The sequence below is a fragment of the Rhinolophus sinicus genome, chromosome 15 (genome assembly GCF_057876585.1).
Source record: "Rhinolophus sinicus isolate RSI-liver-muscle chromosome 15, RSI-T2T, whole genome shotgun sequence".
In the NCBI taxonomy this organism is placed as follows: domain Eukaryota; kingdom Metazoa; phylum Chordata; class Mammalia; order Chiroptera; family Rhinolophidae; genus Rhinolophus; species Rhinolophus sinicus.
Window position 1 is genome coordinate 82,935,463 of NC_142515.1, and position 60,948 is coordinate 82,996,410.

Consider the following 60,948-nt stretch of genomic DNA (forward strand, 5'->3'; position numbering starts at 1 on the left):
GAATTAACGGGACAGGATGCGGAGAAACATGAATAAATGGATGGGTGCACAGACGGCAGGAGGGATAATGAATGAATCAATAACTGCGGAACTTAATTAGGAGACACTCTTTCCCTAGGACTCTGCACAGCTCCTTCCTCATTTTATTCCACACATCACGGATGCTTCCCCATTGCCCTCTATCCCCCGGTTTTATATGTCATCAGTGTACTTAGGACCAGCTAAATTATAGTGTAGAATTATTGAATTAGATATTTACTTGTTTGCCTATATCCCTCACAATGTCATTCTCTGAGGACAGGACAATGTGCATCTCACTCACTGCTGTGTCCCAGTGCCTGCAGCAGTGCCTGGCACAGAGCAAGTGCTCAGTAAATATATGATGAGTGAATGAATGAAGAGAATGCATGAATTAACAAATACATAAACAGACATGGGAATTACTAAGTGGTCAGTGCTTGCGCTAATGAACACAGCTTCAGAAAGGTGCACCTTTAGGATCCTGGGAAACTGCCCTGTCAAAGGGACTGCAGGGCCACCCCTGCCCACCCCAGAGTCCCTACTGTTAATGAAGCTGTGTTCCTCAGGTGAGTGGATGCTGGTCAGGTGGCCAGCTCGGCGGCGGCAGTCCCTCTCGGCATCCTCCCACGCCCGCCGATGAGCAAAGTACCGGTAGCAGTGGCCCTGGAACTTGTGCCAGCCGTGGTCACAGCCCTCCGTGTCTGGGAGGTGGGAAAGGAGTGGGAGAAGGTCTGGTCATGAGTACAGCCAGCCCGCCAGAGAGGGCCCATCCAAGGTCACTGTGGGGCTAAGTCATCCCTCTTCCTGGGTCCATCCCCCTCCATCTGAGGCTCTTTCCCCCCTTTCCACCTCCCTCCTTCTTCACTTCACCTCCCTCCTCCACTTCTTTTCTTCATTGCTGGAAGAGATTCAACAGGAAGGTCATCACACCCATCCCCTCTCATCCCCCCTCTGGTGTCTCCTCTGATCTGTGGGGCCACACCCTTGGTGTGGACCTGGGAACTCAGGAAATAGTCTCAGAAAGGCCTAAAATTTCCCTCCTAGCAAAAGGCTCAAATAGCTATTTCTGCCAAAAAGATATACAAATGGCCAAGAAGCACATGAAAAGATTGTCAACATCATTAGTCATTAGGAAATGCAAATCAAACCACAGTGAAATACCACTTCACACACACTAGGATGGCCATAATTTTAAAACAGGAAAACAACAAGTGTCAGTGAGGTTGTGGAGAAATGGGAACGCTTATATACTGCCGATGGGGATGTAAAACGATGCTGAGGAAAACAGTTGCGTGGTTCCTCAAAAAGTTAAACATAAAATTACCATATGACCCAGCCATTCCACTCCTAGGTATAAACCCAAAAGAATGGAAAACAGGTATCCAAATGAAAACTTGTACATGAATGTTCATTGAAGCATATTTGCACTAGCCACAAGGGGAAAACAACCCAAATATCTATCAAGTGATAGATAAAATGCAGTCCATCCAATATAATACATATGGGATATTATTCAGCGATAAAGAGGAACAAAGCACTGACACGCTACAATGTGGATGAACCTCAGAAACACGACGCTGAGTGACAGAAGCCAGACACAAAAGACCACATAGTGTGTGATCCCACTGACATGAAATGTCCAGAACAGGCAAATCCATAGAGACAGAAAGCAGATTAGTGGCTACCAGGGGCTGGGGGCGGGGAATGAAGAGTGACCAGTAATAGGAACAGGGTCTCCTTTTGGGGTGATGGAAATGTCTTGGAACTTGCTAGAGGTGATGGTTGCAACAACACTGGGAATGTATTGAATGCCTTTGAATTGTACGGTCTAAAAAGGTTAATTCTACATTATGTGAAGGTTAAAAAAAGAGTTTGAGTTCTGTTGGATTCACAGCCATGGAACCTGAGATGGAGAACTCAAGCCTGTGGCGTGGCACCCACCCCCCTCTTGTTTCTGGGGTCTCAGCAGAGACTCACCTTTCTCACAGAGGCTGCCGCCATAGCTGGGGAGGCAAAGGCAGACAAAGGCGTTCACCTCATCGATGCACGTCCCTCCGTTCTCACAGGGGCTGGAGACACAGTCGTCAATGTCTGGAGGGAAGAGAGAGGAGCTGCTTCGGAGGTCAGCCTCCCCTTGGCTCCCAGTCCCCACAAGAAACCAGGCAGAAGATGGGGTCAGGATCCTGCCATCCATCCTCAACCTGAGTGCAGCAGCAGCACTCTGCCCAGATGGTCCCAGGACTCTGGAGGTCAAGTGGGTGGAGCCTCACATTAACATAAATTAGTATTAATGAGAGCAGATGCCACTGGGCTGGCTGAGGGCCTGCGTGTGCGGCACATTCCACCTGACTCCAGCACAATGAAGGTTATACTCTCGCCAACAGACCTACAGAGTGCCAAAGCTGGAGGGTCTTTTTGGAATGTGGAATCTAGGAAATCTGGGTCCCAGGGCATTTGCAAGGACTTGCACAGAGTCACAAAGCTGTTTGCAGAGGTAGATACCCAGGTGAACTTCCTCTCCTACCACACTTGTGGAGACAGTGCCTGAGGCATGTATGACGCTGGGCAAGTCACTTCCACTCTCAAGACTCACTTCCTTTCTTTTTGCAAAGTGGTGATAACAATGGCACTTTCTCCAGGGTAGTTGTGAGTCAATGTAAGAGCTCAAGAAATCATATCATTTATATTTATTGTTATACTCTGTAATGAGTAGTGTGGTTGTGAGGGTTCTTAAGTCAATGAGATGATGCACAGAGCTCAAGAAATTACGGGACTTATTTTTATTGTTATAATTTCATAATCTGTCATATTTCTTGTGTTGGGCTTTGGGGCTGGCATCCGACAGTTCTGGTGGTGGTACTTATACCCCTGCCCACCCAGGAAAGGGTGAGATCCCCTGGGGCCCTTGGCTGGAAGGAGGCTGAGGCTTACCATCCCTTCGTCTTTCCCTCCCCACTCCTGCCCGGTAGTAATGGAGCCTCAGCCTCCAGGATGAGAGCTAAGCTGGCTGGGGCTGGGGCTGATTTACCAAATCCAAGGAGTGGGGTGGAGAAGGGAGCATCTAAAGCCAGGTGAACCCTGAGTTCTCATGGGGTAAACCCAAGGCTCTGGAGTCAGACAAATCCAGGTTCAGGTCCCAAGTGCGGGGCACTCACCAATTTCACAGTTCTCCCCAGCGAAGCCCTGGTCACAGCTACAGCCGTACATAGTACCATTGGCTTGACAGGTGCCCCCGTGCAGGCAAGGGTTGTTCTCACAGGGATCCGAGGGGGCTGCAGAATGGACAGGCAGTGCGGGGAGCAGTCACACCACCAGGTTTGCCTTCCTGGAATCTAGACCTCAGTATCCTAAAGGTCCCCTGGCCCAACCCCACTCTGTGGGGTCCCCTCTATAACTTCCCAATAGGTAGTCACCAAATTCCTCTTACGTGCCCCTGTGACAGGAGCTTACTCCTTCCAGGAACTGCCCCAAAGCATCTGTGAGCTGTCCTGTCCGTGGTAAAGCCCTTCCTCAGACTGAACTAGAATGGGCTTCCCAAAGCTTCTTAGGAAACCTTCTTCTAGAACATGGGTTTAAGTGCCCTCCCTGACTTGTCCCTCTGTTCTGGACGTGCCCTGCTGGCCACTGCATTTTTCACAATTTAGAGCGCAGCAGTGGATACAAGGTTGTAAGGGTGGGAACCATGACATCCTTTATGTGGTGGCTCAATTCTTTTGATGCTCAATTCTTTTCAGTCTCAGTGGTTATATTGTGGAGAGGTGGTGGATTACAGTGGTTACTTGTATAACCGTGGGCTCTTGAGTCAGAGAGGCTATTCAATCCCTGGCTCTGCCACTCACTAGAGGACCCTGGGCAAATTACTTCTCTGAATTTCAGTTGTCTTATCTACAAAATAGAAATAAAAATAGTTCATCTCTCTCCCCCCAGTCCTGACCAGTCCATACACGTCCAGTTCTGTGTATATCATTCTGGGCCTCTTGAGGGGTCTAAGCATTGCTTGACATGGACCAGGCACCCAGGGACCATTCAGGAATGTGGGTCCCTGTAGCCCTCCCCAGCCACTTCCCCCATCACCTGGGTTTCCCTGGAGTCAGGAGGGTCTCCCCTCCCCATCTTGGGGGTCTAGATGCCTTTGGATGGGTGGTCTCTACCCTGGAGCCTGGGAGAGGCAGATAAAGAACCCCCATATCTGGGGAGTGTTCAACACTTCCACTGCACGGACACAAGAACTGAGGCCCAGAGAAGGGAAGGGCCTGCCTCAAAGCCACAAAGCGCGACAATACGAGAGCCAAGACTGGCCTCCAGGGCTCTGGAAGCCCAGTTTAAGACTTCCAGCCCCTGTAACCTGGAATTTATTTGTTTTGGCTTCGTCTGGCGCCTCACAAGAAACTGAGGCGGTAACAAGCTGTCACCAACTCCCTGGTCTCCTGGCCTCTGTTTTCCTCGTAGCTGCCAGAGGGAGCCTATATACACCTGTCATGTCCCTCCATGGCTCCCCATTGCCTTCAGAGGAAAAGTCAAAGTCCTTGGTCTTCCCAACATCTCCCTGCCCTTGTCCTCCTCTCTCCCTTGCTCACTCCACTCTAGTCACAGTGACCTTGCCAATCTTACTACAGGCCGGCAGGGTTCTGCCCCAGGCCCTTTGCATGAGCTGTTCCCACTGCCTGGAAAGCTCTTCCCCCAGATCTCTGCATGGCTCCTCCCTCACCTCCTTCAGGATTGCTCAGATTTCATCTGGCTAGAGAGGTCCTTCTGACACCCCTTCCAGAACTGGAAACCACACACTGGCACCCTCCTCCCCACTCTTAGTTTCACTTGTCTCTTTGCCCATATCACTTTCTAACCTCCAATGTCGTTTAGTTATTTATTAGGATCATTGTTACATGTCTGTGCCTCCCCCCCAGAGCATTGATATTCCTTCCACATGGCAGCCATAATAGCTATTTAAGTTTAAGTTACTAAAAGGGAATAAAGGTACAAATGCAATTCCTCAGTTTCACTGACCACTTTTCAAGGACTTAATAGCCACGTGTGGCTGATTGTTACTGCATTAGATAGGAGCATTTCCATCATAGAGAAAGTTCTAGAGTGCTGCTCTAGAATGTCAGCTTCCAGAGGACAAAGGACTTGGTCTCAGCATGGGGCCTGGAACACAGCAGGCACTCAATAATTGCTTGCTAATTGAATGAAGGCCTTCCTGCAGGGGCTGAAGCCTGTCCCTGGGGGGGGGGGGCGGCCTGTGCCCCCATGGATGGCCAGAAGGGTCTGTGGCTGTATTTATCCCTGGTGGCACCCCAGCTCATGTGTGTGCACACACGTGGGGCTGCGGAACGCAGGGATGCGTGAGCCCCACCAGGTGCCCCAAGCGGCCGACACCTGCCCACGGACTGGCGGTGACTCAGTAGCTTGCTGGTGCTACACTTATTTTTGGCTTCATTAGCATTTCTGCTTCAAGCTGTGGGTGGGTAGGTACCCTCCCCCCAGCACTGTCTGCCTCCCTCCAACCCAGCTGCCACTGGCTTCAGTCTGGAGCCAAGACTACAAAAAAGTCCAAGAAAGAGCCAGCCATGGCCCTGGGGGCTCTTCCAAATACACTTTCCTTGCACCCCTCTTCACGGTTTCCCTCCCACTTCTCTGACCCCCCTTCTCTAGCTCCTTTCCGCTGCCCATCCCCCACACCAGTCTCTTCTCTGCTCCCTCCAGGGTGAGCTCACCCCCTGCCAAGACCTCAGGTATTTTTTTCCCCACACCAATGAAATACGTGTTGTACAGTCTAATGGTTAAGACAGGCTATGTTGTCGACCTGGTTTCAAACTTTATCCTTGACAGTCCCAGCTGCCTGACTCTGCACAAGTCACTTGACCTTCCTGTGCCTTAGTGTCCCCATCCTAGAGTGAGGGGCCTGCTAGCACTAGTTCCACAAGGACGTGATAAGGGTTAACCAAGATGAGTCCACTAAAGTGCTCGAATAAGCCAAGAATGTGGGTCTTCGCCGCTGAGCATCAGCCTTTATCAACACATGCAATCCTGTCTGGGGTCTGCCTGCCTGCTGAGCATCTAAGAAAAGGAAATCCAGCCCTGGACACAGGTGGCAGATGAAACCCTGCATCCACTATTTCCACTTCGCCTTCAAAAAACGGAGCAAATATAAAACCAATTGTGTTAATAAGAGTGTTTTGCAACCCAGAAAGTATCTTTTAATTAGCTGCTGCTTTTTTTTCTTTTCTTTTCTTCTTTTTTTTTTTTAATAAAGAGCTCACTTGACCAAAACACAGCTCAATATGCAGGACCTACAGAAAGAGTTTACCATGGGTGATGAACACACAATGGGATTTATAGATGATGTAATACAGAATTGTACACCTGAAATCTATGTAATTTTACTAACAATTGTCACCCCAATAAATTTAATAAAAAAAAAAAAAAGAAAGAAAGAGTTTACCACAGGTAAGCTGCGGGTAGACCTGGTCCCAGGAGAACAAGGTGGTGGCTTCTTCTGGACTCTGCTGGGCCCCGAGCAGCTAAGGCTTATGCAAACTTGGGCTCTCACTGAAGTTTGGTCACTGACTAGCCAGTAGTGACATTCCTCCCTCAGCCTCAGTTTGCTGTCTGTAAAATGGGGATGATAGTCCCCACTCCCACCCCATTCCAGTGTCCATTTTTCCTGGCGCTCGAGGTCCCCCACGATGTATCCCACTGAATTCTAGCTGCAATTCCCACCTCTCCAGGAAGTCCTCCCTGCCATGTCTCCTCTATCGGCCCCCCCTGGGAAGTGTCTGTGTCCAGCTCTGTCTTCCCCTGACTGGGGTATTGATGAAGGCCGGCCCCCAGCATTACACATCACTCTCTGGGCTCAGTGTGGCCATGAACATGAGTTGTTGATTGAACCAAAATTAAATGCTACCCAGCGCCTCATCATTCCCCCATCATTCGCTGTCACTCAAAATACATCAACTTGACCTTGTGCCTTTGCCCAGGCTGGTACCTCTGCCAGGAACACCCTTTCCATAATTCAACTCGCCTGATAAGCACCTACCTCCAACGTCATCCCCTGCTAGAAACCTTCCCAGGTCCCCAGGAACAACCCTTCCTCCCTGGTCTCCAAGCCCTGGCCACAGTAGGCTGGATGAGGCCACAAGCTTTGAACTCACTCTGCTCTGCACTTCCATTTGCAGGGGTCCCTGGCAGGGCGGGCTCCTCTCCACTTGCTGACTCCTCCACACTGGCATTTCCCGCCAGAACTTCCAGATCAAACTCATCCGGGACCCGGGGGGCAGGCAGCAGGTTGCTGAGGGAGTCCCACGGCACTGTAGGCTCCCCCGAGGACACTAACACAGGCTCATCCATGCTGGCCGCCACAGGTGTCCAAGGAGCAAAAGTGGGCTCCCTCAGGGGGCCGCCCTCTTGTGGAGAGACCGAGGCTCCCAGCATTCCCTGGGTTACCATCTGGTCCTTTGGCTCTGGTTGGGGTTGGGAGCCGGATATGGCCAGGACCCCAACTTTGTCCTCCTGGTCCAAGGACATGAGGGATGTCACCATGCTTGTATCCACAGCCACTTGAGGGCTCAAGATGGGGCGTTCAGTTCCTTCAATAACACGGGATCCAGGTTCCCAAATCCCACCAGCATCACTGGGGTCCAGTGTATCTGTGGAATCTGTGGGACCCACCATGGCTCCTCCATCTGTAGCAGCCCAAGACTCCAGGGTGACCCCGGGCATCAAGGAGACTCCGGGGTCCCCCAATGGTGCAGAATGGGGGCGGAGGTCCAGCCCTTCACTGTGCAGTGAGGGCCATGTGCCCTGTGAGCCAGAAGTGGGACTCTCTGCTGTGCTAAAGACCCCGGACTCAGACCCCGAGATGTCTCTCACTCCCATGGGCTCAGTGGCCATCTCTGTGGGGGTGAAATCTGCTGCCACATTCCCATACACAGAAGCCTGTGGGCTAGATCTGGGGTGTTCAGTTTTGCTGAGCTCAGTGGGGCTTGTCCCCCCAATTTCTCCAAAGCCTGCCCTGGGGGAGCTAGAACTGGCTCCAGCTCGTGTGTTCATGGCTACCTGTGAGGAGGCAGTAGGACTTCCTGCTCCATGATCACTAAATGTCAGGAACATGGCCTCTCCACCCTGTCCTGTCAGGTCCAAGGAAGGGGGCAAGGAATACACCTCTGGATAAATGGAGTCCTGGGGACCAGCCTGAGTCTCCAAGGCTGGGGAGGGTGGGGCAGCGGCCATGGCCTCACTGTGTCCCTTGACCCCATTGGCCTGGGTGGGGAGGGGTGTAGGGTGTGGTAGGAGCCATAGTTTGGGGGCACGAAGCATGGCCATGACAGGGAGGTCTAGGGAAGGGACCATGGGGGATGCCTCCCAGGGGGCAGTGCTGGGACCCTCTGAGGGGCTACGAACCAGGGCAGTGGCTTCTGAGGGGGACCAGGGAAGGTTGGGGGTGGCCAGCCTCACACTGGGGCCCTTGGCTTCCTTTAGCTCCAGGCCAAGGGCCCTGCTAGGGCCTGGGATGCTGGGTGGGGCCATAGTTGGGGGCCACAGCCAGGGCTCTGGGGTGCTCCTGCCACCAGGGGAACCTGCAACAATATCAACAATAGTAATTATAATTATATCTCAGCAGGTCCTTCTGTTGAGTGTCTCTTGGGTTTAGGCCCAAGAGAGGCCTTCTGAGCCTCAGTGAGGCCAGGGGACCCAGCAGGAATTTTGAATCTCCTCCCCCTGGCCCCTCAGGTCTCCACTCAGGTCCCATCTCCCCCTTGGACCCCACTCACCAGCTCCAGGCACTTCCACCTCATTGGTCAGTACGGCCCAGGGGCTTTGGCTCCGGCCACTCCCTGAGGTGTCTATAGCTCCGGTGGCCAGGGGAGGCTCCACATGATTCCCAGCAGCCTCTGGGGTAGGGGGCTGGGCATTGGCCTTGAGACCCACCTCCAGCCCTTGCTGGGATTCCTGCTGCTGGAAATGGCGACCATTCAACACTTTAAAGCGCCCCTTCCTCTTGGGCGTGAGGCCAGCTGGGGTTGCCTCAGCAGTGCCTGCTTCCACGCTGCTGGGGTGGGCGGCCACCGTGCTCAGCCACACCTCCTCAGCCTCCAGGGCAGGCCTTGAGGTTAGTGTGGGGCCCCCAAGGGCAGGGCCATGGGTCTTTTGAGACTCCTGCTTCTCTGCCAAGATCAGAGGCTCTTCCTCCCCACTGGACACCAGAGGCTCCTGGAAGTCAGGGGTGACCTCCTCCCCTAGGCTGGGCTCCAGTTCTCGGGCGGGGGGCCCTTCTGCTGACAGAATCTCTCCCTCATCCCCAGACGAGGGGGTCTCGAGGTCTCCATGTTGTGGTGTAGGGTGATGAGCTGTGGGAGAAAGCAGAAGAGGTTGTGTTAGGCTCAGGGTCTGGCTGGGAAGTTCTGCCTGAAGTCTACCCACATTCCAGCATGCTGCAACACAGACTTGTTTTCTCTCTGTCTCTTTGTGCCCTTCTGTCTCTCTGGTTGGTTTCTGGAATCCGAGAGAGAGAGAGAGAGAGAGAGAGAGAGAGAGAGAGAGAGAGAGAGAGAGGCAGGCAAAGTTATCACCCTCACTGTTCAGGCTTGGGCCCACTGTCAAGGTCAGAGTCAACTGCTTACAGTAAGGGGTCAAGAGACAGCTTGGTTCGTGGGTGAAGCTCAGGCAGTGGTCAACTCTCATGGGGCAGGTCAGACCAGGGCTGTGGCTCCTCCCCGCGGGGAAGAAAGTGCCTCATAGGTGTGGCCTTCTTACAAAGGAATTTTTGTCCCCCTTATGTAGAAGACTAAAAACTCCTCAGAGTTGAGTTTTGCAGCTTCTGAGGCTGTGGCACTGCCACAAAGGCGAGAATCACCCCCAGTCGCGCGTCCGTGGGGATGTGGCCTGGCCGAGGGGGCGTGGCTAGTCGAGGCATCACTTCCTCCTCAGGGGGTGCTTATGGGCATGGCTCCAGGTTAGACACTCTCCCTCAAGGGGCGTGTCTTTCAGGGACCTCAGGGATTATAGCCCACCCCATAAACAGGACTTCCCGCCAGAGCTTGCGGCCGGGTCTTCCCCCCAGAGCCGGGCTCCAGGAGAAAGCCTGGCTCAACGGCGTGACTTTTATCCGGGGACAAGGCTTATCGCGAAGCAGTTTTCCCGTGTACCTCCCCTGCACCTGGTCCACCTCCGCCAGAGAGCAACGATCTCGGGAGCGTGGCCTTTACCGAGGTGCGTGCCCTTGGGCACAGCCACGAGGGACGTACCCTCCGGGGCGTGACCACCAGGGATGCCCTCCCTGGGACTTGGCTCCCCACGCACCTCGGAAGCAGTAGGCGTCGAAGCGCGCTCCAGGAGCCGGGAATCCGGTGCGGTTGGCGAACCGGTAGACTGTGCGCACGCCTGGGGCTGGGCCCCCGCAGCGCCGGCGTGGCGTCTGGATCGGGTACCGCACGCTGCCGTCGGCCAGCCAGCCCGGGTCGCATTGGTCCAAGCCTTCGTGCCAGGCCAGGTGCAGCTGCCCCACCGAGGCCAGCGCGGCACCCTGGCGGCGGCACTGGGCACGCGCCCCGGCCAGGGTCAGGCGGCGGGCCGGGCCCACGTAGAAGACCTCGCCTGCGGGAAGGCGCGAACCTAGGTTCGGAGGCTTGGGGGACCCTCCCCCGAAGTCCCGGAAGCCGGCCCCACCCCATAAAGCTGCGACACGGCCGAAGAGGCGGCTTTAGCTTTTTTTTTTTTCTTTTTTACAAATGAGGTAACTCAGGCGTCAGAGAGAGGGAGGGTCTTGGTGAGGGGGAGAGGCAGAGGGGAGATAGGAAGGGGGAGAAGGGTTCAGGGACGAGGAGATACTCAGAAAAAGAGACAGCCTCAGAAATGGAAGAGGCCCAGAGAGAGGAAAGGGGCACAGAGAAGGAGAGGGGCTCAGGGAGGGGAGGAAAGCTCGTAAGGGGTGGGCCCAGGTCTTGGCTGCAGGTTTAGAGAAGGATGAGACTTAGGAGGGATGGGGTTTGGGGAAGGTAACAACTGCTCAGGGAAAGGGGGATTCCTGCCAGCCCCAGACTTACCCCCCAGCTCACGGGCAAAGCAATACACATCGTAGAGTTCCCGTGGGTCGCGCCTCCCATAGCTCCTCACCCCTGGAAGGCTGCTACGGTCGCCATAGCAACCAGGACGGGACTGGGTGATAGGATACCTGACAAGACAAGGATGTGTGCTCCTGGGGCCCCCAAGAACCATCTTTCCTCAGGGGCCAGCTCTCCATCTTCCCCACCCTGTGTACCCCCTCACCGAACAGTGCGGTCTGAGAGCCACCCGGCGTCACAATTGTCAAAGCCATCCTCAAAGGCAGCCTGCAGGTGCCGTGGCGCTGCAATGGTGGCTGAGCTGAGACGGCAGGCCTCCTGGGCCTCAACGAAGGTCAGTGCATAGCGATCCTGGGCTGCCCGGTAGTGGAATACAACACCTGTGGGGGAACATGCAGGATAGGGGACCGATTTATGCTGGAATCTTCAAGAACAAACCTCCCTCTGCAGAATGCCCCCGACCCCTCAGTCTAATAATAATAGACATGCTGCAGTACAATGCCCTGTACCACCTCCATTTATTCAGCACCAGGCGTGGTGCTAGGGCAATGGTGGGGAATGAGACTGATATGCCCCCATTTTACAGATGAGGAAACTGGTAACAGTGGCCATCAAGAGCTAGGAATTGTCAAATATTTACCACATAAAAAGCACTTACAAGCACTATATCATTGAAATTTTACGACAACCGTATGATTATCTCCATTTCCAGAGGAGGAAACTAAGGCTCACAGAGGTTGAGGGACATGTCCAGGGCCACACAGCCAGTTTGAGACCGAGCCAGAATTCATATCTGACTCCAAAGATAGCACTCTTCACGCTCAGGGCTAGGCCCTGGAGGTGACAGGAGGCATGGAGAAGAGTGAGAGAGAGAGAGAGTCTGCCTTTTAGGAATTAAGTACATGCATTGATAGGGGAAGCACTGGCAGTAATGGGAGAACAAACGTGGTTCTTACCCACCCTAGGAATGGAGTCATGGAAGGCTTCCTGGAGGAGGTGTCATATAAGTCAGGACATAAAGCATCAATACATAGTAGGCTTACTGTGATTACAATTCTGATTTAGGGATGAAAGAAATGGCTGAGCAAGACAAAGGAATGACACATTTTGCTCCATCTTATCAAATGGAGAGCTCCTGGAAGGCAGCAGCTGTGTCTCAGTCGTGACTATGTCCCCAGTCATGTGATGCTCAGTTAATCTTTGGACGAATGAATTCATTGAAAAATCCCAGAGGTGGAAATCCCTTCCTTACCCACTTACCAGTTTTCTTTGAAGTTTATTGGTTTTTAGAAGTGAGGCCTTGAAACGGGGTGACTGGTTAACCCCATAAAATATGCAGTGAGACACTGTTGGGTGAAGGAACACTGTGCCGCAGGACAGGGGTGCAGGGACTTGCCCTTAGCCAACAGAGGTTAAGGGACATCAATTTCCCAGCAAGAGTTCACAGGGTGCTTGCCACACAACAGCGCATTCACAGCCGTTCCTCACATATCTATTGGGCATCTATTGGGTGCCACACCCTGTTCTTGGACTTCGATTTAATAATTAAAAAACTCTTTTTGCCTTGTTCACCTTAATCAGTTAGGAAAACAGAAACTATACTGGATATTTCAACAGCAAGAATTTAATATAGGAATTGGTTAAAGAGGTATTTGAGGACTGTTATTTACTTAACGTCTATTTTCAATCAATTTTTAAAGAGAACCTCACTTTTTAAAAAACAAATTTATTTTAAAAAGAAATGTGGAGTCCTATTTTAAACAGAAAGCCAATATCCTTTCCGTCCTGTGAAAGCAGGTAACCATGAAATGGACTTAAAACAAGGTTATGAAATCCTACAGAATCCTGTGGTTCCCGAGAGACTGAGCCAGAGGCTGCTTGCTCTTAGCTAAAAGAGAGAGAGGTGTTAAAGAGGGGGTAATACCTGTGGAGACTTTCTTTGTGACTTTATCAGAAAAACTGAAAGGGACTGAATCCCCACTGTTCAGGACTGATTTCTAAGATGACATTCAGTGGATGGGCTTCAGGCTCAGCCCCTCTCCCTCCCAGGCTTGGACCCTCCCCTGCCACCAACTGACCCGTCACCTCCAGGGACACCAGGTCCTGCTCATCCTCGATGCCCCTCACCACCTGGCAGCGGTAGAGCCCGGAGTCGCTGGCCCTCAGTGGCCCCAGTAGCAGTGTGGCGTTGGCCCGATGCTGAGGGTAGCTGGGCAGAGACACACGTCCCTGCCAATCCTTGGCCACTCGAACCACGTTGTCCTTGGCCACCAGGATGGACAAGTCCTGCCACTGTCCTGAGGCAGTGTGCACCTTGGTCCACTTGATCCGAGGGGCTTCTCGGGCTGCACCCGGCCATGGCTGCAAGGTGAAGAGACAGGGCAGGGCCACCAGCTCCGCCAGTGCAGCCCGCACCAACCCAGACCCCACCTTCTGCATGTGGAGCCCCTTCTCGGTGGCGGCAGTGGCAGCAGTAGCAGCAATAGTGGCGTCCTGTGTGCCTGGGGTAGGGGAGGTGGAGAAAGGCCTGCGTCAGAGGCAACGACCAGCAGAGACTATTTCCCTCACTTTATAAGTAGGGAGACTGAGGCCAGAGAGGTTATGGTGCCTGCACAACATCTGATGCAGTGTACAGATCTGTGATCTGCACCTCAATCTGTGAGCCGAAGAGCAATGGGGTGAATCCCTTCAAGTTCAGATCCCAGAGGCCAGTGACTGTCACTGACTCACTATGCGGCCATGAGAAAGTCACTGTCCTTTGAGCCATGGTTTCATGGATCAAAGTCAGAGGCAGCCATTGGATGGGAAATGGTGTTTATGGAGTACCTTCTATATAACAAGCACTTTGTAGATAGCAAGCAGCCCATCTGATTTTCATAACCATCTACAGAGAGCCATGTGTCATCCTCTTTTTGAGGAGTTGAGAAAACTGAGGTTCAGAGACATCATTGTACTTACCTGTGGTCACAGAACAAATCAGGAAACATTTCTAAAGCCTGGGCTTTTGACCACCACCGGGGAGATGCCAGGGAGAGGTATACAGACAGACCTTTATTTCTATTGCTCTGCTCATGGCAGGCATTACTAATCAACGGCGTACTATTCTCTCTCCTCCCTTCCCTCTCCCACCTCTCCCTTCCTCCCATTTTCTCTCTCTCTAGCTCATCATAGCAAAAAGGTGAGAGGCAGGAGCCTCCAACCTCCACTGGCAATGACTAAAAATAATCTTTCAGGTATCTTTTTCAGTTTTGACTATTCAAAGACCCTTTTCATCTATTCTCATTTTAGTCTCCACACCAAGCTAGGGAACCAGCAGGAGAAGGCTCTTGAGTTAAAAAGCCCATCTTATCCATCCCCCAGACCTCATCCTCTCCCACCTCACCAAGCCCACTCACCCTGTTCCCCAGCCACCAAGAACAGCATCTGGAGCACCAGGAGGCTCAAGGCCCAGACAGATGTGGCCCCCATCCTGGACCTGGATCGAGAAGGAGAGGGAGGAAGGAATGAACACAACCCTCCCAGACAGTCAGTATGGAAAAACCAAGTCCCCTCTCTACAAATCTGGAAACAGGCTCAGAGAGGCCAGTGTGTCACTCAAGGTCACACAGGCAGCAAGCAAGGGTGGAGCCAGGATCCAATCCCAGGACCAGCTGACTTCAGAATCCCAGCAGTGATGTCTCATGGTCATAAGCATGGGTGCTGGAGTGAATGAGAACCTGAGGTTGTCTCTGGGTCTGTTCCTTGCTGTGTGACCTTGGGTAGGTCGCTTAGCTTTTCTGTGTCTCAGTTTCTTAGTAGGTCAGATGGGGATAACATAAGGTAGTTGAAAGGAATAGATGAGTCAATAGAGTCAATACATATAAAATGCCTGGTACAAAGGAGTAAATTTCAGCTGTTGTTATTATTGACCTTAACAGAGGCAAGATCAAAATCCCATTTTTCAAGTTGGCCTCCCCATCAGACTGGTGGGTCCTAGAGAGCAGCAGCCAGTGCCGGTCTGCCCAGTGTCCCACACCTGGCAGCAGGCTGGCCTCTATGCCTGCCTTTAATCTGGGTTTATTGAACGACACAATTCTCAGCTTCAATTCCAGGATTTGGTTGTCGCCAAGATTCTATTCTTTGTTTCTGGGATTTTTGAGGTGCTGCCAAGTCCCACCTGGAGGAAAGGGCATCGCCCCAGCCCAACCCACCCTCCCCCCTACTTCACACTGCCTGGCGAAGATGCCTCTTAGGTCCACAGAGAAACTCCAGCCATGGGTCCAGCCTTCTACAGGAGTTGTGGCTTACAGGCATAAAGTGGACAATTATTGAGCACCAACTGTAAGCAAGACCCATTCCACGCACGGGGACACAGCAGTGCCCTCCCCGAACTCACATTCTTCAAGAGGCTAGAAACCCTGGGCAAGGGACTCTATGGAAGGACCCCACTTCAGGGCTCAGGAGGTGGGAGCAAATGGGAAGTTAGAACATCCTACAAACCCAGCCCTTGCACCTTCCCCCACATAAAAGAATATCCCTGAGAGGGGAGTGTGGGTAGAGTCCAGAATGGGGTGTTGGGGGGTACAGCTGGCCCCCTCTCCAGCGTGGTTCCCGCCCTGGAAGGCCCCTGCTGGGAGGCTGGCCCAGACCTGTCCGTGGTGCTGAACTCAGGCAGCAATGCAGCGGCAGTGCCCACTTGGTCTTGCCTTCTTATCGCAGTGCCTCGGGGCCCAGAGAGGGCTAGTGGTTTGCTTAAGGCTGCACAGCAGGGTAGAGGCCAGGCACTGGGACTGTCTGGCTGGGTATTAGAGGGTGAAGCAGGATTCTGGGCTGCACCTGCCCCAGGAGGGCGATAGGAGGGGGCAAGTTCCAACAATTACTCACACACACACACACACTATGGCTAAGAGCTCAGACTACATCCAGATGACTGGGCTTCAAGCCCTGCCCCTGCTCCCTACATGTTACATGACCCTAGACAGGCTGCTTCATCTGTGCCTCAGTTTCCCCACTTGTAAAATGAGGATCACCCAGCACATACCTCATGGGGATATTGTGAGGATGGAATGAGCTAAAACGTGTGAAGTCCTAGAAATGTTAAATTAAAAAGAGGCTTTTGTTCACAAAACTTCATGTATACACTCAAGTATACAGAGGTGGTCCATCATGGTGACAGACAGTTTCAGGTAGACCCCCCCCCCACATGCACAAATGCCCTCCCACAGGCACTCAATCCCCTCCACTTTGAACCCTCACACACCCACACTACTTCTCTTAAAATACCTCCTCCCTCGGGGGCCGCCAGAGGTGAGCATTTACACAGCTGTCTGGGGCTAGTCCCCTCATGAATAATGCATAAGCCTCATGCATATGCAAGCAGGGGCCTACGGGGGTGTTGGGGGAGGGGCGGACCGGCTGGAGAGAGAGAGAGAGAGAGAGAGAGAGAGAGAGAGAACTGAGTGAGGGTGAGTTTGCTAACGGGCATTTTTTTTGTGTTTGTGCCTGGGTGTGCATGAAGGTGCTCTGTCCAGGCGAGGATGTCCGTGAGGTTACACCCTGTGTTGTGCGGATGTGTGCACGGGTCCAAAGTAGCTCTGTGTACTCGGCGGAGCATATGGGACTCTGGATGTTGTGTGGTCTCTGGATGTGTGGGTCTGAGTGCCCCTCAGCAGGGTTGATGAGCACACATGAATTTCTCTTGCTTGGGAGTTAGGGTATATGTGTGTGCATAGGTGAGAGTATGGAAACTCCTCCGAGAAGAAAGGAAGCCGGCTCAGTAAATCATCCCAGGCTGCCCTTTGGGGACCTGAACCCCCTGCCAATGTCGCCCCATTAGCTCCCAACTCTGTACACAGACCACATCTCACACCCAGGGTCCACTCTGCCAATCACACGGAGAGGACCCTTGCTTTACACATGGGACACACATGCAGCCACACACCCCAGACTCAGAGCTCAGGAGATACTCACATGCACACACAAAGATTCACAGTGACATTAACAAAGAGAGACAATATGGGCACTTGCAAAGCAGGCAGCACGTCTTCTGCACAAAGACATACACCCACAGTCTCAGGCTTCCCACAGAAACCCCTCATGAGGCCACATCGGCAGACACAGCTCCTCACACATGGCGAAGCCAGCCCCTGGCACAGACTGGGCTGGATAAATGTGGCCTTGGTGACAGAGAGGCACACATCATTTTGTCACCTGGTGATGTGGCCCCTGGCACAAGTTCCTGACACAGACACACACACCTTGGTCACATTAGACTCACAGAGGACCCCAGAACCCCCTTATGGGCACACACCCTCTCCCAGCACAGGTAGACACACACACACAAAGCCCCCACCCCCTGGCGGGGGCACCTTCCATTTGGGAATGCCCAGAAGCCAGTGAGGCTGCTGGCTTCTGGGGTCCCATGGTCTGCCCACCGCCCCTCCCCACCCTTCCCCCACTGGGGCCCAGAGCCAACCCTCTCCTCAGCCTGGCTGTCTCCCATTAATGCTGTTGAGAGGAACAAAGCCTGTGTACAGGAATGGGGGGTGCTTCTTCCCAGGCTGGGCCTGGGGTCCCAGCCCCCTGCTTCCCAGTGCCTGTGCCTCCAAACCAAGCCAGAACTTCCACATGCATCCATATGGACAGATGGAACTGAAGGGGGGAGGCAAAGGTCTGTGTATCACAGTGAGAACGCGGTCAGATGTGGAGGTGCTTATGGCGGCCCCCTCTTTGGACTGGTGCCCCTCACAGGTCCTGGAGATCCACAACTGGTGCTTTAGGGGGCTCCGACCCAGCATTCACCTGGGAGACCCAATGTGTTCCCTGGGAGAAGGGACAGCACCCCAACTCCAGGTCTGAAGGAATAACAGGGACCACCTTGGGATGGAACCCTCAGAGCCTCCTCCCTGAGCCAGGATGTGGTGACCAAAAGGACAGGGAGACCACAGAACGCCCCTTCAACATGGCCTGTTCGTTCTCAGTGCCGACCCCCTTCCACTGGGTCAGGCTGGTCTAGGGGCCCCTCCCACTGCAGTCCAGCATAGCATCCTCCCTTCATCTGCAAATTGGGAATCCCCACTTAAAATCCTGGGGTGTCTCAGCTCAGACACTGAGGTCCCCTGTCCTAGAGTCCCCATACAGCATCTGGGTGTCCCCTTCTTCTTTCTAAACTCGGGGTGCCCCTCCCCTGGCCTTGGTCCCAGTACCCCCTTCCTAATTCTGAGACCCACCCCCAGCCCTGCCCCTTTCCCACCGTGGGGTCGTCTCTGCATTCTCCAAACAACCTTGCCCCCAAATCCGAATGCCCTGACATTCCCAAGCCGCATCCCAGTTTGCGTTCCCTCCCCAACCCAGGGCTCCCCCTCCCCCTCGTAACCCTCTCCCAATTCTGGGGGTATCTCTCGGATCCCAGGCCCCTCCCCAATCCCAGGCTCTGTCTCTAATGCCGAGGACCTCTCTCCCAACGCTGCCGCCTCCTCACAACGGACCCCCACCTGGCTCCTAGCTCGGACGCATCCTGGGGTGCGTTGGCACAAAGGACGATTAGCTCGGCTCGCTCAGCGCCGGGTCCAGCCCCTGCGCCCCGCGCTCCTCTAGCCCCAGCGCCGCCTCAGTGCTTATAAAGGAGACGCGGAGCTGCTTTGCGCATGCGCCCCTGCCAGTTGGAGGTCTCCGGCTGCGGGAGGGTGGGTCCCCCCACTGCTTAAAACCCCCTCCCCACTCCTTTGACCGCTCACCCCATCCAGGGGAAGACTGCACCTGACTTCCCCCCATTCACTTCCTCCCAGGAGCCACGTTAAATGTCCCCAGAACACCCCATGGTGGGGTCTACCCCACCTTACAGATGGGGAAACTGAGACCCAGGGAGACAAAGTCGCTCCCAAAGTCATGCAGAGGGTGAGGGCAGAGCTGGGGTTCAAACTCCGGCCTGCCTGACTCTCCAGGATTCACGCTTGAAGCAGTTTTGGATACAGTTACTGTTTTATTCCATTTAGAGAGGAAGCTGAGGCTCAGAGGATAGAAAGATCCCTGGGTGGCACAGCTGGAAAGAGACTCACCCTGTGGGAGCCCGGGTGTGTCACACCCTAGAGCTGCTTTCACACCAGCTCCAGCCCAATGTACCATTCACTCATTGCTTTGCCTAATCAGCATTTATGGACTGCCTGCTGTGGACCAGGTACTGTTGTCACAGGAATACTTTTGCTTTGGGCAGGGGGCATGTGTGTTTTGGCAGGGAGACCCCAATCTTAAAAAGCCTAGATCCATGTAATGGAATATTACTCAGCCATAAAAAGGAATGAAGCACTGACACCTGCTACAATGTGGGTGAATCTTGAAAACATCATGATGAGAGAGAGAAATCAGATACAAAAGGCCACACATATGATTCCATTTATATGAAATGCCCAGAACAGGCAAATCTATAGACAGAAAGTAGATTAGTGGTTGGCGGGGACGGGTGAGGTCTGGGAGAGGAGGGGTGGGGAGTGACTCCTAACGGGTACACACTTTTGGAGGGATGAAACTGTTCCCGAACTAGAGAGGTGACGGCTGCACAATAATGTGAATATACTTAATGCCACTGAATTGTACACGTTAAAATGGTAAATTTTATGTTCTGTGTATTTTACTATAATGAAAAATGGAAATGAGGGGGCACAAAGCTTAAAGAGGCCAGCCCCTTCCCCCACTTTCCTTCCCATAGTCCTAGTCTCTCAGTGCAGAGAATGGGCTTCGCTGGCTGGAGGGTCTGTGCGTCCATCCTGGGTCCTGCACATGTGTGTGTCTGTGTGTGTGTCTGTGTGTGTATCTCTGAGGGTAGGTCTCAGTCTGGATGGGGGGACAGACAAACAGGGGACGAGATGGTTTTAGCAAAATTACCAAAGAGGGTGGGAATGAGAGAGGGATGAAGGAAAACCCCAGGGAAGCAAGGTTGCCCAGGTGTCCAGACCTGTCGATTCTCTCCCTGTTGGTCTGAGGTGGGGGGTGAGTGGTGGCCCTAGGGGCCAATGTGACACACCGGGTAGCTTTGCTTACTGTCTGACTCCTCATCGCAGAGGAGGGAAAGAGTTTAGAAACCACGCTGATGTGAGCGTCTGCAGGTGATAGACCGGTGTTGTAATGGGGTGCGGTGGGGAATGGAGGTCTGGAGGTGGTTTTGTGATGTGCGTGGGAGCTGGCAACTTGGCCTCCACAAGTCCAGTGTTCAAACCCCTCTCCACCTGTCCTAACACAGTGACTCTGCGCCAGCCATTTTGTCTTTCTGTGCCTTAGTTCCTGTCTCAAACAGGGATAATTAAGAGTCCCTACTGTACAGGGCTGCTGGGGGAATGAGATAGAAAGTAAACACGCAAGATGGGGACTGCTATCATGCTGCTGCCCATGTTCCAGCTGGGGAAACTGAGGCTCAGGGAGACGAACCGCAGTTGTACAGTATGAGTATGGGTCAAGTGGGAGCCCAGATCTGTGGTCTAAGAGCCAATATGTCCCCCACCCCCAACACCCCCTACCCCTCCACTACCCCTCCTTCCCACCCTCTGGCGCCTCTGGCTGGTGCCAGGGCTGAGCTTAGAGGGGCTGGCCTGGGGCCCGGGGGCGGGCTGTTGCCGGGGGCTTGAATGAGGCAACCTTGCCTGGGAATCTGCTGGGCTCAAAGAGCTATTCTATTTATAGGCCTGCACTGGGATTGGGTGAGCCACCCCTCAGCCCTGAGTGCCTTCTCTGTCTCCCCCACACTGGGGCCCAGGCCAGGGGCTGCTGAGTTGGGGGGGAGGGAGCAGTGGAGGCAGTTGGTGGGCCAGAACAGGAGTGGAAGGCTGGACCCTCCAGAACTGCATCTTGGGTGGACAGTGTCCCTAATGTGCCTCTCAACATACCCAAGTTGACACACAGACGTGGCACATGCAAACTGATTCACATCTATCATACACAATATCACCAGCAACCACTGACACAGTCACATTCCAGACGTTCAGTGACTGCACAGGGGGCTTATACACAACCACACCTGGCAAGGCCACATATAAGTCACACAGTTCGCACACAACCTCGCCTGGCCATACACAAGTCATGCCTGCTGCACAGCCAAATGCACAGCTGTGAGTCCAGCCATACCTAGAGTCCCTTCACACTCAAACACACTCCCCACTGTTCACATCCACCATACCTCAGCCTTCCCAGCGGCCGCAAATAGCCCACATTTGCCCCAGGTTGTTCATACTCAGCCACATTTCCAGCCATGGGCATAACCTACAGACAAGCCAGCACCCATCCATGATCACCTGGCATCATGTCACCAACACGGAAACATATGGTCCTCCCAGAGGCACACTCAGCACAGCCACTCCCACTCACCACTCAACATGCCTGCTTGTGGCCCAGGGTGTTCACACATGAGCTCACCCCAGTCCCTTCCTGCCTGGCCACCCCTCCCACTCCCACTGTCACCCCTACTTACCCACGCTTGAACCCTGCCAGAACAACTATTATACCTATTCCCTGGGGGGAAACCAAGGCTTAAAGCTATCTGAGGGCCTTTCCCTGCCCTACTCTAGGATGACAAACTCATGGGAAGTGGGACATGTTTTCTGCCGGGGGTGCCAGAGAGAGTCCCTGCTAACCCATACTTGCTTCAGTGTGACTTCAGCAAATCCTTGACCCTCTCTGAGCCTCCATTTCCTTTTCTGTAAAATACAGAACTAAGCCCAGTGGAGAGAACATCTGAGTCAGATTGGGGTTTGAATCCTGGCTCCCCTGGGTGACTTTAGCCAAATGACTTTGCTTTTCTGTGCCTCTGTTTCCCTCAGTGAACCAGCACTGCAGCTACTGGTTCTTCTAAAGTGCCCTCTCTGCTCCATCCCCTGGGGTGAGGGGAGAGAGATTGCCCAGTGTCTACTCACTCAGGGAAATGAATGGACCACTTTTGGCTGCCCTGCTGGGAGCTTAGAGCTGGTAATTCCTTGGAGAAACAGGAGGCTCTTTCATGCCCAGGCGCCAGTGGGGTGAGGAGGCGGGAAGAAGGTACGAGTTGGCCCCATCCCAGTGGGCAAAGTGGCTCCATGCCAAGACCAGGAGTAGTGTGGGGGGTATCCTAGGGCAAGCATATCCTTCTTGGAGGACCTTGGACGAGTGGATGTACTCTCAGCTGTAAAATGGAGGTAACACAGACCAGCACAGAAGGTTTAACAAGCTGTGTACGGAGACAAAATGTAGCTTTAAGTTAAACACAAGGTGGGATCTCAGCAAAGGTCGGCACTGTTGTCATGTGTCAACCCGAAGTGCCCACTGAATTCTCCAGCAGTTCTAGAAATAGAATTCCATTTCATAGACAAAGAAACTGAGGTGCAGAGGTCCACATGCTTGTCCAAGAACACACTCAGTCAGTGAGTGGCCCAGCCAGGATTTGGGCGGGATCTGGGCCCTCCAGGGTCCATGCTCTTCCTAACTTCCTCTGGGGGTGGGAAGGAGATGTTTTCTGCCATGTCCAACCCCAGCCCTGAGACCAGTAGAGCCAGGTCTGGATGGCACCAGGCCATGACTGAATGCAGGAAGTCCTGGCAGGCAGGGCCTGATGGGGCGGCCCTTCCGCTAGTGTCCCAGTTTCCCAGCCAGCACCCCCTCCTGGAGTGGGCTTGAGCAGACACTGCTAGATGCCAGAAGGACCATTCCCCCAGTCCTTGAAGAAAGGGGCTGGGTCCCAGATCATTCATCTAAAGCCAAGAACCACAGCCTCCTGCCAGTGGCTGATCTGTCTCAGAACCCTCCATTCATGCAGATCGAATGATGTCCCACCCTTTCTCAAGCACCTTCTGTGACTGCTCCAGGCCCAGCAGGATCTGGCTCCACATATTTTATTCAGATTCACCCAGCTAGGCCTTTGCTTATGCTGTTCTCCCTGCCTGGACACCCCTCCTAACCCCCTCATCCCAGATTTTTCTCACTCTGATGAATTCCTACCCACTTATTAAGGTGTACGCACAATATCCCCTCTCCCAGGAAGCCCTCCCTCCAAGTAGTCCCTGCTCCCCCAGCACCATGTCTCCCCCCGGCTCAGCCCTTTCCCCATAGGGCTGGGAGTGTGTGTGTGTGTGTCTAGTTTTGTATTACCCAGATTGGGGGATCCTCAGGTATGGGGCTGGAACTGGGGACTCTCACAGTCCCCAACATCACCTAGTACAGAGCTGGGCAGTAAGGAGTGGCTGGAGTTGTTCAGTCAATGAACTAAATCTGAGGCTTTGGGTAATCTCTTTTGGCAAATTCCTGTTCATCCTTCAAAACCAATTTCACGTGCCCCCTTCTGTAATAAGCCTGTCCCTGGCAGCATTTACTGGGAAGGCAGATTTGGAGGCCCGGCCTCCTGTGTCCCAGCCAGGACACACGAGGCTGATGAAAATTGCCTGTACTTGCAATATCGTGACCTCTTCCGTTGGCCTCTGGGAGGCAGTAAGGGGCAGGGGTTCCCAGGTAGCATTAGCAGTTAGGAGATGGAATCTGCAGACTTCCCTAGGTAGGAAGACGTCTTTATAAGAAGTCTCTCGGTCTCCAAAACCAGTGCTCTATACCTTCGGGCACCAAACAGAGCTCCGCACACAGTCGGCACACAGTTGTTCCCAGGTGCTAGCCTTCTTCCACCAACATAAAGGAAAACTCAATCACTGGCCGCAGGCCCTTTAAGAGGCGCGAGCGGAGGGGCGGAGCTCAAGTCAAACCCCGCCCCGGGAGCGCCGGCGGCGCGGCCTGAGTTACATTGCGCTTGTGCGGTGTCCACGCGGTTCCGGGTCCAGCTTTTGGTTCTCTGTTCGCAGAGAAACTGAGACTCGGAGCTGGAGCGACGCCCCCCAACCCCGGAGCCATAGGAAACCTGTTTCCCTTCCTTGGACTCGCTGTGAAAAGCCTGGCCTCGGGTTATTGGCAGTTTCCCTGAAACCCCCAATTTTTTCCTGCAAGGGGGTGATCAAGACTGGAGTGGGCGGGGCAGTGACGGTTCTGGTCCGGGTTGCAGGTGAGGACGTGCAGACTCAGAGGCGCGGGGACAAAGTCGTTCTTCTGTGGCTGCGTTGGCGCCGGGATTCGAATCCCAACTTTCAGCCCTGAGAGGCCTTGTGGAGCTGCGATGACCCACTCTTTGGTTTGTGCAGAGACCGTGAGCAGGTGAGAGCCTGGTGGGGGTGAGGAGTAGTGGCGGGACCCTCTGCCTGGGATTGAGCCCTCGGTGAACAGAGCTGGGGGCTTGTGGAGCCTATGGTGAGGAGGGGGAGGACCCGGTGATGGGCGGGCCCTCGGTGCTAAGCCCAGCTCTTCTCCTTGCCCTGATTCTGGTGTCTCCAGGGTGAGTTCGGTTTTGAATCGTAACACCCGGCAGTTTGGAAAGAAGCATCTGTTCGACCAGGACGAGGAAACGTGCTGGAACTCGGACCAGGTGAGGCACCTACCTCGTGTGAATCAGATTCAGGGGTCCAGGGTGCCTTGAGAACTTTGGGCACCTCAGCTGGGCAGTTGGGTTGGCCAGGAAGAACGTGCTGAATCCTCCCCCGACTAAAGGACTGGGTGAGACAGAAGGGAATAGCATGGCTTTGAGCCTGGAGTGACTGTGGCCTGTTTTCTTGTCTGCTTCCAGGGTCCCTGTCAGTGGGTGATACTAGAGTTTCCCCAGCGCATCCGTGTCTCCCAGCTGCAGATCCAGTTCCAGGGAGGCTTCTCCAGTCGCAGGGGCTGCCTGGAAGGTACTGGAAGGCCCTGGAAGGCTGGGAGTTGGAGGAGACATCCTGGCCTCACAGCCTGCCCCTTTCCCTGCTGCAGGTTCCCAGGGGAGTGAGGCTTTCAACAAGATTGTGGATTTCTACCCTCAGGACAACAACTCGCTTCAGATATCCTGCCCAGGTCTCTGGGGGGGTCTGTGCCTCTGAAAGCTGCAGGCCCTGTGGTGACCTTGAGCAAGTGGCCCCTAGGTCTGTATTGCTTCATCTGTGAAATGAGCTGATAACCTGTTTTGTGTGAGTCTCAGAGGGGTCCACCGTGTGCAGGGTGGGGTTGGAATCAGGACTGGGTGGGGGCTGGTGGATAGGAAACAACAAGCCACCTGTTTCCCTTGACTGCTGTGCTCACACCTTTCCTGTGCCAGCTGCCGAGGTGGACCGGCTGAAGGTGATGTTTGAGGATGCCACTGACTTTTTTGGCCGTGTGGTCATCTACCACCTGCGGGTGCTGGGGGAGAAGGTGTGAGGCCACTGAGTGGCTGCTTCCTCTAGGAGCCGTCAAAAAAGCACAGCGAAGTCCTTTAAGTTCTGCACAGAAGGTTTATTGGTTTGTTTTGGGAAGAGCTCCCTCCCACCATCTGTCCAAGAGCTGCCTTTGAAGCCAGTGCTGGGTTTTCCCAGCTCTGGGTCAACCGTTTTGTTCCCTGAGTGTCTGAGTCCCTGGGGGCAGGTGGCGTTCACTCGGGATCGGTGGGCACCAGGTTGCTCTGGAAGAGTTTGAGGATGTGGTTCTCGATCACCTGTTGCACTGGAAACAGGACAAGGTGGGCTATGAAGGGAGTGCGGGCTGCAGAGGCAGACGCCCACCGGCACCTTCCCATCACAGGCTGAGCTGGGAGGTGCTGCCCTGAGGACTGCGCCCTCCCCTCGGGGGATGAACCCCACCCTGGCTGGGGAGGTACCAGACCTCCCCACCCTGGTACCTGGATGGAGGACCCATTTCGTACAAAGGGAAATCCATGCCCCTCTCAGGCCACAGTTGGGAAGACTGAGGCCCCCATCCCAGGAACCTCAATTTCCTCTAAGTTTGTAAAAATGCATTTTTGAAGGCTTTTTGACATCATGAAAATATTCCTTACCCAACAAAATTGGCAAATTGTGATGTTTAGGAAAGAACAAGAGGGGCTGTGAGGACTGATTTTCTGTCCCAAATACAGTATGATTCCTTGAAACAAGGAATGGTATTTCCCGAGCCCTCAATCCCCGCCATGACGCCAGGGGCGTGGTTTTGTTAGGATCTACCTGTTTTATGGGTGGGGAAGCTAAAGGGGAAGTGGGGAGTAAAACTCGGGTCTGCTTCTGGCCTCTGCTCATGCTCTCCTCCTGCCTCAGAGACGGTGGCCTTCAGGGCTCTCTGCACTGTGACCTGGCCCCTCCCTTTGGGCACCCTCACCCTGCCAAGCCTCTTCATGTGCTTTTCCTCCAGCCTGGACCACCCCCCTCCCCTTGGGTCCCTAGGAAGCCCTCCCTGATCCCCATCCATCCTGATGTGGGGGTCAGGGCCTCTTTTGGGCCTCTCCGTGCCTGAGTGTCCCCCATCATGGCCCCAGTCACTGACACACCCACCCTCAGTACCCCCGGAGCCTCCAAGAGTCAGGCCTAGCATGTGCCCTGGCTAGATACACACTGGCACTCAATGTCTGCTAATACGAACTCTCTTGCTGCCAGCGCCTGACATCTGAGAAGGATGTTCCAAGGACCCTCTGTGGTCACCCCACCTACAGCACTGTCTACCCCACGCGTGTGAGGCTGACCTTTCCGGTATCCCAGAGCCACGGCGAGGTCCATTGGGGTGTAGCCAGAGTCAGCCTCAGTGGTGAGATCAGCTCCTCGGGCTGTGAAGCACAGCAGGTGCTGTATGGGGTGCTCGCCCTGAGGGCCGGGAGCCCTGAATGGGGCACAGGACTTGGGAGGTCCAGTGACCCCCAATGATGCAGCCCCAGGTCTGCTGGTTGCCCATGTGGCCTTGGATGAGAACCTGAGCTCTCCCAAGAATGTGGCTAACAGAACCCCCACCTCCAGGGTCCCTGAAGCCAGACCCCTGTGCTGTTCCACTACCTCCTGATCAACCCTCTGGGAAAAGCAGGCAGTGACCACCCTTCCTAAGATCTGTTCAAGCAGAGCTCTGATCCCTCCCTGGCCCTCAGGGTTCCTGCAGCAGCAACTAGGGCTTTGGGGTTTCCAGGGCCAGTCTCTACTCCCACTTACCCAGCAAGGCCTCCACGCACTTCACATGGTTTCCGCGCACAGCGTACAGCAGTGGTGTTCCTCCATTCTGTGGGGGGCAAGGGGCAGGGATAGCTAGCACTATCTTCTGGATTCTCACACCGCCCTGCACCCTCCAATTTAATGTGGTTCTTCCTCCTGCTTGTTGTCTGGCCTGTCTAGCTCCTCCTTTGGGTCACAGCTTAGGGGCCCCTTCTTCCAGGAAGCCCTCCCTGACCTCCCTTGGCTGTGCAGGCTGCCTTGGCTGCCTGTGCACCTGCCATCACAGTGTTATTCACTACATCTCATCTGACTGTTTATGTGTTGGCTGCTCACCCCCTACCCCCAAACTGGGAGTTCTGTGAGGCTTGGGATGAATCTATCTGGTGTTCTTAGCACTCAGAGCAGGCCTGGTACTCTGCACGGTGGTGCCTCACCCAGTCATAGATGTTGATGTCCACATCACGCTCAAGCAGCAGCCCCACGATGTCCGTGTAGCCGCCTGTGCTGGCTAGTGACAGGGCACTCTCCCGCTCCTTGGCCAGGATGTGGGGGTCTGCACCCTGGGGGAAGCAGAGGGAGCGGTGATGAGGGGTGGGAGCATCTCCTGGAATCCTGGGGTCCCCACGGCAGGCCAATCTTACAGATACACAGGACCAACAGACTCAACCAGGACCCCGGCCCACCCTCAAGTCCCCAGAAGCCGCCCGCACTGGGCAGGGACGCACCCACTCGAGCAAGAAGCGGACGGTCTCAATCTCTCCAAAGGCCGAGGCCCAGATGAGGGGGGTGAAGCCGCGCTCATCTGGCTTGTTGATGAGGTTGTCACCTGGCAGGAAGGGGTGATAGCACAGGACTGCACCCCTGCCCACTTCCCACAACGCTGGGGGACGGGAAGGCGCCGTCAGCTGGGATCAGATGAGGGTGGGGTGGGGGAAGCACATGTATATACATCCGTGACCACACTGTACACAAGTGTAGAGCGGGACACATGGACACTCACAGGTCACGTCAGCACCCACATGGACACACCAGCACACGAGGTTAGACAAGCACAGATAAATCAGTGCATGGGTATGGGCACACCTTTCCTCAGATGCTCCTTCAGCTGGCTCAGTTCCCCCTGGGCTGCAAGCTGGTGGATGGACAGGGCTGGGGCCAGAGAGACGTAGAGTCCTCAACCATCTCATCCCTGCTGTGCCTCAGTTTACCCCATCCCAAGTTGCTCATCTCAGCCCTGCCACCCTGCTTCCCCTCCCCCACTTGGGGATGGGGGCCACTCACAGTCCAGGGTGGCTGGCAGGGCCGAGACTTCGTTCCCCCGTTGCCGATTGGTGAGTGTCGTGGAGTGCTTCAGGGAGCTGCCTGCTGGGAGAGAGGAGGGGCCTTCATTTCCCCTTGGTATATGTTTCTGGGCCTTCAAGCCAGACCCTGGAGACTTGGAGCTACCAAAGGCACTGTGGGACTCCCCCATCCTCTCCACTGATGCTCCCCTGGCTGAGCCCTGAGAAGCTGGAAGTTGCAGGACCTACTGGCTGGTCCGGGGACATCCCCATAGGCGCAAACAAGTCTCTGAAAACGAAGAATTTGGGGACCCTGTTGCTCTTCAGAAAAGGCAACTGTTGGAGTACACTGAATGGGTCCTGGGCCTCCTTGTCACCAGAGATGTTAAATAAGGTATGGGGTGAGGCCCTCTCCTAAGTGGTTGGTGGCTTCGGGATCCTCTTGCTCATGTGGAAATTGTGCCCCAGGTCCCTGAGAGTGGCCCAGGTGGAGTTTCCTTTTTGGGTGATGGAAATGTTCTAGAAGTATAGCTACAGGTTGGGGTTACACATCACTGTGAATGTACTTACTGCTACTGAATTATAAACAATTCTGATTAAAATGGTAACTTTCATGTTATGTGGACTTTACAATAAAAACAAATAAGCAATCCCTCCCTGGGTGGAGCAGAAGACACATCTAGGTGGTGGGACATAAAGCCAGAGGTGCCATCTTGGGCCTGGCATTCCACTGTCCTTGTATCCCAGAGGCCAAGCCCAGGGGAAGTACCTACCCTGAGGTGAGGAGGCACCAGCCTCCGGCTCGGGATTCCCAGGCTCCGGGGTGCAGGGGAAGAGACTGAGCACCACTGTGTCTGAGCCGTCAAGGATCTCATCACCGGGGTCTTCAGGGTCCCCAAATTCTGGGGTGGAGGGCTGCTGGGTCAAGCTGAGTTCCTCTGTAGGCTCGGTAGGCTCCATGGGAGAAGCTGGTGGAGGTGCCAAAGGGGGAGAGATGACAGTAATTATCAACAACTCTTATTAAGTAGGCACCAACTGCATACCTAGCCTTACACAGTGACGGTGGGTAAACTCGGGCTCAGCAGGGCAATTAAACAAGAGTCCAACTGCTTTTCAGGCCCACTCCTCCTCACCACGTACAACAGGCATTGCTTAAAAGCCCTGGCTCTGAAGTCAGCTCTCTAGGTTCGAATTCTTCCACTTACAGGCTGTGAGAACTTGGACACATGACTTAACTTCACTGTACCTCAGTTTCCCCATTAATAAAACGGGGAAATGAGGTCTACAAGAAGTCATGTCTGTAAATAGCTGAGCAGGGGGCCTGATACACTGGCAGAGCTTAATAAACGTTCCCTGTGGTTATGTTTTGGAGGGTATCCCCTGAATGATTGAGGGCTCAACAAAGATGTAATTGGTCCCATCCCATCGCCCGTCCAAACCAATTCAGGAGGTTCACTCACCTCCAACGAGCCTCCTCTGTCACCTCACGCCGCAAGCCCGGGTCCCCCAAAACTTGGGGGCCCAATTCACAAACTTTTCTCCTCCAGTTGATATAGGGGGGAGCTAGCTGGAGCCTGGACCCTCAGCGCCCTGGCTTCTTCTGTCGGGACAGAAAGCTACTTGATACGCGACCGCTACCCCCACCCAAGCGCTCCCCCACGGCGCTTGCGCACCCCCGCCTCCCAAAAGCGCGGAAGGGCTGGCGCTGTAGGAACTGTTTCTGGCCCTTTAAGGCTTGGGGGAGGGGCGTCGTTACCGTGGAGGCCCGAGCAGTGCTTTTGCGCCTGCGCGTTCCAGTTCCCGAAGCTCAGGAGAGTACAGCAGGGTCAGACTGCAGTTCTCCAGTCTTCCCTCACCCTCCCCCAGCTCCGCCCACAGGTTTTTCCACAGGGAGCCAATAGGCTCTAGTTTCAGGCGGGAGGGCGCGGCTTTCTACAATCAGAGCCGGTGGGGGGCGGGGAAGCAGGCGGGGCGTCCGAGATTTAAAGGGGCGACAGCCTTACCTCCCCCATCCTTAACAATATCCCCTCTACTGTCCTGTGGGCTCATGAGCATGTGCAGCGATTTGATGGCAGCAGGGGGGTACAAAGAGGCCGTTTATATGGCCCGAAGTGGACGGTGTATGGAGTGTTCCCCAATTCGCCCGCCCCCGGAAAGAGGGTTTCGGGAAAGGAGGGCGCCCTTGCCCCTCTTCCCTGTCCCTCCTGGAGCTTCAAGGTTCCCTGCCCCCTCCTCACCCGCCTCCTGGTGTTCCTCCTTCCCTAGTTTCTCACTCACGGCCCCCCTCCTGTCTGGGTAGACGGAGCTAGGAGGCCGAACCAATTAATACCAGAACTGGAGAAGGGCCGCGTCCGGTTTCGCGGGGAAGGTTTAGGCAGCCGTACTCACGTCCAGACTTCCGGTTCCGGTTCTCGGGTTCGCTAGGCTGTAGTCGATATGGAGGAACCGGAGATGCAACTCAAGGGGAAGAAAGGTAATGCGGGGCCCGGGACTGGATGGAAGGCCCAGGAACTACCGGAGAGGCGAACTGACAGAGGGCGGGAGGGGGCAAAGACGGGGAGGGAGCGGGAGGGGCAGAGATTGAATTTCTATCGAATCCTGGCGTGGCCGCTAACTAGTCTTGAAACCTTTAGAAAGTCTCTGTGCCTCGGTTTTGTCATCTGTAAAATGGGGAATACAATAGTCTCCCTCCCTTCCTCCATAGGGCTGTGAGAATTCAGTGGCCTGATAGTTGTAATGCTTTGGAAGAAGGCTTGGGGAGTGGCAGTCGTGTGTATTGTTGCCTTTAGATTTGCGCATCTGTGTGTGCTTACCTTGGCTTATCAACTATCTGTAAATCACATAGTTACAAATTACAAAATGCCACAAACTTTTTAAATCATGAAGTTTTTTGTTATGTAATACACATGCTATTTCTAGTTAATGAGTTAGAAGGTATTTAAGTACATTTAATTCCACCTCCTTTGTAACAACACCGATGTGTAAGCTATCACTATGCTAATTATCAAAATGAGGAGGCCAAACGGTAAATAAAAGGACACACAGTTTGAAGATGATAGGCTGGGCGGGTGAGCGGGATGGATTCACTGGACAGATTCACCGGCAACCTCCCTTGACTGCCAGACACAGCAGCATTCTCTTTCTTGCCAACCACACTGCCCTGGGCAGTAGCGAGAGGTCCATCTCTGTAGGATGGTGGGTACTATTACTGCATTTTTACAGATGAGGAAACTGAGGCTCCGAGAAGCCCCTTCCCTCACGAATCTAAGCTTGAATTTTTTTTCTGTGAATATGTAACCTAATAAAGAATGAGAGTTTTAAGTATAAGAGAAATGCACAAGGTGCTGAAGTTGAGAATGAGGTGGAAGAGACATCTGATTAAGCTTCGTGATCAGGGAAGGCTTTGCTCAGGAGGTGACATTTCAGCTGAGACATGAAGGATTGAAGAGAAGCCAGTGGGAGAAGGGCATGTCAGTGGTGGGAACAACCAATGCAAAGGCCCTCAGGTGGCAAAGTGTTCAGAGCTGTGCTGCAGTACGGTAGCTACTCCTCATAGTATTTATTGGTATTTCAATGAATTAAAATTAGGTGAAATTAAAATTTCAGTTTCTGAGTCACATTAGTCACATTTCAAGTGCCCAGTAGCTGCTTGTGGCTAGTGGCTACTGTACTGGACAGTGTATAGAGCCTCTCAGTCATCTCAGAAAGTTCTTTTGGACAGTGCTGGGAGTGTCCAAGGAACAGCCAAGAGGCCATTGTGCCTGAGCAGAGGGCAAAGAGAGCAGGAGGGTCAACAGCAGGCAGAACACACAGGGCCTTAGGGGCTTGATGAGGAAAGCAGGTTTTATTATCTGGCTGGTGGGAGCCATCGGAGGGTTTCAAGCAAGGGAAGGACATATCTGGTGTATTCATTAGGAGCTCACTCCATCTGTTCCATGGAGATGGGACTGTTGGCAGGAGGGGAAGCAGGGAGACCAGGGAGGATGCTGAGTTTGGCATCCAGGGGAGGTGGCCTGCCTAGACCAGTGGGGGCAATGCTGTCGTAAGAATGGGTGAGGTTTGGGCTTTGTTTTGTGGCAGAACCAGAAGGATCTGCTCATGAACAGTGTAGATGATCAGCTGGCTGGGAATGCAGACCCTGGGATGAAGATCTGTGTGTAATCAACTTACCAGGAGAGTCCCTGGGGAGAGGGGAGAACAGGACAGGGCTGGGGAGGAGGCTGAGCAAAGAGTGACCTCAAATAAAGTCCCACAGAGGGAGGTCTCAGCCTGGTTCCACAAGGGGCTCAGGGGGATGAGTTAAGCCTCACACAGCAAGGGACACAGGTTTTCATACCCCTCGATGGTTAGTCATGGCTGAGGGCCACCCAGGGATATACACTTCCAGGCACTTTCAGATCCAGTAACCATTTGATTCTCCAAGGAAGAACCTCAGATTCATTCACTGGGTAAAAGACGTGAGGGGATCTGAGTGAGCAGCAGCAGTGTCCACTAGAAGTGGGCGTCGGAGGGGAAAGCTCATGAGTTCACTGGATGCATTAACAATATCATGAGTGAGGCCTTCTGTGACCATCTCCTTCAACCCATTACCTGGGCCACAGGTGACCCAGCTGCTGTGGGGGACCAGACATTCCTCACCACTCTGGCTGGACTCATACCCTTGTCCCGAAAATAAGACCTAGCCGGACAATCAGCGCTAATGTGTCTTATGGAGCAAAAATCAATATAACACCCAGTCTTATATAAGACCGGGTTTTATAGTAAAATAAGACCCGGTCTTATATTGATTTTTGCTCCAAAAGATGCATTAGCGCTGATTGTCCGGCTAGGTCTTATTTTTGGGGAAACACGGTAGCCTGAGCAATCAGAAGTCTTATGCTTTGTCTCTCTGTGTCTGTGCCCTGCCCCGCCTCCCTTGTTCTGCCACCCTCTACCTCCCACTATTGATCCTGGACCTAGTCACGGACAAGTTCACTGAGAGTGTCTACGTCCTGGCCAATGAGCCATCTGTGGCCCTGTACCGGCTGCAGGAACATGTGCGCCGCTCTCTGCCAGAGCTGGCCCAGCATAAGGTGAGCCCCTTGCCCCCCTACCACCAGTGTCCCCGTGGTCCCACCCTCGTGAGCTGGGGCCTGCTGGTGGAGGAGGAGCTTTTGGGTTAAGAGTCAAGGTTGGGACACCAGCAAGGAGGCATGTGGTCAGCGAGCCAGGTTAGGGCTTTGCATGGACAGATATGGGGCAAATTTGGGAAAAGGGGCGGCAGTTGTGACCTGTATGGTGAAAAGGGGGCAGCTGTGTGAAGACTGGAGGGAAGGGCATACCAAGCAGAGGGAACAGTCAATGCAAAGGCCGCAAGGTATGGTAACCAGATGTTCACAGAAAGCCTGGACTGGTTTGGGAGAGGAGTTGTAGGAAGAAAGGTCAGGGGCTAGAGGGGGTCCGCCTGTGGCTATGGTGATCGGGTGCTTCATTTCAGAGAGCTGGGAGGATGGAGATGGCAGCCCCCACTGCTAACAGCCCCCCTGTTGCCCACAGGCTGACATGCAGCGGTGGGAGGAGCAGAGCCAGGGAGCCATCTACACAGTGGAGTATGCCTGCAGGTGAGCGCTGCAGCCTCCCCACTGCCAGGGTGGCCCCATTATGCCCAGGGTCACTTCCTGGGCATTCAACCAGCTGTCCTGTGAGCCCTGCCCTGCCCAACCCACCTGAGGAGGAAGGCATGTGGGTCTCAACTCACCTGATCACATGGCATGTTCCAGCCCAGGCCTGTGCTTCTCACCATTTGCTTGACCCCTGTGTGCCTCAGGCAGGTTTCTTCCCATCACCGAGCCCCTCCCCATCTGTCATAGGAGAGTATAACGACAGGGAAACATAAAAGTTACCATCTTAACAATTTTTTAGTGTACAGCTCAATGGCATGAAGTGCATTCACATTGTTGTACAACCATCCATCTCCAGAATTTTTCATCTTGCAAAACTGAAACTGTCCCCATTAAACATCAGCTCCCTATCCCCCTCCCCCAGCCCCTGGCACCCACCATTCTATTTTCTGTTTCTGTGAAATTGACCACTGTAGGGACTTCACATAAGTGGAATCACTCAGTATTTGTCTATTTAAAAAATGTCTGTCTGCTTTCATTTAGCATAATGTCCTCAGCAGTCATCCATGTTACAACATGTGTTAGAATTTCCTTCCTTTTTAAGGCTAATATTCCACTGTATGAATGGGCCACATTTTGTTTATCCATTCATTCGTCAATGGGCATTTGGGTTGCTTCTGTGTTTTAGCTATTGTGAGTAATGCTGCTGAGAACGTGGGTGTACCACTTTTTGTTTATTTAAGTTTCTCTAAATCTTCAGATTGTTGTTTGGCCCCAAAGGGTTAGCTGTGCCTAAGGCTGAAAAGCAGTAGTTGGTGTTTCTTTCCATTATGGCAGTTTTGCAGGCCTAGCTTCCTGTGCTTCTGTTGGTTCCCCTGACTGTATTTAATGTCTTGGCTTGTTCCATTGGCCGTGGGAGTTGGGCGACGTTACTGAGAGGTGCCATTTGCCCCTGGAGCAGGCTGTGGGTCATCTGGTGGAGGCTGGACAATCCTAGCAGTTCTCATCTGTGGCACTGTGGGGTTTGCTTGCCTGTTTCTATCGTGGGCGAAGGGTCCTTGACAGGAAGTCCTGCTGTCCCGGACACTAAGCTGAGTGTTCTGCCATCAGCAGTCCTAGCACCTGCACTGGGATGGGGAAACCCGGACATATGGCGTCTTCCTGAGGATGGCAGCCACAAACACGCTCCTCAGCTCAAGGAAGAGTAGAAAAGAAATTGGAGTTTCTCTCTCATGGCTGCTGACTGGCTCTCAGACAGCCATGAGCTTGTCAGCAAGGCCCAAGCTAAAGGAAGAATGTGTCAAAGTCTCTACTTTCTCCTGGTTCCTGTCTACCTGTGGAGTCTGGTGCAGGAGCCTGGACCGCCAGGGCTGCACACTTAAGTTTTAATGCATTAAAATGAAATAAAATGACACATGTATTCAGCTCCTCCGTCTCTCTAGCCACATTTCAAGTTCTGAGCAGTCATCTCTTTGGATAAAGTAGGTCTATCATTTTCCAGAAAGTTCCACTGGACCACGTGAGCGGGGCCAGGCAGGAGGCCAGTGTCCCCTGAGCTCTGAGTGCTTTTCTTTAGTGAGATGTGAATTTCGCTAATGCTAAAAGACCATGTTTCCTTTACAGACAGTGGAAGAACCCTTAGCTTTTATTTTTCGAAATGCTGTATGCGGTGTTAATGGTTGGTATAAAATTGAAAGATATTAAAATGAGGTAAACTATTCAATAGCAAGACTTTTTTTTTTTTTTTAATTAATGCTAGAAAAGCTGACTGCACTTGGTAGCGTAAGATGAGCAAGTTAACAGACTGGGTAACAGCGAACGCTCTACCCCTGGATCTCATGGCCATTTTCAAGCAAGTCCCCGGCTGATAATAAATGGGAGTGGTTTTTTTGCCTTTAGGCAAAAAAGAGAAGGACTTTAAAACAACACTTTCATTTTTACTGCAGATGTCGTTGCATAGGCGCTTTTCTGGTATTAGCAAGGCCCCGCATGGCTTGGTAAATGTTTTCCTGTAGTACCATCGGAGGGGACATTTTCATGAGACATTCATTAGTGTGGTGCTAACACCAGAGCTGAGCGCAGCTTTGCAGCAGTGCCCCCTAATGTGATGAGTCATCCTGGTTCCATCGAAACTCACCTCCAGAGCTGTCCACTTGAGTTGATAAGCTTCCTTCAGAGGCAGGAAGAGGTTATCTAAGAGAAAAGCGAGATTTTTTTTTTTTTTTTTTTTATTGGGGAATATTGGGGAACAGTGTTTCTCCAGGGCCCATCAGCTCCACGTTGTTGTCCTTCAATCTAGCTGTGGAGGGCGCAGCTCAGCTCCAAGTCCAGTTGCCATTTTCAATCTTTAGTTGCAGGGGGTGCAACTGTGGGAATTGAACCGGCAACCTTGTTGTTGAGAGCTCGCGCTCTAACCCACTGAGCCATCCGGCCGCCCCAAAAGCAGGATATTTTTGAGACAATCTTTACATGCTTATAGCTCCTTCAGAACATTAGATGGTCTAGCGGTGGGGATTGCCATCGAGTGCTCTGTTGCATAATGTCCTGTAGGCTTGGCAGGGAAATCTAAACTTGAAGCTCACGATGAGCCCTCAGGGAGGCCTACGGAATCCCCCCCCAGGTACCTGCTGAGCTCTGGCGGGAGGGGCAAAGGTTGGCACTGACCGGATCCATCTTCCCATTTCAGCGCTGTGAAGAACCTTGTGGACAGCAGCGTCTACTTCCGCAGTGTGGAGGGTCTCCTCAAACAGGCCATCAGCATCCGAGACCACATGAATGCCGCCACCCAGGGCCACAGGTAGCTCCTGAGACCACCCACCCCTGTTGCTCAGCCTCCTCACTGGAAGGACCTTCGCCACTCAGCCGGGAACTGCCGCTTCTTACTCCTTAGCCAGCTCCCTTTCCTCATCTCGTGGTGTCCGATGGCTTCCTCTCATTTGACATCTGTGGTGGGAGAATTCAGTCACTCAGCACCCGGATCCTGAGCTCTGCTGTGTGCCCGGCCCTGGGCTGGGTGTTGGGGACACAGAGGTGACCAGGACAGGCGTGCCCCTGATCTCATGGGGAGACACACAGCAATCAGGTAAACATGGAACGGACCAGAGCATTTCAGACGTGCAAAGGGAGAAAAGGGAGACGGCAGAGGTGTGAACAGAGGCCTGAAAGACTTACCATGGAAATGACCAGGTGGTGTTCCCAGTGGAGCAGTGGTCAGGGCACAGGCCCTGGGGCTGGGCTGGGGAGGGCTGTGTTGGAGGAACATCTAGGAGGCCGGTGTGGCCAGAGCAGTTGAGCGGGGGTAGAGGGGGGTCGTGGAGGTGGGCAGCAGTGGGGGCACCCAGAGCGGATGGAGGCTTGGAGCCGAGAACCGGATGGACTACAAAGGAAAAGCACTTATAGTCCTTGCACACTGGGGAGAGAGTTTTTGGGGAAGGAGCTCTTTGTTTTCATTATAACTTAATAAACACGTGTTTGAACACATACATGTTGTAAGCTTAACTGCCTTGAGATGTGTCTGGCTCCGGCAGCTTAGGGTTCTGGCCCGTCTGTCCCCCGCCAGGTGTTTAGGAAGAAGAAAACTTCTGTGTTGCAGTTTCTGAGAACTAAGACACTTTTGTCAAAAACAAGAGCCTTGCGAATGTGTCAAAATGGAGGTGCAGCAGTCTTCCCTCTGGGGGTAGCATGATGGGTTTATCTGGGTTCGTTTGCATTAAACAACCATCTGGTTTTGGCTGTTCTGCTATGGGTTGGTGACAGCCATCGGGACTAGAGTTGACTCTATAAAGCACCTCGAACAGTGCCCTGCACACAGTAGGGCCTCAAAAAGCCATAGCTTTTACTTTGAACTCATGGTTTCCCAAGTGTTTTCAAATGCCCTGCTTGCTGTTGCAAAAGAAAAGGCAATTTGCTTCTGAAAAACGCTAGCAGTGCCTCCAGGTGCGGCTAAGGCCTCTCTTTGTAAGCCCTGTGGGTTTGAAGTGCCCAGCCCTGCGTGAATCCCAGCTATGACCTCTGAAGCGGGTGGCCGGTCCCATTTCTGCAGAGGATGCACAGAAGGCTTAGGCCAAGGGTCCTAGGAGGGCGACCCAAGCGCACACTCCAACCTAGCTAAGCAAGCGGGATGGCCTTTCACCTCGTCTTCATGGCCTCTGACCTTGGCCTCTGGGACACTGCACATGTTTTATTGCAGCCCCAGGAAACCACCCCCACCCTCAGTCTGACCCCAGAAGAGACTTGTAGGTACTTTGGCCCCTCTGACCAGGGTAGTGCTGAGTAGGCTCAGGAATCTCCCAGTGCTTTGTGCTCGGAACTAACCCACCCTTTTGTTGTCCAAGAAGGGACGTGCCGTCTAACCACTCGGGCTTTGTGCTGGGCTTGTAGGATGCTTGGTCAGGGGGAAGGTGCTTGGTCAGCGAGGGGACCTTGTGCGCTGTGCTGCTCAGGGCCGTTGTCAGCCCATTTCCCTCGTGCTCTCTCTGCCATCTTCCTGCCCCTCATTCAGGCCATAGGCCCTGTCCCAATGCCAAGAACTCCTCCAAGACAGAGAGGGGAACCCGTATTTCCCTGCCCTGCCACATGCTAGCTGCTTGCTTTACCCATACACCTCTCAAGCAGAGCCCTGCACGGTGATTACCACCCAACTCTGGACCCCTCTCTGCACTGCTGATCTGCTGTGTGACCCAGAACAAGTCCCTCCCCCTTTCTGGTCTCTTTTTCCCTTCTGGCAAAGTGGCTCATCGGTGGGCAAAGGAAGTGCAGCTGTATATGGGGATGCTTGGTCTAACTGTCAGCTACTGCCATGTGACAGACTCACCCAAAACTTAGTGGCTTACAGCTCCAATCTGATTGCCTATGATTCTGTGATTCGGGCTGGGCTCAGCTGGGCCATTGTGCTGGCATCAGCTGGCAGCCACTTGTGTGGCACTTATAGAGCTCTATAAGGGCGACAGTCAGAGGTGGCTTCACACATCTGGCTCTTGACCAATGCTGGTGGCTGTGTGTGTGTGGTGGTGGTGGGGGGGGTTCTCAACTTCCATGTGGCCTCTTCAGCAGTCTAGCCTGGGCTGCTGGTGGCTGGTGACCAAGAGGGCAGCCTCAGTGCACTGGGCTCATCCAGCCTCTGCTTGCTTCCCATTTGCGCATGTCCCATCTGTCAAGGCCAGCCACATGGCTAGGCCCAGAACTGGATGGGAGAGGACAGCAGGAGGGCATCCGTCCTGGGAGGTGTGATTGATCATGTGAGGAGTGTGATACCAAGAGGACCTGGTGTATTGTGATTCTGTGCCTGTGCAGGACACACCCCAGCCGGTCAGAGGTGCCTGAGGGACTTACTGAGCCCCTGGCTTGTGTAGCTCTTGGAGCCCCTGCCCATTTGCTGTGATGGTGCTCTGTACCGTGGGGGCCCTCTCTGAGGGTTAGGGACACATGGACGGGGACCCCACAACCCCTAGAGCAGAATTCATACATGCGCAGTCAGAGAGCACTTATTGGGCACCTGCTGTGTGCCAGGCTTAGCTCTGGGCCTGGGGGTTGTGGGATTGCCTGGGGGATACTGGAGGGCTTGGGGCAGGAGTGGCTGCTGGGGGTCAGCAGCTCACGCCAGTGCCCTGTCCAGTGTCGCCCGCCATCCCTGGGCTCAACACCCCCACTGTCTCCCCATAGCATGCCCTGGGCCCTCCCACCCCTACACCTCAAGGACGCCCTCCCCACACCCTGCATGATGTGCTGTATCCCCTCTGAGCAGAATGCTCTGTGCTCCTCCTGATCCCACCTTTGTGCCTGCAGACTGCTCCACTACTCCCCAGAATTGCTGCCCACTGCCCCTCAGAGCCTCCATTCCCACTTTTCCCCAACTGTTCCCCCCACATTGTATGACTTTCACTGGGTCAAGTTTCAACTTCCCCCAGCCTCTGTCCTCACCTGCTTCGCTCAGGGTCCTGTATACAGCTGCATTTTACAGAGGAGGAAACTGAGGCTCAGATAGGCAAGGTGGGGGTCACTGCCTGTGACTGGAAGTGTGGAATCACACCCAGACCCTCCAAGCCCCCAGGCCCTGTCAGGCTCCCGCCTCAGGTGCTGCCTCATCAGGGTGACCCTGCAGCCTTGGGGGCATCTCAGACCTCCTCGCCCTGACCCTCATCCCTTGCCCCCCTAGCCTGACCAGAGCTGGGCCCTTGGACACAATCTTGTGGGACCTAGCAGGGACTGAAGACAGAGCAAGTGTGGCCAGTGTGGTCTTCCCGCTCCTGCCCAGAGTCTGCAGGCCAGCCGTGAATGTCCCGACAAGACTTTGCCCCTGGACTCCTACTCCACATCAGCCATGACCCCTCATCCAATAACTGCCACTGTGATCATCCCGATTGATCACCTACTGTGTGCCTGGCAATGTGCTGGGGCTTTACAGAGGTCATATTTCATCAGACAGCCCTGTAAAGCAGGTGTCATCCCCAAATACAGATGGGAAAAGAGAGCCCCCAAGAGGTAGTGTGACTTGTTCAAGGTGACACATCTTGAGGAGGGTAGACTCCTGCCCAGATTAGTCCTAGCTCTGCCTCTGACATGTTGTGTGATGAGGGGCCTAGAGCTGGCCCTCTCTGGTCTTCCCTTTCTTCATCTGGACAAAGAAGGCTGACTGGACCTTCTCTACAGGCTGAGGTGGACATTCATGTACCTGCCTGCCTGGCCTGCATTCTGCCTCAAGCAGAAACACCCACCCTAGGCTCAGGCCTTATGGCTCCCAGGAGTAGACGTGGGATCCCCATCTCCCAGGTCACTGATTGGTTTGAGATGGACATGTGACCCAATGAGAGGTCTCCTCTGGGAATTTTGTTGGAAGTGTGGGAAAGGTACCTTCCTACTGGGGTTGTTGAGCTGGACAGATGGAAGAGGGGACCTGAGAACATTGCATGGGCTCCTGGATCCAGCTGTACCTGATACTAATCACTAAATTACTGTATTTGCCAACATTTCTTTGAGTTTATTTCTGCTGACTGCAGAAGAGCCCACACTGATCCCTTTGAATTCTAGGCCTGGAAGGTCATGGCCCACTGTCTGCATAGCTCCAAGGCCAGTTGTGTGCCAACATAGTGTACAGTAAAATGTATCAGGAAGATCAGAATGGCGTGGTTTGGGGTATAGCAGGGTGGGTCCCAGGCCCGCTGCTCTGGGAGGTCCCCCCACGTGTCCCTTGGCACTGGGGGTGGTTGTGGAGAAGAGGTTGCAAGGGCCAGGGGCAGCTTAGCGGAGAGAGAGTCCTGGTGGGAAGTCAGGGCTGTGAAGGGGCCTGAGGGCCTGGGAGAAGGTCTAGGGGCACAGGAGGTGACAAAGAAGAACCACTTCCCATTGTCAGAAAAAGTCCTCTCCCTTCCCTCCTAGGATGTATTGAGGGGGGTGCAGTTCTGTGCTGCCATCCTGCCTCCCCACTGTGCCAACTCAGCTTAAGCCTCACATCCACCCCACTGAGGCCCTGACTGGTGTGCAGCCCCCACACAATCACTCTGCACACCTGCTCTGAAAGTACCACTAGTTGTCTGTCCACAATGCCGACATTTACCCAGCAAACATTGATCACCCTCTGTGGGCCAGCCCTGGCCCCAGGACTCAGACCTATAGGATAGACAAAAGCTGAGTGAAGTAACTGTACATATCCCAAAGGCACAGTGAACTAGTGGGGGGCAGCTGTGAGTGCCCCCAGACCTTCCCAGGGCCTCCCCATCACCCGCTGCCCTTGGACGCAACCTCAACCAGAGACTAATAGCTCTCTCAAAGAGGTCTCTGCAGACAATGGGATATCAGATCCCTTACACCGAGACAGAGAGCCCGCGGGGATGCTGATTAATTTGCATCTCATTTGCATGGCCACCTCTCCCTTTCAGGACAGGCGAACGCCCGGTCCCAGATGGCCGCCAGGGGGCGCAAGAAGCAAAGGCTTGGCTGGGCACTCAGCCTCTAAGCAGTCATTGCAGTCCTGACTGATCCTGGGGGGCGCATTTGACCCTCATCCCTTTTTCACCCCCTACGTCTTCACTCCCATTTTTCAGAGAGAGAACTAAGGCTCCTGGAGGCTGGACGACTCAGCAGGATCTTGCATGTGTCCCCATGTGCTCCTGGACACACGATGGCAGCCTTCCCTTCTTGTTGGGGTGGAAGGTGTGGCATTCCAGCTCAGTAGGACTCACTCCTGGCAGAGCCCCAGAGGTAGGTGTGTAGCTGGCAGAGAGTGATCTCCCCGTGCCACGGTGCATTCAAGCAGGAATCTAGTATCCATGAGAGTAGGAGTTACCTGGAAAGGATCCCAGCCCTGGTGAAGTGTGGCTTCTCCACCACCAGCACCCCCCTGCCCTACCCAAGTTTCCTTCAGCTGTGTGGATAAGGAAAAAAGAGGCCCAAGAGGGCAGCAGTGCCCCGGGTTGGCCTGCAGTGGTCGGCAAAATTCGGACTTCAGTTTCGCTTTTCATCCTTATCCCTTGATCCAAGTCCTGGTTTTGTTTCAGGCCTGCTCTGTACCCCTAGAGGGTCCTGCCCCTGGGAAGCCCCTTCCTAGCTCTGCCACATCCCCCAGTGAGGCCTCCGGATGCCCCACACTTGGTTCCCATGCCTCTCCACCACTCAGACCCTGTTCTGGGCTCTCCAGTGCTTCAGGAAACCCATGGAGATGCCCCTTTGGCGTTGCCACACTCTGGGCCCAGCCTCGAGGAGGAACCAGGCTGGGAAAGACAGAAGTGGACCCAGACACCCGAAACCTGTGGGTCCGCGCTGGACTGGAAGGAGGGATAGGGGTGGAGGAACCCCACAAGGGAGGGGGATAGAGAAGGCTTGTGAAGGAGGGGGCCTTGGAGGTGGACCTTAAAGTGCTCCCCCCCAGAAGGAGAGGCTGCTATTGTCCCCACCTTTCACATGAGCAAACAGGCTCAGAGGGATGACGTGACTGGCCTGAGGTCACACAGTGAGTGGGAGTTGGAACTGGGGTGGGGACCCAGAGTCCTCTAACCTAAGGCCCTACCCACAGGACCACACTGTCCTTGCCATGGAGGGTCCTTCAAAGCCTGTCCCTGTTGACATGGTGGGAGAGGATCTGCAAGACGGGGACTTGGGGCGAGCAGCTTCTCCACCTCACCACCCTTCCACCCCCGCTTCCCCCACCTTCAGGCCCCCTTCCCAAGTCCCCCACCTCTGGCCTTCTCCACCCTCTTCTTCCCCTAACCCTCCCCTCCACTCTCCAACATCTTACTCCAATAACTAAGGGTGTCCCCTCATCTGAGAAGACTGGGGCCAAGAATCTTGACTGTCCTAATGGGGGGCAGGGGTCCACAAAGGGTGACACAGCCAGTGATGGGAAGAATATAGGATAGGAGCAGAAAAGGAGGGACCGTTATAAGAGACGGGATGTGAACAGATAGAAGATAAAATGGGGGCTACAAGGGGAGGCAGGAACATGGGAGGGAGCCCCAGTGGTGGAAAGGGGCAGGGCGTGTGGGGTTGCATAGGGGGCAGCCCCAGCCAACTCAGCTCAGGTCAAGCTTTCCCACCACGCCCTGGCTGCTCCCAGAGCTGCTCCAGCTGCCGCCCTTATGTAACCAGAGCCTGCCTGTTGCATCAGAGACAGGCAGGCGGCTGCAGGTAAACAGAGCGGCCCTTGGGGGGCCTGGGGCTCCCCAGCCACCTCCACACTACCCAAGCCTTGTTCTGCACCTTGGAGCCAAGGCAGAAGCCCCCAGACCAGCCTGGGCCCCAGTGTGTCCTTGGGACACCTGAATGTCTGACATTGGACACTGAGAGCTGTGGAAGGAGGTGGGAGAGGCAGGAGCCCTGGTCCCCACATTATGACACAGTGTGAACCCTAGTTTTTATGTCCAAAAAGAAACTTGTGCCCAGGCTAGGGGTACAAACTGCCCATGTCACGGGTAAACTGAGGTGTGGGACGAAGCCTATTCCCTGCCTCAGTGTCCCCCACACATAGTATCTCCACATGCACCCCCCTGAGGCCAGGGGTCCAGACATCTCCTATTCTGAGAAGGTGGACACCAGGCAGCCATTGCAGCCCACCTGCTCCTCCCCTTCACTCGCCCCAACCCCCTCCTCGCCATCTCCCAGCCTTTCCCTGGGCTCCCAACCCTGTCTTCTCCTGCCCTGGCTTCCTCTCCCTCACCTCCCCCACCCCAAGAACTCTACACTCTTCCCCTGCACCTTTATGGGGCTGTTCCCTCTTGGAAAACCCTTCTCTCAGTGGGCTTCAAGGCCCCGTGCAAGTGCCCCCTCTTCTAGGAAGCCCTGTTTGACCCCTCTGGCCCAGTCCTGACCCCACAGGGCTGGGGGAGTGTGGCGCTGGCGCTCTACCTCCTCCAGGCTGCGGGCTTCTCCAGGATTACCCAGTTCAATGTCACCTTCATCCTGTAATTCTTTTCACATTAATTCATTCAACAACCCTCCTTTGACCCCCCTCTGGGCCTGGGATCCCAGGGAGAACGTGGATTTAGAGGTCTGGGCTGGGGGCCAGTCCTGGAAGCCCTCCCGCCAGCTGACCTTTGAAGTGGAGGAGGGAGCCCAGCAGCTGAGGGGTCTGTCACCCTCCTGTCAATGGGCGAGGCCACACAGGCCACTCCAGAGCCCCTTTCTGCAGTCTCTCCATTTGGGTGAGAGCAAGAGTCAGTGCTGTTTTCAGAAGAGCTCAGCCCCTGGGGTCCTTAGGGTCAGAGTTATATTTCACTCAGGATGGAGTAAGTCCAGTATTGGGGTTGGCAGTGGTTAGAGACAGGGTCAGGGGCGCCCAGTGTGGGTGGGGGAAGCCTGGCGAGCCTGATCCCGCCTCTTCTCTAGTTCCCTCTGGCTCATTGTACGCACCTCAGCGTCTTTCCCGGTCCGAGTCCCCGGGCCCTGAACTCACGAGGCGGAGTCACGCCCAAGTACCCGCCCATCGCGGCCCGTGGGTACGCCCTCCATGCAAATGAACCGCCCCCATCCAATCAGCTTCTGGAGGCGGGGCCTATCGCTCCGTAGGCACCTGCGGCGGCGGGGCGACCGGCGCTCTGTGCGGCGGCTGCGGATTCTTGCGTGCGCGTCCAAGGGTCCAGGCAGAGCAGGTTTGTGTCGCGGCGGAACGAGGCTCGTATGGTGTCTTTGAATGTCATCTGTGCGCTGAGCTAGGTTTGGAGGTCTGAGTGTGCTGCTGTGTGTTGTAGAGTGTATGTCTCAGAGGTGTGCGTCCTGGGATTGTGAGTCCGAGGGGTGTGAAGCTGAGGGGCAGGATGTGTTGGAGGGGTTGTGAGTCCTAGAGTTTTGTTTCTGAGAGGTTGTGTCTAAGGAGCATGTGTCTGAGGGTTTTGATGTCAGTTTGGGAGGAGTTGTGTGTCCAAAGTTGTGGTGCCAGGAGCCCCTGTTAAGTGTCCGTGAGCTGTGTGTCTGGTCTGTGGGCTACAGTGTCCTCCTCTCCTGGAGCACAACCCTTTGCGTGCCCTCGAGGCCCCTGTACACAACCCCGTGCCTTCTTGCTGCAGGTGTCCTCGTGTGTCACAGCCCCAGACCTGTGTGTGGCATGACCATCCCTTGTATGTCTCTGACTGCTGTGACCCTCACCTGCCCCGTGGGGTCTGTGCCTCATGCAGCAAATGTAGGGCCTCAGCTGGACCCACGGGGTGCCCATGTGGTGGGCACAGAGACCTGGGTGGTGGGCCACAACTGCCTTAAAGGACGGGCTACCACCTTTCCTGTGCCTCAGTGTCCCCATGTAGGACAAGGGTACAGGAACAGTAATACTCAGCACATGACAAGCTGGTGGCTGTTAACTTTCACGGTCATGGTCCCCCTCTCTCCACCTTTCTCAGGGTCCAGGGCTGCAGACATCAGTTAGCGACTGGGGTCCTTGGACACCCCCAGCCCCCAGCTGCAGACCCAAGAAGTCAGAAATACCGTGTTTCCCTGAAAATAAGACCTAGCCAGACAATTAGCTCTAATGCATCTTTTGGAGCAAAAATTAATATAAGACCCGGTCTTATTTTACTATAACACCGGGTCAGGTCTTATATTAATTTTTGCTCCAAAAGATGCATTGGATTTTAGTCTTTTGCTCCAAAAGACGCATTAGACATATCTTATTTTAGTATAAGACAGGGTCTATATAATATAATATAATATAATATAATATAATATAATATAATATAATATAATACCAGATCTTACATTAATTTTTGCTCCAAAAGACACATTAGAACTGATTGTCCGGCTAGGTCTTATTTTCGGGGAAACACGGTAGCTCAGGCCTCCTGCCTAGCCTGACTGAGAAATCCTCACTGGGGAAGGTCAGAACTTCTGGACATTTGGCATCTAGGTACAAGAACTCTCAGACTCTTGGGGTAAAGGAACAAGGTTCAAAAAAGTATTTCGACTGGGAAGGACTGATGTGTGGGTTTGAAGTCAGCCTCACCCTCCCTTTTCCCCATGCCTGGTTCCCACCACCTGTCTGAGCTAAGGAGTGAATATTGGCCTCCAGGGAATGGAATTTCCAAATATTTAGGGTCTCACCTGGGAGAACTAGAAGCTGGTTATATGGTCTGAAGTCCTCATTTTGCAGGAGGGAAGACTGGGGCCAGGTAGAGACACCCAGGCACCCCAGAGAAGGAATGGCGCACAAGACAGCCTCTCAGCCCCCCGAGAGAACAAAAGCCAGGAGTGAGGGGCTCCAGCTTCCTCTCTCCTGTCTCTGTGTGGCCTCAGACAGATGGTTGCCCCTCTCTGAGCTCCATGGCCACCCCATGATCTAAACAAGCTATTCTCCATCATACTTACCATCTCCAGCTAATTTTTTATTTCATTCAATCATTACCCAAACAGATAGACATCTGGAAAGTGCAAATTAAGAGGAGAAAGGGAATTAAAATAATTTGTCACCCCAACTCAGATACAATGAATGTAGACATTTTGGGGTTCTGGCCTTCTGGAAGATTTGAAGCATATATGTACCTGGAGACAGATGACATTTTTTGGAAATGATTTATCATATGCCTGAGCTCCCAGGGTAGGAAAGCTCATTCTAGCCCCAGAATGTGAATACCCATGGGGTACACAGGGTGCCATTTCTGAGCCCCCAAAGGAGCTTCTCTGGGTCTGTATCTCAGGGGCTTTGAGGCCGCCCCATCACCCCGAGGCTCAGCAGCAAGTGTCTTGGACCCCAGTGGTGCCCAGGCCCACTTCCCAGACTGGGTGATCATAGGACGTCCCTGGGGTACAAGCCCAGGTTGAATGGGAATCTGGGGGTCTTGCCATGTGGACCTAGGAAGAAGCCTGCTTCCTCCTATGTAAAACGGGGCTGCTGTCTCTGCTTTACTGGGCTGTCTGTGGGTCAGGCGGGTCCTGTGTGTAAATGAGGTGGCGCATGGGCCCGGGCATGAGGTGCCATCCAAACTATGACCGAGCCTCATCCAGGCCCATCCCACCCTACTCTCTACCAGGGGTCAAGGAGGCATCAAGTCTGTCGCTTCTCTGTCCCATTCTCCAGGCTCAGGTTCACCTGAGGTTAAGGTGGGGCACTTGGAAGGTAGTACTCAAAGCTGGTTGGCATAAGGAGCCACTGCTATGGGCAGAGGCCTGCCTCATCTACTTTCCACACCCGCAGCCCTCACAGTCTCCTACTGGATGCTGTCCTGGCCTCGCTCTGACAGGACCTTTCCCCACGGCAGCCACTGGGTCTGCTTAAAATCCCGACTCAGACCACACCCTACCTTGCTCACACATCCTCTCTGGTTCCCCATTGCTCTATGGTCCACCCTCCCACCCTGACTCCCGGTCCCCTTGCAGCCTCCCTGCTTTCTTGGTCTCCAGCTGCCCCTCACTCACCCCACCCCAGCCATGCTGGCCTCCCCTGCATCTGGAACCCACCCAACACCTTCCTACCTCAGGGCCTTTGCACTTGCCATTCCTTCTACTGGGCACTCTCTCCCCCACATCCCTACAGGGCTGGTGTCCTCTCACCCTTGAGATGCCCGCTTTTCAGAAAGCCCCTTCTGATTCCTCTGTCCAAAGCAGCTCTTTCCCCTACCACCCCCACAGCCTCCCTCTGTTGAATTTCTTCCTTGAAAGCCTCTGTTCCTGGCATAGTTATGTCTGTTGTTACCTCCCTTGTCAGACTGGGCAATGGGGGAGGCCAGGCTGGGTCTGTTCACTCCCGGCCCCTATGTCCCCAGCATCTGGTGGGTTCCCACACTTTCTGGGGGAAGAGAGTGGAGACCAGGATGCCCCAAGGCCCCATCTTGGGGTTCCTGCTCACAGTGTCTTGGGTCTGCCAGGTTATGGGCTGAATCCCTTCTGCCCAGCGCTGACAGATGTGCTAATTTCCCAAGCAGGGAGGCGTGGGCCTTTGGGGATGAATTTCTGGGGCCCCATGGGAAGCTCTTTCTCTGGAACAAAGACAGGGAAACCTTGGGCTGTTCCTGCAGCTGCACTGTGGCTTTGGGGACCTTACCTGGCACCTTGGGTAGCCCTGGGCTCCGAACTGCATGGGACAGCAGGGTTGGCATCTGAATGTAGAGTCTCTCTGGCTCCAGGAATCAGGGTCCCCAGCCCCTTACGAGGGGGGATGGGGCAGTGGGCCTCTGTCTGTATTGGCTGTGACACAGAAATTGACCTCTGTGGCATGTGAGCACCAGGCCGGGCCTCAGGACATGGTTTCCTTCCAACATGGCAGTGAGACTTTAGGAGGGTTCGTCCTTTGGCCCGAGAGGAGCACAAAACCATCCAATTGGCTATTGTGCTGTTGGCTCTTTAGAGCAGGCATTTCAAACTGTCAGCCTATGGACCAGATTGGAGCCTCAAATTTGTTTTGTGGGTCACGAGGTGTTTCAAAGAAAACTAAACCAGTTGCCAGTGTTTCTTCCATGTGTTAAACCATTGTTTGCCCATTCACTTAGGAAGAGTGAGTGGGGGCCTACTGTGTGCCAGTCTGGGGAAGGCCATCCCTGCCCTCACAGAGTGGGCATCCTCATAGGGCAACATGATTATCAAAGACAGAAACAAAGAAGCACCAAAAATACCCAGCAGGGCTAAGCGCCGCAGGGAAAGATGGCTCCTGCCTGGGGAAACCAGCACTTCCAGAAACGGGTTTCTGCTTGACCTTGAAGGACAGCGCCTTAGCCCTGGGCCTTCTAGGGGGAGGGCACAGCCTGGGCAAAGGCCTGATTTGGGGAGTGTGGCGAGGCTGTCTGGGGCTGGTGTGTCAGGTGCCTGGAAAGGGGCAGAAGGTGGTCTGGGAATTTGCTGGTATATGAGGCCTCCCCAAAAGGAGGGACAAGGGGGTGGGTGCCTGGGGAGCTCGCAGAGGCCCATTGTACAAATGGGGAAACTGAGGCTCAGAGCATATCAGACAATGAGTGTGTGGTAGAGCTAGGATTTGAACCCTGGTCTGGCCAGGCCCACAGCTGCAGCCCTGGCCTCTCAGTGCACGGCCACAGTGGCCCTCGCAGTGCAGGTCTGGGGAGGGGTCTGTGGAGGCGGGCCTGAGGGTCGCCCATTGGACCTCATGGATATAAATGGGTGCATCCCCATGGATGCCAGAGCGAGCTATGGATAAAGGGACCCCAAAAGGGTCATCTTGAACTGGAACATTTTTTTTCTGGGTTTCTGGGATTCACAGCCACATGTGGGTAACAACTCCCAACCCCTGCCCCCATCTCTCCCTTGGGGAGTGCTGACCATTTGCTTCAGGAAGCCAGAGGGGGGGTGACATCATTGCAGGGATGGGGTCCTACCTGTGTCTGGGCCTGTGTGTAATGGGGAACTAGCCTAGATTTGAGGAGTTTGCATGTGCTTGGGGAGCTCTGTGTGTGTCTGGGGGGGTCTGCATGATGTTGGGAGGACTGGTGTGTTTAGGGGTGTCTTCATGTATTTGGGGGTCTGTGTGCATTTGGGGGATTGGCATGTGTTGGGGGCTCTATGTGTCTATATGTGGGGGATTTGAGTGTGTTTGGGAGAGCTATGTTTGTTTGGGGGGTTCTGTATGTATTTTGGGCTGCATGTTTTGGGGTCTTTTGTATGCAGGATCCACATGTATTTGGGGGTGATGCATGTTTCTGGGGATCCATGTGTTTTACGCACCTGTGGATTTTCAGGGGCTCTACATGTGTTTAGGGAATCTCCCTACCCCCCCATTTGTCCGTATGAGGAATAGGCTTTCTCCCTGCCCCCTGCCCCCTAATTCCCCTGCCTGGGTCTGCCTCACTCTGAGCTGAGTGCCCCCTGGGGCTGAGGAGCAGTAACCCCAAGGTCAGGGCCTAGTGACAGAGGAAGGAGGGAAATAGCATCTACAGAGCACCTACTGTGGAGCTTCCCCACAAAACTCAGCAAGGCTCCCCTGACTCCCCATTTTCTGTGGGTAGAAACTCAGACCCAGAGAAGTTTGGCCACACAAGAGGTGTGGCTGGATCCCATCCTGTCCCCAGGGGCAGGTGTGGAGCTCCAGGGGCCGCTGTGGGCTTAGCCAGCCCCCAGATCACCCACAGTGCCCCCCACCTGGGACAACATCTCCCAGGCCCCAGGGAGAAGGCAGGCCCAGGGCTCTGGCTGGAGGAGGGGTCACCGGCAGCTGGGGTCAGAGCCACTTGAGCCCTCAAGAGAGAGGAGGGGTCCCGGTTTTCCAAGGGGCTCTTCCTGTTGCCAGTAATGAGGTACTTGGGGAGCAGGTGATGAAACCGCAGCCTGGGTTGCATGAGGCGGGTCCACCGACGTGATTCGCTGACTACAGGCCCAGGAGCAGCGCCCCCTCCCTGCTTTGCCTCATCCCTGAGGGCCCTCACCTCCCCCCCCACTACCACCCACCTGCCTCTCACTTCTCCTTTCCTCCCCTCCTTTCCTGGCCTGAGTACCCCAACAAGCTGTGGCTTCTGGGCTCGGGTCTGGCAGCGTGCTGTCACTCATCCCCCCATTAAAGCCCCACTGGGAGCCGAGAAGAGGAACTTGACTTGTTCCATATCTTTTCTCTCAAACCTTCACTGCAAAGCCTTTGAGGCCATGATTCCGTGACCCATTTTATGGGGGAGGAAATAGGGGCTTGATGTTGCCCAGTGTGTCCCCTGCTTGTCGCCATGGTCTGGCAACATGGTACGCTGACTCAGCGTCCTCAGTTCCAAGGCCAGAGGGTTGCCAGAGGCCAGAAGACAAGTCAACAGGTCCCCCCACCCCTTTCCTCCCCAGCTGGAGGGAGGAGGAGTCTCACTGTCATGTACTGATGAGAAAACTGAGTCCCGTGGGGAGAGTCCAGGGTGAAGGGTCAGTGGGAAGTTGGGATTCCTTCCCGCCCACCTATCTCCATCACTATGGGGGCTGAGGGGCCTCACCAGGCCAGGGAGGTGACATTCATGGCCTGAAGGACCCCAGGAGTGTTTGTCAATTGACTTAGTGACCACACTTCTCACCGTACAGAGTTTATAATGCTCCAGGTGCTCATGAAAATCTTCCTTCATCCCCCCCAGTGCTTCCCCTGCACACGCTCAGGCCTGGGAACCTGGGTTCCTTCCCGACCTGAGACGTGTGTCACCAGTGTGTCCTGTGTCCTCAGTTGCCAAATGATCCAGGCACTTCTGCCCATCTGCAGCCCCATCTCAGTCCAGGCCCCCCCTCTCCCACCCGGACACTTGCCCCAGCCTCTCCCCGTTACCTCACCCCTACTGAGAGAGACGCTGCTCCCTTTGTCAGCCAGGAGCAGGCAGCGGCTTTAAAAATAAATAAAATCTTTTTTTTTTTTTTAAATCTTTTGGTTGAGATAAGTCACAGAAATCATCTGAGCAGGGCTAACAAATTTGAACAAACTGAACACACCTGTGTACTCAGACCCTGGACAGGAAGCAGAGCCCCCAACCCCCTCTGCCCTGTCACAGCACCTACTCTGGCGAGCCCTGTGCTGACATTCGTCACTGTGGCTGAGTTTTTCCTGTTCTGGAACTTCATGTACAGGGACTCCCATGGCGTGTCTCCTCTGTGGAGTCCAGTACTGTTGAGTCGGCATAGGTCTGAGAGATTCTCCCGTGCGGTTGCACAGAACTGGAGTGCATTTTTTCTCTGTGCTGTGTAGTAGTCCACTGTAGAATCTACCAGAAAGTATTTACTGATTCTCCCATTGAGGGCATCTGGGTTGTTTGCAGTTTGGGGCTGTGATGAATGAAGCTGCTGAGAACACTCTTGTCTTTGGTAAAACATGGGTCCATTTCTCTTGGGTGAAACTGAGGAGAGGTAACCCTGGGTCACAGCGTAGACATATGTTCATCTTTAGTAGATGCTGGTTTTCCACAGTGGCTGTACCTCCTCTCTCTCCTACCAGCAACCGTGAGATTGCAAGGGGATTTTTAAAACTCTAAAATCATATCCTGACCCTCCCCTGCCCTCAAACATTCCATGGCTCCCCATTGCCCTCGGAGTAAAGCCCACACTCTTCACTGTCGCCCACAGGGACTTACATGATCCACCCCACAATCCTCCCCACCACCCTCCTGGACTCTCCCCCTTGCCGCGCTGTCCAGACATACAGACTTCTTTGATTTTTTTCAAAATGCCAAAGTCAGGGTCACTCTGACTTTTGCCTTTGCAGTTCCCCTGCCAGGACCACCCGTCCCTCAGATCTTCCCACCCCTGACTCTTCCCTTGCTTGGTTCTCCCTGTCTCGTACTTGAGATCTCAGCTCAAATGTCATCTGTTCAGAGAGGTCTTCCTTGAAATCCGTGGCTAACGTTGCCCCTTTCATGGTCAATACTTCTCTCTTTTTGGACTTGGGTTCTGATAGAGGAGAGTTTCATAAACATAACGTAAGGCACTTCCCATTGTTTTCACAGGTCTGAGTTAAATACCTTTGTACTTTCCTGTCCTTTGAGGTTCCATAAAACAGCCATAAAGCTATTTGCGCCTATTGTCTTTTTATGGTAGGTCTCAGTCACTTTTCTATGCTAATCTCCTGTGGCCATTGGTCTACTTACACTTTCTACTTCTTGTGAAGTCTTTATTGCAATGGTTGGCACTGCAATTGTTACTTAATAAATGCTAAGTATGAGGGGATGAAGAAAGAGGTGGGGAGCGGCTGGACTCTCGGCTTCAAAGGTCCACCCCCTGCCCTTCTGCTCAGGCCCCCACCCAGCCTCTCCATTGAGGCCCAATTACATGCTTTCTCCTCTGAGATGCCCTCTTGGATTTCTCCTGACCCTTCTTCCCTGCTCCATTCCCTGTGTATGGGTCCATCTCTACCTCTCTGGTGGGCAGATACCACAAGCTCTCTGCTTTCTGGCTGGACATTGGTGTGGGGGTGTGCACAGAAGAGGCTTCCCCAAACCTCAGCCTCACCCCTCGTGCCTGGCACATTCAGCAGTGCCACCTCCCCCCAGCAGTTCCGATCACACCAACATCTGGAGACCTGCCCGCTGGTCTGTCTGCGGCTTGGGGTGGGGATTTGCATGTGAGTACAAATATATATGCACACCCCGGGCTTTCCGCCCCCACATTCCTTGGCTGGCCCTTCACACCTGGGCCTGACACACGTCCACCCAGTGACTGGATTTGCATGCGCGTGTATTTCTGGGTAAGAGTCACCTGGGGGAGTCTGAGAGGAAGTTGTTGAGGGAAGCAGGGGGTTCAGACATGTCTCTCTTGACCTGCTCCACTCACCAAATATACCCAGCCACTCCTATGTCTGGTCCTGAGGGGCTTCTAGTCTGGGGGACACAGAGCTGGATATATACATCCCCTGCGCCACAGGGTCAGAACTGAAGGGAAAGACGGGAGCTGTAGGAGTCCAGAGTGAGGGCAAGGAAGGCTTCCTGGAGGAATGGATTTTTTGAGCTGGGTTTTGAAGTGTGAATCGGAGTTGGCCAGGTGAAGAAGGGGCAAAAGGATTTCTAGGCAGAGACATTTTGTTGAAGGTAGAGAAAGGTGGGCAGGGGCTGATTGAGGCAGGGCTTCGAATGCCAGGCTAGGAACTGCAATTTTCTCCTGAGGGCAGTAAGGAGCCATGAAGAGTGTATGAGCAGGGAGAGTCATGATCAAAGCTGTGTAATGGGTAGATCCCTCAAGGGACAAAGCTGGGAATGACTTTAGTTCCTGGTTGAGGATGAGGGGTGTCAGAAGAGTTTTTCAGTGATAAATCGAACTCTATCCCTTCTTGTTCAAAAACCCTCCCATGGCTCTCCATCACTCTTAGACCCAAACTCATAGCCTTCCCTGCAGCTCAGAGAGCCCAGACTAGCTCTGCCTCTGCAGTCTCTCCCCTGAGCTCCTCACTTCAGCCTTGTTGCTGTGTCTCATCCTTCCTCAGGGCCTTTGCACCTGCTGTTCCTTCTGCCTGGAACTCACTTTCTGTCTTGACCTTTGGGTCTCAGTTCAGAAAGACCCCTCTGACCTTCTGGCTCTTGAGGTTCCCCTGTTATGTGACCCCTGCCCTAGCTGGGATCTCCTTGTCTAAAATGGGGCCAAAATGAGAAGGGGCTGGAGTCAGATCTTCTAGGCCCAGACTCTCAGGTCCAAGTCCCATGTTCCCATGGGACCCCAGGCGTGGGGGGCATTTCCGGAGTCATCTTGGCACCCAGGACCTCCGGGCTATTGCCCCCCTCCTGTCTCCAAGGACCCATCAGGGCAAGGGTAACCCATCCCAGCCGTGGGAACCAGCCCGATTCTGGCCAGGGATAAAATTAGCCCCAGAGGTTAAATTTAGCAAGTCCATCTGGAGTTGGGGCTGTCATCATGAGTTCTACATAGTGTGACTGCTCAGAAACCAAGCGCAGAGAAGGTGGCAGGCACTCCTGGGGTCACAAAGTGGGTCACATATGATGGCCGAGGTGTGTCAAACTCCTGGGCCCTAGGACCCTGCGATGAAAGAGGTCCTGCCCACACCCCCATGCTGCCATCAGGGAAGCAGGTGTGGCGACTTGTGGAGATGACCCTACATTTCTCTGTACTTCCCCAGAGCGGGCTTGTCCCCAGGCCTGTCCTGGGTTCTGCATTTCATACCCGCTGCCTTCACAGAACAGCAACCTGAGGCCCAGTGGGTCCAAGGCCAGCTGGGACCCGAGCGCAGGCCCACTCACCCTGGGCAGGCCTGTGACGTGGAGTGGCTGGGGCTCAGGTGTGGTCACAGAGTTGGTGGAGGGGGTGTCAGGGGCCTTGGGGGCCTTGGGGTGGCTGTCTGCTCAGCAGGATGCCTGCTGCACAATAGGCAACGTGATTTCTTCGTTCCAAGGATCCCTGCATGAGGGGTGCTGAGGAGGGCCTGCACCCCAACATGCTGTGTATCTTGGGGACATTCTACCCTCCCTGAGCTGCCTGTTCTCACCCTTGGGGACCCTGCCGGGAAGATCTGACATCCCAGTGAAGAGGACCCCGGTGTCTCCCAAGTCATGCTGGACCCAAATCCTGGTCTGAGGGCTCCAAACCTGAGGACTTTCCGGGATGTCCCTACCTCTTCCCGCTGGAAAGTGGGGCAGGGATGGGTTTCTGTTCCTTAAAAAAGAAAACACAATTTTTAACAGAAATAGTCTATAATTACTGAGTGGAACAGTTAGAAAATTCAGATAATCAAAAATGAAAAAAAAAAAAGACTCAAAAGGCCACACATTGTATAACTCTATTTACATGAAATGCCCAGAGCAGGCAAATCCATAGAGGCAGAAAGCAGATCAGAGGTTACCAGGTGCTGGGGGGGTGGGGGATGGGGAGTGACTGCTCGTGGGGACGGGGTCTCCTTTTGGGGGAGATGAAAAATTTCTGGAACTAGATAGAGAACTAGATAAAGTATGCAATTCGGTGGCATTTAGTTCACTCATGATGTTGTAGAACATCACGAGTGAACTAAATGCCACCGAATTGCATAATTTAAAATGGTGAATTTTATGTCATATGAATTGCATCTCAAGTTTTTTAAAAAAGGGACAAAAACTCACCCATAAATTTCCACCTGGTCGTGACTCCCTTCATGAGCATTTTCTTCTAGTCTTTTTTCCACTCTCAATGCAGCCTTTAAATGTATCTTTTCTTGTAACTGCAGCCCTCCATCTTGCTCTGGGAGCTGTTGTGGGTTGAACGAGTTGAAAGACAGACCAGGCTCTGTTTCAGTGGTTTAGGATTACTGATCGCTACCATGGGTGTCCCTCCAACCAGTCTTTTGAGGGCTTTTAGGCTGTTGCCAATATTCATAATGGTAGCATGTATGTGGCACCTGCTGTGTGCCAGGCAGACCTGAATGGCTCCTGTAGGTGAGCTCATTTTGTCCCCGACAACAATGGGCATGGCACAACACTGTCAACCCCATTGCACATAGTGGGGCCCAGGACATTCATGCTCCCCAAGGTACCACAATTACCAGGGGGTCATTTTTCACATGCTGGGGTGGCAGATCTCCAAGAGATGGAGGTCTTTACCCCTGGGTCAGCCTTCTCATGTGGAATATTTCTGAAGGTGTTCATCAAGTATCTACTGCATCCTGGGCTGGTTGCAAGTGGGGGCTGTGGGGCTGTTCCCGGCTCCACTCTCCACCCACCTACTTTGTCCTCTTTTCCGTCTCCCCTAGGCAAAGATTGCTCTGCCCAGCCTGGGACGATGGGAAGGAAAAAAATCCAGATCTCACGCATTCTGGACCAAAGGAATCGGCAGGTGAGTTCACTGGGTGGAACAGTGGTTGGGAAAAGGCATTCCTGGCAGGAGACACAGCCTGGGCAAAGGCCTGGCCATTTGGGGATCTGCAAGGGCATGAGTCTTGATGCTATGTCTGAAGTTTGAGATATAGCCCTTGCTCATTTTCATGATGGTTTATTCATTTATTCTTCCTAATGACTCGAGCTCTAGTCATAGGGGAGATGGAGCTTCATACAAACACACCCAACTCAGAGGGAGGCACAGAATGGGGGAAGCTCCGAGAGAGCATGTGAGCTCTGTCTAGGAGGCCAAGGAAAACTGCCCACAGAAGAGGTCATGTGGGCTGGGTTTCAAAGCATCAATAGAAGTCTACCAGGTTGAGAAGTGAGACGCACAGCCAGAAAGCACAGCATATGCAGAGGCACAGCGTCAGGAGGCATGTTCAGAAAACAGGCCCCACCACTTCCCCCACGTCACCCCAAATCCTTGTCTTCTCCCACCCACCCATGGGTCCTGGGTCCAGGTGACATTTACCAAGAGGAAATTTGGGCTGATGAAGAAGGCCTACGAATTGAGCGTGCTCTGCGACTGTGAGATCGCCCTCATCATCTTCAACAGTGCCAACCGCCTCTTCCAGTACGCCAGCACAGACATGGACCGCGTGCTCCTGAAATACACGGAGTACAGTGAACCCCACGAGAGCCGCACCAACACCGACATCCTGGAGGTACCCTGGGCCCTCCCCCCGCGGCCCGGGATTCCAGCACACTCTGCTTGCTTAGCGCCTAGGGACTCTTGAAAGATGAGTGTTGCAATCTGGCTTTGCTGCCAGTGAAAGCAGGTTTGGGGAAATGGAGGGTCCCTCTGGGGCAGCTGCCTGGACAGTAGAAATAAAAATATCAACCACTGCACATTGAGGGCTGCACTATGTACCCCTCACATACATCATCTCATTTAATGTCATCACCCATTTGGTGAATACAGGACAAAAAAGCAAAGGTACTTTGGAGCAAACGGACCTCGCTGAGGTCCAGGAGTGTGCAGTTCCCAGGGGGAAGGGAGCTCAGGAAAGCCTGTAAAGTTGTCCTCAGATGCTGTACCATCTCCCAACATTTATTAAGCTCCTACTGCACGCCAGGCTTTGAGGCAGCACATGGGTGCAGAATGGAGAGACCTGAGTCATATTCAGCAGGAGTGTTAAGCTGGTGCCAGCAGGCCTGGGGAGAGCTCTGGTTCCAGGGCAGGACAGTCCCTCTCTTATATACTGTTGGAACTTCCTAGATGATAACTCACTGAGCGTTTCAGTCAGTGAGATTTGGTTGGAGCAGGCTATGCCTGCAGTCCACCCACCCACAGAGCTAGGTAGATCTCTCTCCTCTCCCATAGGACCAGGCTCCCTGGCTAGGATGGGGGAAAGGGTCATCCTATTGTGTCCCTTCCCCACAGACACTGAAGCGGAGAGGTGTAGGCCTTGATGGACCAGAGCTGGAGCCAGATGAGGGGCTTGAGGAACCGGGAGAGAAGCTGCGGAAGTTGGCAGGTGACGGGGGTGACCCAGCCTTGCCCCGACCCCGGCTCTATGTAAGTGACTCCCTGCCCCGCCATGAATGGGTCCCTCCCCCCACCTCCTAGGCCCAAGTGATCAAGGCTGAGACTGAAAGAGGGACCTAGGGCCATGAAGCCTAGAGTTTTGGGTCAGGTCTCTACCTGGATGGGCAGGAAAAGCTACCCCGGAGGAGTGGGCATTATAGCTGGGGCTTTGAAGGATGACTAAGAGTTCAACAGCTAATTCCTTCTTTATTTTTTTTCATTCATCAAACACCTGGAAAGCCCCCTCAGGGCCAACCCCATGCTGAGTGAGAAGCTTTAGCTCTTGGCCTAGCTGTCAAGGAGCAACAGAGCCAGGCATCGGCTCTCCCAGCCATGTGAGGTTAGGCCAGAGGGAGGAGTAAGTGAGGGCTTCCAGAACATGGAGGCTGGCCCCTGAACTCATTGGGATTTTCTGTCTTGGACTTGATGCACTCATCTCATTCCTCCAACCAAACCTGTCCTCTCTGCCCTCAGCCAGCAGTCCCCACTATGCCCAGCCCAGACATGGTATATGGGGCCCTGCCCCCACCAGGCTGCGACTTGAATGGGCTTGGGGAGGCCCTGCCCGCCCATAGCCGACCATCTCCCTTCCGGCCAGCAGCCCCTAAAGCTGGGCCCCCAGGTGAGTATGAGGCATAGGTGGGGGTCCAAGGGGGGCTTGTGGGGGTGGGGATCTTGGCTCTGGTGCATCACCTCTGGACCTCAGACTTCAATAGATGAAACGGCTGCCTGCCCTCTCTCTGGGGGTCTCCTGTTCCACAGGCCTGGCCCACCCTCTCTTCTCACCAAGCCACCTTGCCAGCAAGACACCGCCGCCCCTGTACCTGGCAGCTGACGGGCGGAGGCCAGACCTGCCTGGTGGCCTGGCAGGGGCTCGAGGGGGACTGAGCACCTCGGTGAGTGGAGAGAAGGAGTGTCAGGGATGATGAGTGAAAGGATGGCCTGAGTGTGGGCCTCAGTTTCCCCTTCACCCTTTCTCCACACAGAGAGGCCTCTATGGTACCCTGCAGAGTTCCTGCTCAGCCGCAGCCCCAGGATCCACACTTGGGGGCTTCCCATTCCTCTCAGCAGGCCCCCCAGGTATGCACCCCATATACACCCACACATACAGGTGTGGGAGATACCGTACACCTGCCTACTGGGCAGCCTACATTCCCCCACCAACCAACTGAAAACTGGCTGGTGGGGTGGGTCAGGCTTGGGCAAGGGGCTTCCAGAGGTGGTGGCCTGAATTTATTCCTCCTGCTCCCCCACCTTCTCCACCCCCCCAGAATATGGCCTGGGAGACCCCCCTCCGCCCTCTGGCTTGCTGCAGCCCCCCACCCTGGCCTCCTGGCAGCCCTCGAGGAGTGATGGGCCTCTAGCGGCCTCTGCCCAGCCCAGGTAAGTGCCCCGACTGCCCCGTACCCCCAGTCCGGCTCCGCCGTGGGGCCCCTCCAGGTCTTCCGAAGCCCCTAGCCACTGCTGACCCCTGGTGGCCATCCCTGGTTCTGCACTCAGCCCCTCTGGAGTGCTGGTGGGCGGGGAAGGCTATTTTAGGGGCCCCCAGAGGGATGGCCACCCCCTCCTTTCCCAACGTCCTCCTGCTGAGCCTTTGCCCAAGCCGTGCCACCTCCTGGCTGCTCTCCTTCCCTCGAAGAGCTCACAATCCTCCTCCTTCCCCCTCCTCTCTCTCTTCCTGCAGTGGGGGCCGCAGCCTGGGCGAGGAGGGCCCCCCAGCCCGTGGTGCCTCCCCGCCCACTCCCCCAGTCAGCATCAAGTCTGAACGCCTCTCACCAGCCCCTGGAGGCCCCAGCGACTTTCCCAAGACCTTCCCTTACCCCTTGCTCCTGGCCCGGCCCCTGGCAGAGCCCCTACGGCCCGGCCCCGCCCTCCGCCGGCTGCCCACTGCTGATGGCTGGCCCCGGTAGTGGACCCGGAGGTGGCACAGGCCCTGCCCCCAATGCCTGGCTGGGCAAGAGCAAGTGGGGCCCCAGTCTCTCTCCTGAGTCCTTAGTGAACACCCAGTGGATACACCCCCCTCCAAAGTGGGGACCTGGAGGAGAAAGGCTAGGTTGGGACCCGGGGTTGGGGGGGCCCTGTTCCCCCTTCCTGAGTGTGTACTCACCAATAAAACACACATGGCATCCGTGGGCCAAATGATCTGTCGCTGCTCATAGCCACCCCCGACGCCCCCCAAGTCTCCCCATCTCCTCCCCAGCAGCCTCAGGCTTGCCTTGTCTTGGTTTAGGGTACTCCCTTCTGACTTCCACCCTGAGAGGATTCACGCGTGGGTGGGCTATCTGGAAGGAAGGCCTGTGGCGGGTGGGGACAGGAGGGCAAGGGCCCTGCAGGGGTGCCGATGAGCAGGTACCAGGGTGGGCAGCTGGGCTCAGGACCATAGGGCGCAGGCCCCTGGAGTGGCCCCATCCCATCGGTAAGGGGCCTAGGAATTGGTCCTCCAACTCTGCGGTCATTTGGTGGTGGCCTCAGGAAGAAGTCCCCGGCTATTCTCAACCACTTGCAGCAGGAAGCAGTTGGGAACCTTGAATGTTGGGCTGCTAAGCTGTTCTTTTTATAAATAAGCTTATCCCTTGAGCTCTTGACTCAGCAATTTCCTTCCACTGGAGGGAGGAGGGAGCCAGGCAGTTATCTACTCACTCCAAGGGGCACACAGCGCCCGACTCTGGCGTGTCCTGTGTGCGCAGGCAGACTTGGGGGTCCAGGAGCCTGAGGGAGCTCCATTTGCTCATCATGCCTCCAGCTACCCCGAAGGTGGTCTCAGTGGGGTCCTTATAACACTCAGATCTGACTTCTGCCCTTCCCCTGGCTCCTGAGCTGCCTCCACCACCCACTCTGCCCCTGTTCCCCACCTTGTCCCCTGCCCTGA

At 54.3% G+C, this 60,948-nt stretch overlaps 5 protein-coding genes across 15 annotated transcripts in view; 3 read left to right on the forward strand and 2 right to left on the reverse strand.

Annotated features, from left to right (window-relative positions):
* Positions 1-18,692, reverse strand: part of NCAN (neurocan) — a 25,391-nt gene extending 6,699 nt beyond the window's left edge. The window contains exons 1-11 of the mRNA XM_019737008.3: positions 18,554-18,692; positions 14,477-14,556; positions 13,160-13,582; positions 11,287-11,461; positions 11,064-11,191; positions 10,321-10,614; positions 8,793-9,368; positions 7,173-8,597; positions 3,177-3,293; positions 1,999-2,112; positions 564-722 (exon numbers count right to left, since the gene is read on the reverse strand). Coding sequence (XP_019592567.3) covers positions 564-722; positions 1,999-2,112; positions 3,177-3,293; positions 7,173-8,597; positions 8,793-9,368; positions 10,321-10,614; positions 11,064-11,191; positions 11,287-11,461; positions 13,160-13,582; positions 14,477-14,549 — 3,484 coding nt within the window. The 5' untranslated portion in view covers positions 14,550-14,556; positions 18,554-18,692. The remainder of the gene's footprint in view (positions 1-563; positions 723-1,998; positions 2,113-3,176; positions 3,294-7,172; positions 8,598-8,792; positions 9,369-10,320; positions 10,615-11,063; positions 11,192-11,286; positions 11,462-13,159; positions 13,583-14,476; positions 14,557-18,553) is intronic.
* Positions 18,693-23,780: 5,088 nt separating this feature from the next.
* NR2C2AP (nuclear receptor 2C2 associated protein) lies at positions 23,781-25,902 on the forward strand. The gene is made up of 5 exons (XM_019736999.3): positions 23,781-24,209; positions 24,387-24,477; positions 24,676-24,781; positions 24,858-24,925; positions 25,164-25,902. The coding sequence occupies exons 1-5, from the start codon at positions 24,172-24,174 to the stop codon at positions 25,278-25,280; spliced, it is 420 nt and encodes a 139-aa protein (XP_019592558.2). The 5' UTR covers positions 23,781-24,171; the 3' UTR covers positions 25,281-25,902.
* RFXANK (regulatory factor X associated ankyrin containing protein) lies at positions 25,335-30,677 on the reverse strand. Of its 8 annotated transcripts, none has more exons than XM_019736991.3 (10): positions 30,540-30,677; positions 29,763-29,902; positions 29,076-29,270; positions 28,304-28,387; positions 28,106-28,171; positions 27,748-27,848; positions 27,457-27,582; positions 27,023-27,089; positions 26,569-26,649; positions 25,335-25,562 (listed from the first exon to the last, which is right to left on the reverse strand). In XM_019736991.3, the coding sequence occupies exons 3-10, from the start codon at positions 29,260-29,262 to the stop codon at positions 25,492-25,494; spliced, it is 783 nt and encodes a 260-aa protein (XP_019592550.1). In that variant the 5' UTR covers positions 29,263-29,270; positions 29,763-29,902; positions 30,540-30,677; the 3' UTR covers positions 25,335-25,491. The 8 variants fall into 8 exon arrangements, with proteins under 8 accessions (XP_019592550.1, XP_019592552.1, XP_019592551.1 ...); XM_019736993.3 differs by lacking the exon at positions 30,540-30,677 and adding an exon at positions 30,306-30,323; XM_019736992.3 differs by lacking the exon at positions 30,540-30,677 and adding an exon at positions 30,059-30,163.
* On the forward strand, positions 30,607-37,382 carry BORCS8 (BLOC-1 related complex subunit 8). Of its 2 annotated transcripts, none has more exons than XM_088792365.1 (4): positions 30,607-30,775; positions 33,262-33,374; positions 33,779-33,902; positions 36,589-37,382. In XM_088792365.1, the coding sequence occupies exons 1-4, from the start codon at positions 30,739-30,741 to the stop codon at positions 36,594-36,596; spliced, it is 282 nt and encodes a 93-aa protein (XP_088648491.1). In that variant the 5' UTR covers positions 30,607-30,738; the 3' UTR covers positions 36,597-37,382. The 2 variants fall into 2 exon arrangements, with proteins under 2 accessions (XP_088648491.1, XP_019592559.1); XM_019737000.3 differs by having other exon boundaries at positions 30,623-30,775; positions 33,838-33,902.
* A 4,571-nt stretch (positions 37,383-41,953) lies between these two features.
* MEF2B (myocyte enhancer factor 2B) lies at positions 41,954-60,221 on the forward strand. Of its 3 annotated transcripts, none has more exons than XM_019736987.3 (9): positions 41,954-42,098; positions 56,425-56,507; positions 57,013-57,216; positions 57,936-58,070; positions 58,554-58,701; positions 58,842-58,975; positions 59,066-59,159; positions 59,351-59,462; positions 59,764-60,221. In XM_019736987.3, exons 1-9 carry the CDS (start codon positions 41,990-41,992, stop codon positions 59,987-59,989), a joined length of 1,245 nt encoding a protein of 414 aa, XP_019592546.3. In that variant the 5' UTR covers positions 41,954-41,989; the 3' UTR covers positions 59,990-60,221. The 3 variants fall into 3 exon arrangements, with proteins under 3 accessions (XP_019592546.3, XP_019592545.2, XP_019592548.2); XM_019736986.3 differs by lacking the exon at positions 41,954-42,098 and adding an exon at positions 44,866-44,980; XM_019736989.3 differs by lacking the exon at positions 41,954-42,098 and adding an exon at positions 53,396-53,445.
* Positions 60,222-60,948: the final 727 nt, after the last annotated feature.

What these genes read in the sequence shown, in the direction of transcription:
- RFXANK (XM_019736991.3), bottom strand. Translation starts at nt 29,262, where the DNA reads ATGGAGCCTACCGAGCCTACAGAGGAACTCAGCTTGACCCAGCAGCCC. An exon ending in CCTGCCAGCCACCCTGGACT is followed by an intron (nt 28,172 to 28,303) that starts GTGAGTGGCCCC and finishes CTCTGGCCCCAG; the next exon opens with CCCTGTCCATCCACCAGCTT. An exon ending in ACATCAACATCTATGACTGG is followed by an intron (nt 27,090 to 27,456) that starts GTGAGGCACCAC and finishes TGCCCCCCACAG; the next exon opens with AATGGAGGAACACCACTGCT.
- MEF2B (XM_019736987.3), top strand. Translation starts at nt 41,990, where the DNA reads ATGTGTCCCCATGTGCTCCTGGACACACGATGGCAGCCTTCCCTTCTT. An exon ending in CTCCTGGCAGAGCCCCAGAG is followed by an intron (nt 42,099 to 56,424) that starts GTAGGTGTGTAG and finishes CGTCTCCCCTAG; the next exon opens with GCAAAGATTGCTCTGCCCAG. An exon ending in GCGGCCTCTGCCCAGCCCAG is followed by an intron (nt 59,463 to 59,763) that starts GTAAGTGCCCCG and finishes CTCTTCCTGCAG; the next exon opens with TGGGGGCCGCAGCCTGGGCG.
- NR2C2AP (XM_019736999.3), top strand. Translation starts at nt 24,172, where the DNA reads ATGACCCACTCTTTGGTTTGTGCAGAGACCGTGAGCAG. An exon ending in TGTGCAGAGACCGTGAGCAG is followed by an intron (nt 24,210 to 24,386) that starts GTGAGAGCCTGG and finishes TGGTGTCTCCAG; the next exon opens with GGTGAGTTCGGTTTTGAATC. An exon ending in AGGACAACAACTCGCTTCAG is followed by an intron (nt 24,926 to 25,163) that starts ATATCCTGCCCA and finishes TGCTGTGCTCAC; the next exon opens with ACCTTTCCTGTGCCAGCTGC.
- BORCS8 (XM_019737000.3), top strand. Translation starts at nt 30,739, where the DNA reads ATGGAGGAACCGGAGATGCAACTCAAGGGGAAGAAAG. An exon ending in GCAACTCAAGGGGAAGAAAG is followed by an intron (nt 30,776 to 33,261) that starts GTAATGCGGGGC and finishes TCCTGGACCTAG; the next exon opens with TCACGGACAAGTTCACTGAG. An exon ending in ACAGTGGAGTATGCCTGCAG is followed by an intron (nt 33,903 to 36,588) that starts GTGAGCGCTGCA and finishes TTCCCATTTCAG; the next exon opens with CGCTGTGAAGAACCTTGTGG.